General features: G+C 55.6%; 1 protein-coding gene across 2 annotated transcripts; it reads right to left on the reverse strand.

Annotated features, from left to right (window-relative positions):
* Positions 1–2,596: 2,596 nt before the first annotated feature.
* On the reverse strand, positions 2,597–52,234 carry C2CD2 (C2 calcium dependent domain containing 2). 2 transcript variants are annotated; one of them, XM_028504653.2, is made up of 14 exons: positions 51,530–52,234; positions 41,479–41,577; positions 29,379–29,498; positions 26,473–26,577; positions 23,393–23,515; positions 22,525–22,651; positions 20,840–20,948; positions 19,345–19,409; positions 17,482–17,606; positions 16,886–17,060; positions 15,698–15,811; positions 13,719–13,846; positions 11,621–11,930; positions 2,597–4,717 (listed from the first exon to the last, which is right to left on the reverse strand). In XM_028504653.2, exons 1-14 carry the CDS (start codon positions 51,803–51,805, stop codon positions 4,497–4,499), a joined length of 2,097 nt encoding a protein of 698 aa, XP_028360454.1. In that variant the 5' UTR covers positions 51,806–52,234; the 3' UTR covers positions 2,597–4,496. The 2 variants fall into 2 exon arrangements, with proteins under 2 accessions (XP_028360454.1, XP_035873346.1); XM_036017453.1 differs by lacking the exon at positions 41,479–41,577 and having other exon boundaries at positions 3,523–4,717; positions 51,530–51,942.
* Positions 52,235–65,011: the final 12,777 nt, after the last annotated feature.

Consider the following 65,011-nt stretch of genomic DNA (forward strand, 5'->3'; position numbering starts at 1 on the left):
CCCTGAAATGCAGAGCTGGGGCTCCATGTGGGCTCTGGAGCGAGCACTCCACACCCAAACAGGCAGGTGGGCTCAGAACAGCTGAGAGGAAGGTGGAGGGGCAGGGGGCTTAGTCCAGGGGGGTCTGGTCATTCCGCCAGCGCACCTGCTCTCCGAACGCTCCCCTGCTTGGGCACAGCCAGGGGAGCGAAGCTGAAGGAAGCGGAGGAACTGATAACAGCATGGAGAGCTGCCAGCAGGGGTTGCGCGGGACATGGCTGTCCGTGTATCGCTCTAGACCCAGCGGCCCTGCCCCACCCAGTGACGGCTGTGAGGCCCCCGCAGGTGCAGAGGCCACCGGCCCCGTGACCCCGCCAGGCGTCTGCTCTGCTGACCCTGCCTGCTCTGCACTCACCCATGGGCCACGGCCGGGCACAGCATTCATAACGGAGAGTAATGGATGGATAAAAACGTCCACCGCAGGGGGACAACGCCTGTCAGGGCTCTGGGGGTCACAAAGAGTCCCGTGGGCACCTTGTGGCAGGTTGTGCCGCCAGGGGGCAGTCCGGGTAGACAGACTCCGACCGGCAGCTCCCAGGATGCACCGTGACCTGAGAGTTTGTGCTACCACAGACTCCCTAGCACGTGGTTTGGCCCCAGCCCTAAACCAGGGTGCTCAGTGACTTAAAAGTCTAATAAGAAGGATGTCAGGAGGAAGGCCCTTGGCCGGGAACCGGAGAGGAGGAAGCCTCTTCCCTTACAGCAGTGACCAGGCGGGTCACATGCCGTGGCTGCTGACGCACCTGACCGAGGAAAGCCCAGGGCTGAGGCCCTCAGAGAAACCCTCCAGGCCGGCGCAGGCTCCAAAAAAACCACTCGGTTTTAGTGTTCCATGTGTACGTTTATTTCTTCAAAGACTGTTCACGCTCCAGCCCCATCGTCCCCAGCCTCGCCCCCCCACACAGGGCTGGGCGGGGCTGGCATCGGGTTTTAAAGTGCCAACAAGGAATACAATCATTGTCATATAAATTCATCAACACACTGGATTGCAAGCCAAACCTTTCCACATGCCTAGAAAACCTTTCAGTTTCTTCTTTAAAGCAAACAAAAAAAATGTAGCTTTACTGTGACATTGGGCAAACACAAGTACAAGTACAAGCCTAAATGATAAGCGGTACGTCACTGATCAGTGTGCACGCTAAACCCATCCGCCTGTTCACGCGTAAAGCGCGAGTGCTGAAGAAAAGGAACCAGAGGTGACCTGAGTTTGCTTCGCAGGACTGGGCGGCGCGTGGGTCCCGTGCCGCTTGCTTTGGTAATCACGCCGTGGCAGTTCGGGGTGGTGGGCTGCCTCAGGGTCTGCGCCAACACGAGACCCGCTTCCCATCTGGGCGAGGTAAGTGGTCTGACCGCCGATGTCCACTGGCTTGAACTCCGAGTTTCCAAGGACCGTGAGCTTATTTACTCGGAAAGCACCCGCATTTGGTGACAGCAGAGCAAACCAGTCTTTCCCGTCTGCTCAAGAAGAACATTTGCCGCTTTCTTCTACGGATATGGCTAGGAGAACCAGGCAAAAATCTAGACAGGCTTCTAATTTGTGATTGGTTGGCAGTGACGGGCCAGGTAAGCCATCACCAGGAATCAAGGGCTGGTTTTGAACTTCAACTGGAGACTTGACTTAAATAAAGTACTCTGTCTAAGTAGCTGGTTTTGAACAGAACAATGAGATAGATACTTCTGTTGATGTTACATTACTTAAAGCTCCACTCCCTGCCTCCCCGAAGACCACAGGACACCCTCTGCAAAGCACCGCCAGCTCATTAAAACCCTCCCACACTCCTGGCTCCAGACACATGTCAGATTAGTGTGCATGAGGAATCACTACTGAAATACCATCCTGGAAAAATTCCATCAAGACCAAAAAAAAAAAAAAAAAACAGAAGGGAAAGCCCCTGGAGCTACTAAAGCGTGTCAGAAAGGTCAGGGAATCGGTAGGTCCCAAATTAGCGTGCTCTGTATCTGGTGGATAATCGCAATTGATATTTCTATTTCACCGTCGTGACATCGGCTTTAACATAAATACCCTGCACCATGAAAAAGCACACCGGGACACACAGCTTGGAAAAGAAACATTCACAGTATCGATGCAGCCCATTGTCTCGCAGCGCTCCCCTGACGTCCTTTTCTCCTGCTGTTCCCGGCTCCATTCTTCGTCCTCCGTCACTTTGGAAAAGGCCATTATGGAGACAACGTGTGTGTATCCGGAGGACGGGCCCCTGGGTCACGGGCAAATGGGCAGGGGTCTCACGTCTACCCCACAGACACAAAGAATCGTGGACCTCCATGACAACATTCTCCACGCCCGTGTTAACGCACTCGCTTCGCAGACAAGGGAGGGATGATGCCCACGGGGCACTTTCCCGGGGTCCGGGAGGAATTTCAAGTCACGGAGAAGCTGAGAACGCAGAGCCCTTGACAAAGACAGCAGCAGGGAACAGGGTACTCCTGGGGTCCATGGCTAAAAAGTTTTTTTTTTCCCCCAGGGGAGAGGGGAGAACAAGAAAAACCCAATTTAAAATTCTGATAAAATCACACCGGAATAAATGGAGTCCCTTTGAATTTCAAGATTAAACAAACACAAAACTGTAGTAAAAACTTCTGACCAGTGTCTTGTTTGCGGACACACAATGTCCTCTTCGAATGAATCCTTGCAGGTTACGCATCTGCCCGCCGCGAGAAAGAACAGAAATCCTTCAAGCAGAACAAAACATTAAAGGGGCCATCGTCCCAAAAAGACCTGTAGTGACCACTGCCCTGGGGGGACTCAATTGGTATCAATGTATTTCGTAATGCCAGGTGCTACGTTTACAACGATTAAAATCGGAATAAAATCTATACAAACAAAGAGTAGCAAAAAAGTCATTTTACCCTTGCTTGGTAATTCCTGGGACACTAAGGATTTTTAAATGTGCCTTTTAAGATAAAATTCTTAAAGTTGTCTTCTAACTTCTCCCTCCAAGTAAAAAAAAAAAAGGGAACAAAGTCTATAATTTTGGTTTTTATAAAAGTGTTTGCTCGTCCATGGCTCCACTACCCCTGAAATAGATGCTGAAGGATTAACCAAAGCTCCTGAAGGAAGGAGAGGCCCCCATGTCGCGTCCCTGACCAAAGTCAAGTTTCCACAAGAGCCTTCGAAACCTCGTTGGAGGAAAATGGATCTTATTACGCCATCAGAACCGTTCACGCGAAGGACAGGCGCCGCTCCACAAGCGAGTCTCCGAAGAGCAACTCCCGCAGGAGGGGCCCGTGAGATGCTTGGGAATGAACCTCAGCCGTGCACAGCTCGGTGCAAAGTGCTCGGAAAGACGTGTCGGAACAGGCAAGTCGTACGTCAAGCTTATTGTATTTTCCACCGGGAATCCAGACGCCCTGAAGTCCGTCAAAGTGGAATTCAGACAGGCTCCTGAAAGGACTCGGATGCCCGCTCGGGCCACTTTTTATTAACCTTCCGTTCCTGAGACATAAAAGAGTTTCCTTTTTTTGGCCCTGAAAGTACTTTGTTTCAGCTACTGGCAATATTTGGCAAACCGGCCTCTGGCTAAAGAAAAATCCAGGTACGCACGTGTGGGTGCCACGTCCTCTCGGCGGTCACTGACGGCCCCTCAGTGCCCTGGAGGGGCTTGCTATGCTCCTGTCTCGCAAGAGCCCCCCAAGGCGGGGACAAGGCCTCCCGCTGACTGCCCCACGGGCGCTGTGGGAGGTTTGGACACCACAGCGAACATGCAAAAACCATGTGAAGGATTTGTATGTGCAGCTCCCACTGGCACACAGGCTCCGAGTAAACTTAAAAAAGTGGTCGGCATCATATGCATAGGATATGTTTAGTATTCGCATCCTTTCCCGAGTTCTATGGCTAACAGCAAAGGTGAATGTCTTCCCGCATTTTGTGGTCGTGTCTCCATTCCCAGCGGCATCCCCGTTCACGGAAGTCTGCCTGTGTCCCGCCTCTGCGCTCAGGGCCAGCCGCACCGCGCATCCGGGGCAGCCACGCAGGAGAGGTGACCCATGCATCCCATTCACAGTGACAGCACGGAGGGTCGTCTCCTCCTGGGGGTGCCCGGTCCAGGCGTAGACCCAAAACAATACCCGTCAGAGCACAGAGTGGGAGAGACCGAGGCCCCACACCTGCCCCATCCACGCCCAGTGTGGTGTGCTCCCTGGTTCACGGGCAACTCTCCTTCTTAGATTGAACTTCGGCTCTGATTAGATTTGAGCACAGCCCACGTGGCCGAGGCCTCCGGTCCACTGTGACGTCTGGCGGTAAACAGGTTTAGTCCATTTTCTCTGTGGGGAGACTCCGATTTTTCTTCCCCTTTAAAAGATGGCACTGTCGGGAAAGCCCAGCTAGAAAAGAGGGGTGCCTGACGGCTCACAGGCACTCCCTGCTCCGTACAGGTGGGCTGTTAGTGGGTCCATGTCTCCAGCATCGCTGCGAGGGAGGCCGCCCCACCCTCAGCCTACACCCCAGGGTCCCCGGGGGCGCCGTTCATGGTGATCTTGCTCCGGTGCTTGGACAGCAGCTTCTTGTTGAGGATCCTGGTGAGCGTGACCCCCTTCCTGCGGGGCCCCTCAGGCTGCTGCAGGAACACCAGGTCGTTGTGGGACTGGCTCAGGCTGGGGTCCTTCTGCTGATGCCGCCGGCGGAAGAACAGCTTTGCGCTTTTCCTTAAAATGCCTCCTGGAAGAGCGAAGCACAGGGGGCTGGTCAGCGGGGCGGTGGACGCAAGGGGACAGGGAGGGCCTCGGCCGAGTTGAAAAAGAAGAGAGCAAACTTGAATGACAGTAAGAAGCAGCTTACTCTTCCCTCCAGTGTGCCACCGCTGCCTGCGGGAGGAGAAAGCACTGGAGTCTGGCTGGGGCGAAGCACTGGAGTTTTCAAGATGGAACAGAGATGCAGTTATGAAAGCAGAAGCAGTGAGTGGACTACCCCTTGGGACCCCTTCCAGGACAGGTATTTAAATCACTGAGTCCAGTCAGCCCAGGTGGTGGCAGGCCGTCCTCGGCTTGGCCCCTTGGGTCCCCTCAGCCGTCCACTCCCGACACCCCTGTATTAGGGGGGTTGTAGATGGCAGAGCAGTCGTGGGTCCCGCCAAAGGGCAGCCCTGCTACCAAAACCAAACAAAGGACCCTGAGAACAACGGTACTCCCTTTCCTGGAAAAGTTAAATATTTACCGTATTTTGCCTTGTATAATGTGCACTTTTTTGCCCAAGATTTTTAGGGAAAAATAAGGATGCACATTCTACATGGGTATAATAATCCCGTGTATAATGTACACAAAGTGTGGGTGCGCATTGTACACGGCAAAACACGGTGTATTGGGGGGGGGATTGAGATTTTTTTATGACTCCACATCAGGCTAAGTCCTGAGAGGTATCTGTCGCTTGACCGTTCTTGACCTACCAAAGCTCAATTTCAGATGAATCGACCCGTGTGTGCATAAGGTCAGGTAGTGGAACACGGCATGAAAAACAAATGAGCGGCAGCAACAGGCATTTCCATTCTAAAGACTCCTTAAAGGTCAGACGCCTGAAAGGTCAGATGCAAGCTCACACAGCAACGGGACTCATTAGTCTTACACGGTCACTTGCACAGCCTGACGTCCTGGAACCAAGGTCCAGCCTGGCCCGGTCCGGGAGCCTGTCCGGGTAGCCTGTGAAATTCATTGCCACTTGTGTGTAGGCGTTAGGGACTTGGAAAGAAGAGAGGCCTGCAGATCACACAGGGAGCTTTATCGTGAATTTGGCAAGTCATTCTTTTCCTGAGAGACAGATCTGACAAGTTCTTCAACAGCCTTGACCTACGAAAATACCCACCACGCCTATTCAAACGGGAGGGGAGGGGAGGAGCGTCAGATTTCTCCTCCCCCCGCTCTGTCCGCAGACTTTGGACAATCAACACTCACCCACGGGGAAAGAGGCCTCCCCCTGGGACTTTAAGAGGCCACTTGCTGGACCTGACATTGAGGATGAACCCCGTGTCCCGTGTGCTCTGCCCAGGCTCACATTAAGCAGCATAACAGAGCAGCTTGGGAACACCAAGAAGTGGAGCGATTTAATCTGCTCAGAGTTGCTGAAAAGACTTAAAAAAAAAGGTTTTTTTCCTCTTTGGGTCCAACCAGATAGTCAATTCTAAAAAATCATTGGGGCACTTTTTACAATGACCTCAAGTGGAGAGCCACGGGCAAGGTTCAAGGACAGCTGGGAGGGCGATGGAGCAGGAGGTGAGTACAGGTGTGCCCGTGGCTCCGCTCTGGCCCCCGGGCCTGAGGTGTGACATCTGTGGGCCATCTAGGTCCGTTCCTGCAGCCATTCCAACCCCCAGGACAGGCAGCATCACGGGAGGTCACCACCACCAAGTGCACTTGACCTTGCAGTCTGGTTGGTGGGGTGCATGCAGGGTGCCCACTGGTTAATTACCCGGTGCATCAAACGCCCAGGTGCAGTGAGGGGGCTCCCAGCCTGACCAGGCAACCTCAGGCTGGGAGTGGACGAGCCATTCCTGATCTGTAGACCCCTGCTTTCGGTTAAGCCTGGCATTCCAGAAGCACATGCAGTGTGGGGCTCTCACGCCAGAGTGGGGGAGAGGCGGAGGGGCTGAGGGGCCCACTCGGTGAGCCCAGACTCTCCAATCCCACGCCCCAGCCCAGTCTCCCCAGGGGATGGAAGTGTGGGGAGGGGAGCAGACCGGTCCGCCCCCAGGCCAGCTGGAGGCCTGGGGTCTCGGCAGTCGGAGGGTCTCTCCCAGAGGCCCCATCTCCACTCCAAGGCCCATTTCCCGTGTGCCCCTGCACTGAAATCTCACTGGGGTCTGCAGCCGGACCCAGGGCACGAGCAGGGGCAGTGTTACAGACTGAACCGTGTCTCTGCAAATTTCCTGCCTTGGGGTCCTAATCCCCTTATTCAGAGACAGGGTCACAACAGAGCTGATTACACTGCAGTGAGCTCACTGAGGTGGCCCTGATCCAGTATGACTATTGTCCTTATAAAAAGGGGAGACTTGGGCCCAGCACAGGGAGATGCCCGTGAGGGGTACAGACAGCTAGCGGGGTGACCCATCTACAAGCCAAGGGATACCAGGGATGGCCAACAACCTCCAGAAGCTGGGGGAGACCTGGACGGATTCTCTCTCACAGCCTTGGGAAGAACCAACGAGTCGCCCGGCCTGTGTTTCCCCCGACATGACATGACTTGGCGTGGCTTCCGTGGGGACAACAACCGCTTCTTGGACAGAGGGGAGGTTTGCAGTTCTGCAGGCTGGAGCCCCGGACACGCGTCCTGGCAACCTCTGCAGGACAGCTTAGCCCCGGCTGGCGAACGAGGAAGCCGAAGCTGTCCGAGGTGATGAGTTCTGGTGACGAGCTCTCTCCTGCTAACATGGGCCCAGTGTGGGATGCCTGGGTTCTCCTGCCTGCTCTTCTCCTTCTGTGCTCCGGCTCCCATCTGAGCTGCAAGTGGACAGGACCCACCCCTGAGAAGTGGCCACTGGGAATCTGTAAAGGGCACGTCTGTGGGCGGCCACTGGGGAGGCCACTGGAGGGCCGGTGGATGGCGACCGTCAGAGGCCACCACGGAGCAGAGCCCTGCACCCTGTGTGGACGTGGACAGGACAGGACACCTGAGGGAGGCCGGCCCTTCTCCGGGGCCGACTGTTCACTCATGAAGCAGGAAGAAGAATGAGCACAGGCAGAGGCGACTCCATCATCATTTCTGAAGACAAAAAGTGAGCGTGCGTAAGGCTGGTCACTACATCACAGCGACCTCCGGGGTCAACGGTGCCAGAGGGACTCAACACTGCCCGGTGGGCGTGGGCTCGAAGCGCAGGCAGGGGAGCACGTGCCCTTGTCAGCGGGGAGGCCACACTGAACAGAGCCGCCCTGACGGACGATCGCCCCTGTGTGGTCGGTTTCCTTGCCGACGTGGCCCAAGCACCCGTGACTCCACCAAGCCCGGCCTCAGCGGTCTTGCTGCGAAGGCACCAGGCGGACGTCCACACTGGGCAGCCCGAGCTAAAGGAGGTGACGCTGGACACTGTGGGTGGGCGTCATCCGACCGACTCAACGCCGAAAGCGCACACACCAAGGTTTCCTGGAGAAGAAGTCCCACTGCCAGGCTGCGTCGCCAGCTCCCGGAGGCACATCAGCCCCCAGCGTCACTCGAGCCAGGTCCCTGAAATACGGAGCCAATCGGCTCTGGCTCTTGGGGAGCCCTGACAGGGGACCCAGACAGTAACCGATGGTCTGGAGTATTGCACCTGACCTTGGGTCCACAGACTCTGCCACCCTCGCTGCCTGGAGGGCCCACGAGAGGGGGAGCCGGGCTGTGTGGGCCCTGTCAGCCTGACCCCTGTACTCCAGCCTCCCTCCTGCCCGCCAGCGGGCAAGCAGCAAGGCTCACCCACAGCCTTACAGATTCCTTGAGGCAAAACTGGGAGACTGACAGGTTATGTGACCTTTGAGGCCAATCACCAAAATCTCAAATGGAGGACAGGAAGAAAGAAAAAAAAAATCATCATTCCCTGGTTTCAGCCAAGTTAGAAAAAAATCACAAAAGAGGCTGAAGAATAAACAATATATGAAAGAATTTGAAAATTCTTCTAAACCCAGCTTGAATAAATGTATCTCTTTGTCTGCAGAGGGTCTCCCAGACATACACAGCTCGTTGAAGAATCTGCCGTGGATCCTGATGGGCAGGAAGCAGGACCGCAGGCAACCTTACACACTGCCGTCGGCAGTCCAGAGGGAGAGGCTTGGATTTCAGGCTGAGCCACAGACGGCCCGGTGCTAACAGGGACTGGTGGGGGACAATTAGAGATCGGTCTGTATGTGTGTCACCGGGAGGCTGTTTTGTCCCATCCACTAACAGAGACAGGCCCTCCCCGGACCGGCCGAGATGCCGCCGCCACACCCATCTGCCCGGGCCCTTTTCTGGAGGACCGTGGGAAGACTGGCACCCTGGGGAGGAAAATTAGAACGGGGCAGGGAAAACACCAAGGGGCAGGGACCGATTCCTGCCGCGTTATGTCATATATGCTTTCCTGCCACATTATATCATATATGCTTCCCTTATAGCAAGACCACGCTTCGGTTTTTTTTTAGAAAAAAAATATAGAAGACAAAAATAACTTACTGTGTAGGTAATTAATTCTGGCTGGCATAGCGATCCTCTTAAGGAAAAGGAAATGAGCAGGAGATGAGAGGAGGTGACAAGTATGCGAGAGCAAAATAAGAATGAAAGACAGTAAGTCGTGGGGCACGGCGTTCCACACACGCACACACACGCAGCTACTGGGCAGGACATGGGGCGAGCCTCTGCGAACTCACTGGTCCGTGGGCTCCGCACGGCGGAGAGGCACAGGGCACGGACCGACCGTCTCAGCCTTTCCTAGGGGCGCAGCTCCGTTGTGTGCGGTGCATTCCCGTTGCTGTGCGACCACACCGATATGTAGTCGAGCTAAAAATAAGCCCAACTGCGGGGAGTCAATCTCCTGTATTGGCTGGAGAACCAGGGTATCGGTATGTACGTGTGCAAACAGCAGAACTCCAGAATTCTACCCGGGTGGCCACTCTCAGAAACCCCGCAGGAAGCTCGCTAAGGGGGCTCCACATTGTGAGCCTGCGTTGCAAAGTGAGAGCACGCACCCCAGAGCTGAGCTCCCTGCAGCGCCAGCTCAAAACACCCGGGGCGGAAAAGAGAGACGGTGCGGCACCCAGGGCACGCAACGGGCAAGGACTCCGACACCGTCTCCTAGAGAGGCTGCGTGCACATTGCCTGGAAAGCACTGGAATGAAGAAGCCACTGCAAAACACCGCTGGGTGCTGGGTCTGTCCCTTTTAAAGCCCCGGGGCTGCAGTAACCCAGGCCTGACACCCTCGCAGCGGGGCCCCAGACGCCAGCCCTCAGTGGGGGGGGGGGACTTGGAGCAAGAGCTGGAAGCGCCCCTACCACACCTGCCTGGCACCTTGGTCCCCAAAATTGCCTTTCTGGAGGGGTGTCTGGTGGCGGGAAAGGGGCGGGATGGCCATGACACAGCAAGGAAGGAAACCCAAAGGGAGGAGAAGCAGAGGGGAAAGGAGGGTGAATGCACAGTGGCCCCTGAGTGGACGAGGGGTCAGCGAGGCTTGGCCTTTCCGGGTGCACCAGGAAGGCGGGGTGGGAGGTTGGGTTCTTTGAGGAGAAGCAGAAACAAGAGGAGGGAAGGGGCACCCCACCCTTGCCGGTCACCTACCCGCCTGCCTGGGGTCCAGGTGAGCTCCCTGGGGATGCCCTGGCCTTGGACAAAAACTGGGCTAGAGAGGGGTGTGCTTTCCGGTGGGCTGGCAGCTGGGCCACCTCTTCCGAAACCTGGGGCCAGAGGTCACTGTGCAGGTCACAGCTCCCCAAGCTGCTCCAGGTCATCAGACTTGGTCCTCGGGGTGACATGCCCTGGGGCACGAGTGGCGGATGGAGGCCTGTGGTCCCCTCGTCATCACGTGGTCTAGACACCATGCCCAGGGTTGTCCTCCTCTCTCTCTCTCATCTTCTGACTTGCAACTCCTTGCCTATTTGCCCCTGCTCTGCTCCGACCAGGGCGTGGGTCACGAGGGAGAGACACAAAGCAGACAGGATGGAGGTGGCTGAGGAGGGACACCGGTTCCCAAGGACCTGGGGCCACGGGCTGCTGCTGGAGGCACCCTGTGCACTGCAGGGGGTGAGGACGTTCAGTTGTGGCCTTGGGAACTGTCTCTGGACACTGCTGACGCCCCTGGCACCTGAGAACCCCTGGTCCAGCGCACCAAGAACAAAAGGAGCAGAGCTGCAGGGGCAGGACAGCTGACCAGGGCAGCTGACTGGGGTCCCGACTGGGATTTCCTAACCTCTACGAGCTCGGGGAGCTGGTCTCACCGTCACTCCCAGCTGGGCTCAGGTCCCCAGCACTGTCTCCCTTGCTGGGCTCCCCTCCCTGCCTGGCAGGGGGGGGTTGGTGGGAGGAGGAAGCTGCGTCTCCGTGAGTCCCAATGTCTCACACCTGGAACCGACCCGGCCCCGATGTGCCGCTCCCTCACTAAGTGAGGAAATCCGCAGATTTAAAGCTCTGATTGACCACGGATGGAAGAACACCAGGGACTGCTCTAATGGAATGAGTACCTGGGCACCACACACACCCTAAGCTCATCGGCTAACTCTCTGGGGAGCGTCTCCCCGTGCGGAGCGGTTCAGGCACAAACAAGTGAGTAGAGGTGCCAGTCTCCACACTGCGGGCGGGGCCAGTCTCTGCCTGGCTTTGTCCTGGACAGTTCCACTCCGGATGGGGGGGCGGGGCACAGACAGAGGAGGGGCGCCTCTGGGCATGAGCACAAACTCCCCGACAGTGGGGAGAGACCACCCTGCCACCCACGCAGAAGGACTCTGAAGCGCCCGCCCCACGCACAGTGGGATCAGACCTTCGGCGAGGGGTTTGGGCCGGGAGGGGACACTGCGGTGGGAGGGACCACGCAGGGGGGGAAGGGAGCAGACCGGTAGACGGAGAGCCTGGGGGCTGGCCCAGGAGCAAAGCCATCGGCTGGGAGGCGGGGGTGCGGCGAGGGTGCGGGGGTCGGGTACCTTTATGCTTTTTGGGCGCACCAGGCTCCCAGGCACTCAGGGAGCTCTCCGACAGCCCATCCCCGTCGGGGTCCAGTGAGGCTTGGCCGTCCCACGCCTCAGCCTGTGACTCCTTCTCCGAGTCCCAGGAGGACAGCTCGCAACCTGGGGACTCCAGGGCCAGCGGGGCCGGGGCCTCGGCCTCCTCCTCGGGCGGGGCGGTGGCCAAGGCCATCTCCGACTGGGACTCGGTGTCCCCCTCGCGGGTGCCATCCATGGAGGCCGCATAGTCCAGCATGAGGGCAGCGTCACTGTCCTGAGACAGGGAGGTCTGTCCGGGGAGAGAGAAATGGTCAGCATGAGGAAGGAGGACACAGACTCATGGGAGGAAGCCCCCTTCAAGCATCCCGACTGATTTCCAAGTGTCGGAAGAGGCCCCAGCCCCCACGGGTCATTTAACACTGCAGCCGCATGGCAGGGAGTAGAGGCCCGGCCTCAGCTTGCAGTGGTGGAGGGGGTGGGGCGGGGGAGGGAGCTGGGGAGATGACATCCGTCCCCCAGCAGACAGGCCACCACCTGGGAGGCCTGCCGGAAGCCCTGGAGCCACGTGAGACGGAGAAGTGAGCTCTGGAGAAGTGAGCTCATCCCCCTAAGTCTGGGCGACCACACAGCGTGACCCAGAAGTGACCTCGGAACCCCGGATTCGGTTCATCTCTGAATCTTTGTTTACTGCAGCACCTTTATATTTTCTTCAGCAGAAACGAATCAGCACCCACTGTGCACCCTAAGAACCACACTTGTGTGTAAAACCTATGCAGGTGCTAAGCTGACCAGTGGGGCTGGCAGTCAAGAAAGGGCTCATTGGGGGGGGTGGGAAGTGACGACGGGGGGCACCGGGAGGGGGGGCTCCTTCAGGGCTGGTCTTGGGTTCTTGACCTTCAAGCAGCTGCCCAGCGGCATCTGCTTAGTGACAACGGGCAGCTGCTCTTTTCCGATTGGAGTGCTGCCTTGCAGAAGTGCCCGACTCAAGGCTGGACAATTAGCACACCAGGAGAAATAGCAACTACATTAAATGTTAAGATCCATGAGTTCCTAATGCTTCTGAAATAAATCCTTACAGGAGATTCACAAGTCTCATCCTTATTTCATTCACATGCATTCAGAACTTAAAAAAAACCAACAACAACAAAAATACAACCCTTGGGTCCGGGAGCTTCCAGAGATGCCATCGCCACCTGCAGGCTGTTGCTGGAAGTGCATGCAGGAAGCCCAGAGAGGCATGACCTGGCTCCGGGGTGATGCCTGCCTGTGCAGGTTGGGACTTGAGCACGGGCCACCCACGCCCTAGTTTAATGGCAACACCGGAGATCCACCTCTGGCGCCTCCCATGACGCACCCTGGCCTTTCTCCTGGTCGCTGAGAGGTCCATTTTCAGCCTGCCCGCACACTCCTGTCCCACCCTCTGGGGGCCCTCAGGGCCCAACCATTCTTCCTCCCACCGTCACATCTCCCAGCTGTCCCTCCATCGCCCACATTCTCCTCCCTCATTCTGGAATGTCCAAAAGAGTAAGGGACTGCCGCACGGCCCCTCGCCCCCAGGGGGCGGGCCTCACGCCCACCATCAGCTCTGGACAAACGTCACAGAGCAGAAGGAAGGGGACCCGGACGGGTTCAATAACGAGCGTGTCCCTCTCGTTTTGCAGGAGGCACGAGACGCTCATTGCAACCAAGTTAAAGTGGTTTGGAGATGTGTCATGTGGAAAGTGAGAGTACCCCCCCTCCCCCCATCGGGTGGAGGTTCCGTCCCCAAGGGGGGGTGCTGACATGCTGACTTCAGGCCTGCCTTTCTCTTGCAGCAACTTTTCTTCAGATGATTCACCAGGCCCTCGCCAACCGCAGTGCCCCCCGGTCAGAAACGGTCACGTTTCCTTCCCACACAGGATCAGCTGCGGGAATGGAAAACGCCGAGAATCGCCCCCTGGCTGGGTGAGGGGCGAGCCCTGACTTTTGGACACAGAACTTTCCGGATGACGATAGAGCACTCGGGCCGGCGCCTGTGAGGGGAGGGCCAGCAGGCGGGGACAGACACGGGCACGGCGCAGACAGATGGAGGACGCACCTTGGAGATCCCTGATATGATGATGGTGCTCTTCTTCCTCGGCGAGTTCAGCTTCAGCTTCGAGGACTCGCGCAGCTGCCGGATGGCGACCTCGGCCACTGGGTCGGAGCCGTTCAACACCAGCAGTTCTGCGGGGGGAGGGAGGGCAGCAAAAATCGAAACTCCATTTGCGCACCCTCGGTGTACAGCTGATGCCCTGTGGGTGTGAGTTTTTCCTTGATCGGGGCATGACATCGACAGCTGGTGAACCAACAGAAGACCTCTCACCTTTGGGGGGCCTTTGATCTTTGAGGGGCAGCACCGCCCCCCTCCTCCCTGGCGAGACTGGGGAAGCACACGCCAGCGTTCAGGCTACGAAGGGCCAGGGCGTACACGCGGCTCCTTCCTTCCCACGGTGACTGCCACCGAGGCCGACATCTGGGGACGTGCAACCTATACGAGGCACCGAGCCACGGGCTCTGTGCACATCATTCCGTTCAGCTGTCCCCCAAACCCTGAAAGAGGCACTTTCTAAACCCTCACTTGAGAAATGGGGACACGGTCAGGCAGCCAGGTGGCGGCAGAGGGGAGAGGAGGCCCAGCCAGGTGTCTCAGGCACACAGCTGACGCCACCAGCTCACACCATGCTGCTCGAGTAAAATTAAAATGACACAATGTTCCAGGCCTGCAGACGGCAGACGCTGCCTTTGCAAAGGGTGCGGCGACAGGATGCGTGCAGCCCACAGCTGCCTGGCCACCGCCCCCGGTGGGAAGAGAGAAGGGTCACGGGAAGGGGTGCGGGGAGGACGCTCTAGGAGACAGTTGTGCCGTGAGCCCCAGTGACGCTGAGGGGCAGGTGTGGGAGTGCTGCCTCCGCACGCCAAGCCCGGTGGTTCCGTGCTGTCCCCAGAAGGCCCTGCCCAGGCAGCAGGTGGACCTGAGACAGCCACTGCGGCCCTGGCTGCATGGCACGGGAGCTGACGCCGGGGACTGGCCCCACTGCGCGAGGAACCAATGAGGAGCTCATGGTGGGAATGCCAGCCCCAGGTTCTGCAGAACATGGGGCCCCCGGGGACAGGGACCCTGCAGTATGGGGAGGTGGGGTGTACTGCCACGGGCAGGAGCTGAGAGACAGCCCTCGGGACTTTGCCGGTGTCTAGGAGGCTGCGGCTCGGGGGGACCCTGCGGGGCTGTGCCCCAAGAATCACGAACATTCCCACAGGGATGGGAATCAACCGTGTCCAACTCCCACCGGGCTGAGGGGCTGCAGAACCACCCCAAGACAGCACCTGTCAAATGAGAATTCCCGCCCCCTGCCAGCTCCTCCTTGCCCCACCCTTGACCTTGGCAAGATCAGAAGCAGACTCAGTGAGCAGGGAGCAGAGCCAGAACAAAGCCAGCCACCCACATGCCCCTTCTCTGACCACAGGCCCCACAGGTGGGGGGCGGTGGCATGAGGTGGGGGTGGATGTAATTCCCACTATTAGACTGGGATGCGATTTAAAGAGACAGTAACATTCCTTCCAAGACATTTATCACCTGAAAGTAACCATATACATGGGAAATCGGAGCCCAGAGTTCTGGGGGGGACCCCTCCTACTCCCCAGGATTCACGGGACTGTGGAGACAAAAACGAAGGTGGCCTTAGGATGGTGCCTCCTGAGTCCCCCTTACCGTATGATACCCATGAACTAACCAGTGTGTTGAGCAACAGAAAAAAAAAAAAACAACGTTCAGGAACTTCAGAACATGAGGCGGAAACTGGGGTTCATGTTTATTCTGTTACAGCACCCCCTCGGCCACAGCAGGGTGCCGACGCCGCCGTTCCCGGTCCCTGACCAACTTCCATTCCCCTCCTTGCCTTCCAGGTTTCTCCTCGTTACTGAGAAAACCTTCCCAGGCTCCCCAAGGGGAGGCTCGCCCCTCCCCAGGTGAGTGGCTGTGAGACGCACCCAAAGGGGCGCAGCGGGCGGGCGCCGCGGGGGTTGCTTTTCTGTTACCTGTGTCGGACGACGACAGCGTCTTGCTGACGGGAGCGCCGTGGCAGGGGACGGCTTGGACGGAGATGTCCTTCTCGATCACCCTCACCTTGACGGGCGTCCGCAGGGGAGACTCTGCCAGGGACAGGTCCTGGTTACAATGGCCCCCCACGCCGTCTGAATCCAGGTACGGGGAGCGAGCTCACACCTGAGTTCAGCTCTGTCTCGTGTCGTTGGGAAAGGCGAGGGACGGATCCCAAGAGTTTTTTTAACAACCTCTCTTATTCTTTTCTTTTGGTTTGGAGGAGCAGGCAGTGCCAAAAAGGAAGCTCAAGTTTAAATAAAATTTCAGAAAGGTTTTAATGAAAGGAGAATTTCACGTTCTGTTTTGCATTCAAGAACCGTGTTGAGCAATCTATTCTGGAAAGATCATACTTTCGTATGGGCAGATAGACAGCATATATCTTAAAAATAATAAGAAATCAGCCCTAGCTGGCGTGGCTCAGTGGATTGAGTGCCGGCCTGCAAACCGAAAGGTTGCTGGTTCGATTCCCAGTTTGGGGCACGTGCCTGGGTTGCAGACCAGGTCCCCAGCAGGGGGCGCATGAGAGCCAACCACACATTGATGTTTCTCTCCCTCTCTTTCTCCTTCCCTTCCCTTCTCTAAAAATAAATAAATAAAATCTTTTTAAAAATAAATTACATACATATATAAAAAATAAGAAGAAGTCACACAGGCATAGAGACGTGTGGCTGAGGTGGTGTCTGTGGGGACAGGTACAGAATTCGGCCACGTCTGACAGGACCACACGTCAAGCCCTCTGATCCATGACACTTAACATGAGACACTCCACACTGACCATACGTCCCGTGTTTCAAGAGCGCATGCTGTCCCCACGTAAATGTGATGGAGTTCTTAATGTAACCAGCTGTTTCACCCAAGTACCTCAATTTTAGCTTCAAAATACACTACAGGGTTGACCCTTGCTTCAGCTTGTCATTTACTTGATAAAATAGGAAGATAGTTTTCTTTAAAAGAAAACAAAATAAAACAAAACAAAATGGTGCACGAACGCCTTGCCAACCACCACACTCCCCAGGCCACGAGAAGGTCCCAGCAACAGCACTGTAGCCCAGGGCAGACACCCGTGGGCAGTGGGGCTGCAGGGTGTGGGGGACGTGTCGCAGGGACACCGTGTCTCCTCTCACCGGAGCTCAGCGGGGACGCCCTCCCCGTGTCGAAGCGAGGCTTGGTTTTCACGGCGGTGACGGTCGTGACCACAGTCCCACAAGGCATCACCGTGCGGTCCTTTTCTATCTTGGCAGCGGGCATGGGCGGAGGGGTCTGCCAGGACTTTGCCTCGGCGGGCTCCACGTAACAGAACTGCGGGGAAGGCGGGCCATGGGTGGGTGGGGGTGCGAAGGCCACCCCTGGCCTCCCCAGTGGGTGTCAGGGTGAACTGCGGTTAGTATCAGAGCGAACCCAGGGCTCCCCAGAACCGACCAAGGACGATGAGACCCCTGCTGAGACCCAGCCGCGCAACACGTGCGTGTGATGGGGACACGAGCTGAAGGGACCAACGAAATGACAGCCCTTTCTGTGTTAGGCCCACGGGGAGCAGCCTCAGGAAGTTACTTCACAAGGCAGACACCTGGACCAGGTCAAGGGCAGCAAGGGTCACGGTCAAGTCTAGGAATGCACAACTCTTCTCAGACAAACTCCTTGGCTCACGCTCAAGCCACGGCAAGACGGATGGACACCAGTGAAGATGCTCCTCATCCTAAGAGGGAACCTGGCCACTTACCTCTGCGGTGACCGAGCCCAGCACTGAACTGCCCGCCGATGGCCCGCTGGTCAGTGTAAAGCTCTGTGGCCCGGAAGGCTGCTTCTTGAACAAATCTAACGGGACGGTGGCCGTCGCCAGCGGGGCTGAAAAGACAGGACACAAGCAATGGTCGCTGTGCATGCTTCCACAACAGCGAAGCGGTCAGTGTGTGCCGCTGCCACCAGACCAGCTCCCGGTCCTGTCCTGTCCCCTGGAGAACCTCTGAATGACAGACGTCAGGGCCAGAGTGACAGAGGAGAAGAGGTGTGACGATCCCTGGCAGCGTCTGAACCCGTGCTGCAGTGGAAGGCGGCTGCTGCTGTGAGCATCAGCCGTGGGTCCCACGACAGACGTCAGGGATGCTGGGTTAGAGAACGGGGTCGGCGTTGGTGTGGGAGGCTGGTCTCACCGCACCACGGACTCGCGAGAACGCCTCATCCGCAAGAAATACACGCTGAGGCATTTAGGGGTGAAAGGGCCGAGATGCAGAGAAGTGCTCCCCAGCGGTCCCCACGTTTGCCCAAATGTGTGTGCTCGTGTGTGGGCTGACGGAGAGACCACGTGCACCAGCAACAGTGACCAAGTGTGAGCACAAATAATAAAGGAGAAGGGGCAAATGTTAAAACGTGTGTCTGAGTATAGGCTCCACGTTGCTCTCTGTCCTGTGTGTGTGTGTGTGTCTGTTTGAATTTGGAATTTCAGGCCCCACCCAGCGGGGCTGGGCTGGAATTCCAGCGGAGCAGGCCCAGGGTCAACTCGGAGTCCCCGACTCCAGGCCAAGAGGGCCCCTCTTATCTCGGGAGCAGCCCGGCCCAGTTATCTCGAGGCTGCAGGCCGAAGGGGTGGCCTCAGAATGCTCTGGAAGCAGCAGAGGCCCGAAGGGCTTCTTCCTGTGCGTTGGCGCTGTTAGGAGATAAGCAAACGGCTTGGGTTCACCCCAGGACAAGCCCCAGGAGGCCTACCCACTTCTTGGATTTGGTGTGTTTATGGGGATTTTTTAAAAAAATCAATAAATATTAAAACTACTGATCTGTACACAGGCACGTTTCCTTCCCACAGGTTTACGTTCACTTTAGCGATTTTTTTTTTTACCTCTAATTGCTGCTTTCTTGTACCTAAAGCAGGTGTTCCACTCGAGCTACTTGTAAAATAACTTGTAGGTTATTTTACAAGAAAAAGCCAGGTGAGAGAGGAGCCTGTGGCAGGGGAGGGGTGGCGTGCTGGAGGGAGATGGGAACTGGGTTTCAGTCTGGGAGGATGGACAACTTCTGGCGACAGAAGGAGGTGATGACCTCACCTTCGTGCCACCGTGCTTAAGGCCACCGAACTACACTAAAAATGGTTGAGAGGATACGTTTTGTTACATTTATTTCACCACAATTAAGAGGTTTTCTTACAAAGGTCTGTTGAGGCTAAAAGAGTTGAGAACTGATCCTCTGAGCCAAGAATTGTTAAATAAAAAATTTCGGTTATTTGTTAAAAAAAACAAACAAGCCAAAATAAAAAACCAAACCAGATGACTATCCCGTAGTTTGCCATGTATAATGCACAAGTTTTTGAGGGAAGAATAAGGGTGCACATTATACATAGATAATAGTAAAATGTAGGTGCGCATTATATGCAGCAAAATATGGTACTCTTTCCCAAAATATACAACTTTGTTAATAACCGAAATGGACTTTCGACTAAACATTCCCTTGGGAAGCCCCAGATGGTTGAGGGGAGGGGCGGGCCTCCTCAGGGTCCCCCGCCCTCCCCAGCTTCCCACGGGCCTGGCCGGGGCGCTGGATGACCCTCCCAGAGAGCAGGGCCTCCGTCTCCACCCACCTGCTCACCACCCACCTTCTGAGGCCGGCCCGTCCTCGGAAATCTGCAGGTGCAACTCCTTCGACTTGGCGTTCAACTCGCTGTGCAAAGGAAAAACAGCTGTGAGTCCTCCACATGCTTTCTTGCTTTTCTGAAATAGTGCTTTTTTCAGGCATCATCAATATTTTCACCAAAAATATGAAGATCATCAGCAACCTCACTATCCAGAAACGGTTACTGTCCACAGGTGTCTAGTCGCCCGCTATTTGGCCTTAAGAGATTTCCCTTAGCCAATTAACAACGAACCCTTAATAAGGGGTGGGCTGTTTTGATTTTTCATCATCGTAAACCCGCTGAGCTCAACACTCTCACCCACGCATCTTCATGCAACTGTGTGATCACTTCCTTGAGAAAACAGTAATTGTCGAATGGCGTGTGCGTTTGAGATTTTCTTTATTTTATACCCATTGATGACCACTCAAATGGTTATTCTAATTCACACTTCCTTCGGCCATTCTCATTCTTATTCTTCAGACACCGGAAAGGTGCACAGCTGTCTCTTTCGTGTGAGTTTGCGTTACTTTCCCTAGTTCTGAGATTAAACATATTTTTGTAAGCTTCTATCTACAGTTCTTGCTTTTTTATTTCTAGCTTGAAAATTTTGCCCAATTTTCTAAGAGAGCATTGTATTTTTGTTAATGATTTATAAAAGCTCTTTATAGTATACATGGAATATTTTCTTCTATGTTTGTATTTGTCTATTGTTCAAGCCTCAGAAAGTGACTTTTATATTTTAAAAAATACTTTATATGTTCTATTTTTAAAAATATATTTTAAAACAAAATATTTATATATTTTATTTTTTCACTTTAGTGAAATATTGTTTATATTAGTTTTTATATTATTATTTCTATCCTATGTCCACTGTTACTTCTCACGGTTTTAACGGCTTTGCCTGAATAGTCCAGACCTGCAGTAACAGCTCCAGGTAGTGACCAGTTTGCCTCTTCCTTGCCGCGGGTTGCATAGTCTCTTTATCTTATCTAATGGCACCGACCAGAGCTTCTAGAACAAACAGCGGGTATCTGTCTCTTGACTTCAGTGGGACTGCTTCTGGTGTTTATCCCTTTCAGGGACTCCTTAAAGCTCTCTTTAAAAACACGCCCCTGTATCTTGTTCTCATTAAGATTTTTAACATGAGAAGTGGATATCAAATGTCACTGAATATCTTTGGGCCATATACAGAGCTGTCTTCAAAAAGGAATCTATGTTTGGGGAGGGGGGACACAGGGATGGGGGACACGGGGAGAATGGGGACATCTGTCATAGTGTCACCAATACAAATAAAGTAAAAAAAAAAAGAAAAGAAATCTATGTTTGACTTGAAGCTACTTCGGATGCTTAATACACTTTTTTTAAATAAAAAAAACCAAAACACTTTTCTGGTGCTACAAAATGATGGCAGGAGTTGGCAGTCTTGAGTAGGTGTCACCATGGAAACCCAGGCCCATGGCAACCGAGCTGCACGCACAAGGTGAATTCTCCTTCCCAAGTGAGGTCAGCAGTGTGTTTCAGGAGTGTGCTGGAGAACTTCTGAACGGGCTCGTTCAGCTGAGCGGCACAGCGGAGGTTGCGGTTGCCTGTAACCAAGCAGAGGGGCACCGCGTGGCCTTTTACTTTCGTCTGTGAATTGCTTCAAGACACTTCTGCATATCAAAGAAAGGCTCCATGAACATGCCCAAGGTCCGGGCTCACTCACACTTCTCCGGGGCCATTTCATCTTCCATTTGCCATGTATGAGCTCTCAAAGCACCCTGCTTCATTTGGGGTTAAAGATTTGGCACCCCACTTCATATGCAGAGCCCCCCTAGGAAGGACCCCAATTGCCTGCTCACCCCTTGGTTCTGGCCGCAGGCACAGCCTCGCAGTGGGGGACCCTTCCCGGGGGCGACCTGACTGCAGCAGGGATGCGGCCCCCACTTCTGGACAAGACCCAGCACTTGCCAAAGGCAGGGCACTGGGATGCCTCACAGAACCCATCGCCCAGCGTACAACATACAACAGGTGTGTTCTTCACACCTGACTCTGCTCACTGCACACCTTTCCTGGGGTGTGTTCCGGGTCATGAGGCAGCCCCTGGAGGCACGCTCGGGCCGCTGATTCTGCCTCCGGGCGAGGCCTATGTGTCCGTCATCTCATGGCCATAAATACAACGCGTGACTGACAGTCACTGGAATCGACTGATTCCACGCGCCTGGTGGCGTTAGGGGTTTCACACACGGCACCTGACTCATTAGTCTTCACCGTGGGCTTCTGAGGGAGACTCAGACCCCGACAGGGACCCCAACCCGGGCCAACCGACTCCCAGGAAATCCCCTCTTAGTCAGTAAGGGCGGGGCCTCAGAGGGCAGCATGCAATTGCTGTCACCAAAACCACCCCCCACAACTAGCTTTGCAGACAGAGTCTTGGTTGTTACACATGGCTTGTCTGCACTTGGAACGGAAGGAAACTCCTTGCAGGCAGAGAGAAATAACCCCCAGCGGTCTCAGACAAGAGAGAAGAAGTTCCTCCTGCTCTCGGCAAAACCGAATCGAAGGGGAGAGCTGAGTCCTGTCCTGGGCTACCACGCTGTTGGGGTCTCAGCAGCAACCCAGAACCCCCTGAAAAGTCGTCCATTCTGGGGATCACTTTTGTCCTCCCTCAGATGGCAGCCCTTCTGCACCAGTAAACCACTCGTGTGGCGCCTCACTTCCAAGACAGCAGATGAGTCAGGGATGCTTAACGTGCACTTTCGGGTTTGATAGTGGGGGAAAGGGGGAAGAAAAGAAGGCTAGTGCCTTCCAGGCTCAGGGAAAAGGGTGAAGCTACCACTGCCTTCCTCCCTCCCTTCCCTCCCTCCTTCCTTCCTTCCTTCCTTCCTTCCTTCCTTCCCTCCTTTCCTTCCATCCTTCCTTCCCTCCCTCCCTCCTTCCTTCCTTCCCTCCTCCCTTCCTTCCTGTTCCCAAAATCCAGGTTGTTGTTTAGCGGACTGGCATTATTATTACAGTTTTGGGGCTCTCTCCTCAGAGGCAGGATCACACTGCAGACCCAACTGGAGGGAGCCACCAAGAACCCTCAGGTCACCCCTCCCCCTGCTCAAGCTGTGGGACCGCCCCTTCCACAGCCGGCCAGGCACCTGCCGTCGCCACCCAGTGCTCCGGCCGACCGCCACCCACCTGAAGAAGCACCAGGATCGTTTAGCAGCGAAGCTCGGATGTTCTTCACCAGTAATTTGAGATCGTGAGCCCTTGGAGGTTTTGGGGGGCAGGGTTCCTGAGAGGCGGACGGGGTGCGCCGGAGACTCTGCCGGAAGAGAAGGAGCTGTGTGTGACCCGCAGGGAGGCGGAGGGCGGGGTGGTGGGCAGCGGGGTCTGCCCAGTGACAGCTGCCCTCCGCACGGGAAGGTCGGGCACCACCCACCAGAACCGTGCCCCTGCTTGGGAGCCATCTGTATCCCCAAAGCAGCAAGGCATTCAGCCAGGGAGGGCTCCCCAGAAGCGTGCTGTGGGCGGACACTGGAGCGAACATGTGGGCCCAGGGCTGACCCAGGCCAGGCGCTACAGAGGCAGGGGCTGCCTCCTCCAGGCCTCGGGTCCCCAGGCTGCGGGTCCCCACCCAGGCTGTCCTCGGCCTGGGCCAGATAGCGTGCCTATCCAGTGCGCCTTGCTCTGCCTGCTCCGGGGCATCTTCTCAGGGCTGAGTCATCCTCCCAGGTCCCTCAGCTCTGGAAGGACGAGGTCTACAATGCAGGCTCCGAACGGAGAGTAAAGAATCAAGTTTGAGCTCCTAAAAGGTGGAGAGTCAGGCCTCATTGGGGTCAGACTGTGCTGGGCAGCCCTCTTCCTGCCATCCCATGGGGCTTTGCAAGCCTGAGCCCTGATGACAGAGCCTCCCCAGAGCACGGTTACTCGTGACCAGGGGGCAGGCGCCGGCGCAACCTCGCTCCATCACTGCGAGGGGAGGAGTGTGGCAAACGCACGCCATCTCTCCCGAAAGGTGGACCACGGTCCCTAATGGGGGCCTGCACCCCGCAAACAGGTTTACCTGAACTTCCCTCGTGTCCACAGGTCTGGTGCTCAGAACCACTGACGGGCAGGCGGAACTGACCAGGTACTTCAGGATGTCCTTGAGAGTTTCACAGATGACATTCACCTTGGCCGCCTGGTCCTGCCGGGAGAGGAGGAAGTCACCGAATCATGTCAGAGCCACGCACGCACGCATGCACGCGACAGGCCAGGCGAGCGCCGGCTCTGCTCACTGTGTCCCCGGGATGAACACACTGGGTGTCGCTGGCCGGGGCTCCGGGAGGTCAGACCAGGACCCGGGAGGCACCTGGGAAAGAGGGTCCTTTTCTCTGATCTCAGAAACGATTCACCTTAAAAAATTTAATCACAGGCACCATAGAAATTCTAATGTTTCCATGTATATCCTTTTCAGTCCTTTTCCCCAGGCATACAGACATGTGGTTTTTCTTTCTTGGACATTGATTTTTCTTTAATTAAAGAGTATCCAAACACATGGAACGTCCTGATAAGAACGAGGATAGGCTCTTAGAAGAACAACGAAGTTGGGAACTTGCACAGCCAGATGTCAAGATCTGTAAATCGACAGTAATTAATACCCAGCGGAATTGTGTCCGCACATTCCAGAACGTTCACAGTGCCACTATTCATAGCAGCCCCAAACTGGAAACTACCTAAGTGTCCACCCATAGCTAAATGGGCCCACAAATCATGGGGCTGTCACACAGTGGAATGCTTCGGGGGGATGAACACAAACAGAAGAAACCACCCACGAGACACAGATGGCTCCGGCAGACGTGAGGGGGGAGTGAGAGGTGCCAAACACAGAAAAGCCCTACTGTGTGCTCCCTGTACATAAAGGATGGAAACAGGCACAACCAGCCCGAATTGTTTGCGGAAGGCGGGCAGGATTCTAAGATGACCCCTCACCTCGAGCGCAGGCGGGACCTGAGGCTCGCCCTCCGCCGGTGGATACAGCCCAGGTGACGCAATGACAACCTGTGTGTTATATAAGACTTCCTCTGAGCACACTGTAGGAGATTTCTCCCTCTGGCCTTGAGGAAGTCAGCTTCCGTGCGTAAAGAGGCCACAGGGCAGGGACTTGGGAGCTGAGAGCAGCCCACAGCTGACAGCCAGCAAAGAATGGGGACCTCAGTCCTACAGCCGCAAGGCACCGAGTTTTGCCAACAACCACACGAGCTGGGAGGAGGATCCCGAGCTCCGGAGAGGTGCAGTGTGGCCCAGACTCTGATTACCGCCTGTGAGACCCTTCTCAGCCCTGCCCAGACTGACGGACAAAAACTAGGAGATAATACACCCGTGTTGTTTTTTGCTGCTAGGTTTGTGGTAATCAGTTACACACACAGATAACTCACACTCGGTGGAGTCAGGAGGACGGTTTACCCGTGGTGGGGGCTGAGGGCAGTGAGTAGAGGAAGACAGAGGGGGTCCCTGGGGAGCTACTCCTGTGGTTATTGAGCCGGGTGCTGGGCACCCAGGAGTGTGCAGTATGTGAAAGCCCCAAGCTGGGCGCAGATGACATGGGCACTTTTCTGTATATTGTATCTCAGGAACAATCTTTTTTTAAAAAAAGATTTTACTTTATTTTTTAGAGGGGGGAAGGAAGAGGGAAAGAGAGGGAGAGATAATTCAATGTGTGGTTGCCTCTTGAGCACTCCCTACTGGGGACCTGGCCTGCAACCCAGACATGTGCCCTGACTGGGAATCGAACCGGTGATCCTTTGGTTCACAGGCCAGTACTCAACCACTGAGCCACACCAGCCAGGGCTCTCAGGAGCAATCTTTAAGCAAGCAGGATCTATTTTTAAGAACTTCAATTAAATTCCTGTTTAAATATTAATTAAAGCTTTCCTTTTGAACTCTTAAAACCGGGCTCTGGTTGGAACAGAGTGCGGCTGGCTGTGCAGGCGACCACGCCGTTGCTCGTGGCTTCGGGAGAGCAGCTGCAATGCAGTGTTTGCCGGCGCCTGGCAGCCCTGGTCCCGATCCCGGCCCGGCCACTGAAGACTCCGGAGCCCCCTGGTGTCCCTTGTCACGTCTGGCATAAATACCTTCGATGGGGGGGCCGCAGCCCGTCCCCACCCTGCCCAGGACTACAGACCTGCAAACCTCTCAATGCATGCGGCTGGAAGTGACTTCAGAGACTGGTTGGCAGTGTCCAAAGACAACCGGCTGGCCGGGCCTTGTTACGGCAAACTGTGGCCAAGTCTGCCATTTACTGAAAATCCACTCTCTGAACGAATAAGAATCAAAATAGCTACTGCTGACATCACTCTTGGGACGTGTCAGGCTTGATCTTACACACTTACCATTACTAGTTTAATCTTCATGACCACTTTGAATATCCCTGTCCCTACTTTACAGAGGAGGAAACCGAGGCACAGAGAGGTGAGGCACAGAGGGGAGGGTCACACAGCTCAGAAGCGGCCGAGCAGGGAGGCACACCCGGATGTTAAGGCTCCAGGGTCTGCACTGCACAACCGCTCTGCCGCCCCTCTCTCTTCAACCGCTCCTCGACACCTTAGCTTCTAATTGAGGTGAGGTTCACATACCATAAAAGTAACCACATTAGCCCTGGCTGGCATAGCTCAGTGGATTGAGCACGGGCTGCGAACCAAAGCATCGCAGGTTCAATTCCCAGTCAGGGCACATGCCTGGGTTGTATGCCATGGCCCCTAGCAACCACACATTGATGTTTCTCTCTCTCTCTCTCTTTCTCCCTCCCTTCCCTTTCTAAAAATAAATAAATAAAATCTTTAAAAAACACACAAAAATCTTTTTAAAAAAGTAACCATTTTACAGTACGCATTTAGTGGCATCTCGTGCATTCAAAGCATTGTAGCACCATCACGTCTGCGTGATTCCATAACATAGTCATCCCCCCTCCGCAGAGCCGGCTGGGCTCAGCCCCAGCGGCAGCAGGAGAACGGGCCTGACCACCAGGTGAGACAGAACGCCGAGGAAAACCGAGGTTTCACCCCTTCAGTGGTTCCCCACCTCGGCCACACACTCGCGAGCTTACAAACTTCCCAGCCTAGTTCCACCCGCATGGGGGTGGCAGGCAGGCACCTTCGGACTGACCTCCCCCGGTGCTCTGGGCTGGACCGAGATGGCCATCTCCGGCATGCGGACGAGAGACCAGCGGATCTGAATGTCCTCCCTCTTCTCCTTCATGTGCAGCTCCAGCTTGAAGAGAAAAGTGGCAGGGGTTACCGGAGGGCTGTGCCTGCCCCGGGGCCTCACTGTGCACCTCCGTGTGTGTGTGTGTGCACGCGTCTGGGTGTGCTCGCTGATTCCTCAGGCAACTGCGTCGCCTCCGGGTGCCGTACCAGGCGCTCTCGCAATAAAGCGAAGGGTCCCACACTCCGACCTTCCCCCTCACTACCCCCACTCGCCTCTGCCTCCACCTGCCACTCAGTAAGGAACCTCAGGGTTGGTGGCTGACGGCCAGATGTCACTGAGGCTCTGCAGGCTACTTCAAAGTCTCTGCACTCCGCACTTCTCTTCCGGGAGCATCATCAAGAGGTCAAGGGGAAGGAACCAGGCTGCCTGGGCCAGCCCCACGCCCTGAGGGCCGTGCTCACAGCATGCTGGCATTCTGGTCCTCTCTTGCCCGGGCCACCACACAACCTCTGCCCGGACTCTGACCTCTCACCGTGTCCCATTCAACCCTCCCCATCCATCGTGGCAGAAACATGGCCCCGCCCCCAAGGATGTCCATGCCCCAATCCTTGCCACCTGTGAATATGTGACCTCATGCAGCCAAAGGGACACTGCAGGTGCAATTAGGGGAAGAACCCTGAGATGGGCAGGTGACCCCAGGTTGTCCTGGGGAGCCCGGGGGATCCTATGAGCCCTTAAAGATGGAACAGGAAGGCAGCAGAGCATGCCAGAGGTGTGACGTGAGGATGGAGGGCAGATGCGGCTGCCTCCGGAAGCCAGGAACAGCCCATGGCTGACGGCCAGCGCGGAGCCGGCTCTCCATCCTCCCACCGACTCTCCACCCTCCCACCGTAAGGAGCTAAATTCTGCCAACAACCCAAACGAGCAAGGAACAGGTTCTGCCCTGGAGCTTCCGGAGAGCCCGCCAACACCTGGATTGTAGCCTGCGCTGGAACCAGGCCCCAGAACAGGGACATCACAAATCTGTGCTGCGTTAAGCTGAGTCTGCGGCCATTTGTTTTCACGGCCACAGCCAACGAAAACACCAGCCTTCTCGCTTTTCAGCCGGAGACAAAAATCTCAGCTCTTCCCATCTCCAACCTCCGCCGCAGCCCCCAACCAAAGGGGGGAAAGGATGGCTCCAGTATTTCTGAACACTCGGGGCCCTCCTTTGTGCCGGGGAGAGGGCAAGAGAAGGGATACCCTCCCTGGTGAATCCAGGACAGGTGCACTTGCATTTCATCAACACAGGTCCCGGAGCTGGGCAGAGGGGGGCGTGGCAGCGGGCCCGACAGTGGGCCCCTGCGTGCCCCTTTCATCTGGAGAAGGAAGACAGGCAGGAGCCAGCGGCCCTGAGCATTCATTAATAATAGACCGATCTCAGGTAGCCGCCTCCGCCTGGGGACCAACCCATGGGTGGCGTTGACACCGTGCTAAGGGATGGAAGATACAATTGTGCTACTGGTGTCCGAGCTTCTCCCATGGCACGGAAACCCATCTCAGAAACCACGCTTGCTCTGTTCGCGTCTCGGGTCCTTGCGGGACTCACTCAGTCCTGAAACGTGTCAGATGCCCTGTACGTGAGTCCCACACTCGGAAGTTGCTTTCTAGAAACACCGCCCCATAAATTTGGGGGTAGGGGAGTAGGAGGCACTGATATCTGACACGCCCAGAGGCTAACACTTAACCTCTTCACCTCCAAGAGGGGGTGTTATTGTGGGGATGGGGGGCTAGATTTCAGAAAATAAAGCTATTCAGGTGGCCGGAAAATCTTGTTCGCCCAGCTTATTTAAAACTGTGGCTTTGTAAGAAAAGCCTACGGAGTATCATCTTCCCTTCCCGGTTGAGAATCCTGGGTGACCTAGGCTCAGTCCCCCAAATTAGCAGCCAACCACAAGGACAGAGGGGAGGGAACACAGGGTTGAATCGGCAGTGACTCTTAAAACACCCAGAAGTTCACGGTCGTCACACACCGCTGAACAGGGCTCCAGTGATCTGCTGCTTCATGTCAGGGACACACAGTTATGTGGCCACTCAGCAGTCCGGAAGTGTCACCAGTAAGTCTGTTACAATGATTATATATGTCTCTCTACCTAATCGCTATATATCATTATAAATATTCATAGACTATTTCTATGAACATATGATTCATATATAAATATACATGAATACAAATATACAAATATAATTCAATGTGATTCATATATAATTATGTATTTGATTATATATTGAATTATATATATTCATAACTGAATTTATATAGTTCAATTATATAGACTATTCAATTCCTAGACTATGAGTAGACATATACAATAGTTACATGTCTATCGTAATAGTTATAATGTCTATTACCCGCATTATAATGGTACTCCTCATTTTTTAACTTACAGAAACAATAAGGGGACTTTCAAAGTTGACGCTGTCTGGAACTAAAACGAGGAAGCCCCAGTCCAGCCCCCTGAGCTGTTCTTCTGAGTGGCGGCTGCCCTCCGGGGCCCAGAGCTGGTTCCAAAACAGAGCCGCTCACCCGGCCCTGCCCGCCGGCAGTGCCCTGGGCTGTGCAGCGCCTCACACCACGCCACCCTCCCATTCTGAGCGTGAGCAACCTCTAAATTCATCACACGCATGCGTGTGTGTATGCATCTGTACATGTGTGAATGCGTGTGTATATAACACACGTATCACATGTACTATTTTATATCAACAGAGTCGATATGGAGGGTCGGGGACAGCTGGGAAATTAGTAAATGAACGGCAACTAATACACGGGCCCTACGGGTTTCTGAGAACGGTTCCCCATGCCGGCGCAGCCCACCCGACCTCACCTGGAGATGCAGGGGCGTGAGCTGCACGCCGTACTGCTGGCGCCCCACGTCCTCGGGCTCGGCCGGCCCCGCGCTGACCAGGAACCGGATGGTCTTGCCCACCACATGACAAGACACCACCTGAGGGGGGACGAGAGAAGTTTAATGGAACTTTAGGGGACAGAGAGATAAACAGAGAGAGAGAGAGAGATTAGCAAGGATGAGACTTTAGAGTTTCAAACTTGGAGAAATACCCAGGTGCACATCTTTTCTATTATTCAGAACACTGGAAAAAATACTTCAAATCTTTCCTTCCCGATGGCTTTCTTGGGAGCTAATGTCTTTCTTCCCTACATCTCGTCGCTGGGCTCCCTCCACATGTACAGATTCTTTTCTCTAGACTCCGCTCTGTCCTATTTCTCCACGCGGGCTGGTTTGAAATTCCCCAGACAGCTCCACAGTCACAAAAGTGAAACCCATTAGCTATCATCCCTCGCTAAAAAATGAGCCTTAAAAAGAAAATAAGTTATCCATGTGACAAGTAAAAAAAAATTTTTTTAAATGTATCCAGAACACAAGAAATTGTTCCTATCTAAATCAATTTTAACCTATCATGGTTTTCAAAGATGTGGGAATAATTCAAAGAACATATGAAATATTAAACAGCTATGAAATTATACAGCTTTAAAAATAGAATTATCAAATGAGCTCGTTTAGGAAGATAAGTAATGATACCAGGAATAAACCAGGCCATACTCCTGATGTAAATCACAAAGCATTTGCCCTGGCTGGTGTAGCTCAGTGGACTGAGCTCCAGCCTGCAAACTGAGGGGTCAGTCACTAGTTCGATTCCCAGTCAGGGCACATGCCTGGGTTGTGGGCCAGGTCCCTGATTTAGGGGGTGCAAGAGGCAGCCGATTAATGTACTTCTTGCACATCGATACTTCTCTCCCTCCCTCACCCTCTCTCTGAAAATAAAATCTTTTAAAAAAGTAAGTCACAAAATGTTTTAGAGGGATAACTTCGACAGTGGTTAAATATCCAGTTCCTGCCCCAGAATTCCTCTGCGGAAGCAGATCTTGAGGGATGAGGGCTCAGCCACCCTGCTGGCAGCATGTCAAGCGGGCCCAGGGTGGGGTGACTTCCAGGCCAGGTGCCCGGCGTGCACCCGCTGGCAGACGGGGCGGTGGTGGAGGAGGGAGGGAGGCTAAGCCGTGACCGGCATGTCTGGCCAAAGCCAGGCCATCGGAGGGCTGAGAGCGAGACAGCACAGGACAGGACCCCCTCCACATCCCAAGGAACCTACTGACCCCACATGCGAGGGTGCTACTTGGGAAGAAAGAGAATGTTTTTTCATTCTCTGAGGGGTTTATCGGAGTTGAAAATACCAGTGCAAAGGTGATCAAAATAGCCCCTTGGTTGGAGCCTGCTGCTTCACAAAGTTCAGGCTAGAACGTCCCCTCTTTCCTTTTCCTGGTCCCTGGCTCCTTCCTCCCAACGTCCAGCATCTCTCTGCTCCAAGCCCACCCGCCCCGCCCCCGCCAACAAAAACACACCTGTATCCCGTGCCCCCCAGCAAGGGATCAACTTCCCGTGGCCACCACAGAAGACCTCCAGGCACAGACCCTGAAGAAGGGAATCTTGCCCATGCTCAGTGCTGGCGGGAAACTGCCAGCCCTTATTTCTGCCCATCCTCAGAAGGTCACTTCCCAAAGACTCATTTACGTGGATTAGCTACAGTATCCTCATCATATTATGGCATCTCCAGAGTTCACGGGAGGTTGGAACAAGAAAATGTTTGTATAAGAAATGTCATCTATTCATTTTTTAAAAATAAATGCGCTATAAACAATCCTTTTTGGAGGCACATGGTTCGATGCCAAATGAGTCCTGCACACAACTGACATGACGCAGAGAAAACTCCCTGTCCCTTGTCTCAGCACCCATGTCTTTTTTCTGTAGAAAGTCAAAAACCAGAAAATTGACTGGTTTACTTCTCCTATAGCTTTGGGCCGTTCGATACTAAGCCAACTAGAATTTTACCAAGAAAACTGACAACCTTAGCCCTGGCTGGTGTGACTCAGTTGGGATGTCCTTCTGTAACTGAGAGGTTGTGGGTTCGATTCCGGGTCAGGGCACATGCCTGGGTTGCGGGTTCAATCCCGGTCCAGGTGCTTATGGGAGGAGACGGGTCGATGCTTCTCTCCCACATCGATGTCTCTCTCTCTCTATCTCTTTCTCCCTTCCTCTCTTTCTAAAAGCAGTGAAAAAATGTCCTTGTGTGAGGATAAAAAAAAATAAAACTTGAAAAAAAAAGAAAACTAACAACTTTATTTGCGCCCCGACTCAAGCAAGCAAGAGGTGGTTTCCTTCAATCCAGCTCTACCAGGAGCCTCCCCACAGCTCCACTCCTTGATACACAGACAGCTCTGGCCCTTGATTACAACCAAATAAATGCACACACACCCACCCAACTTGAAAAGACATGAGAGCCCTGGCTGGTGCAGCTCAGTGGACTTAGTGCTGGCCTGTGAACCAAAGGGTTGCCGGTTCGATTCCCAGTCAGGGCACACGCCTGGATTGCAGGCCAGGTCCCCAGTTGGAGGCACATGAGGGGCAACCACACACTGATGTTCCTCTCCCTCTCTTTCTCCTTCCCTTCTCCCTCTCTAAAATAAATAAATAAATAAAATCTTGAAGAAAAAAAAAAGACATTAGAATTCCTGGAAGGTTAGGCCCCGAAGACCTCCATCACCACACCAGTCGTATCAAGGAGATTTGTGCCGTCACCGGAGGAAGTGAGGCACATATCCACGGGGCCAAATGGCTCTCCCCAGAGACCCCGCTGGAGGGCCCTCCCAGCTGATGGCCTCCGACCCTCTAAATAAAACCAAGTCCTGCACAGCAACCGTTTCCGGCCTCCCTGCAGCGCTCTGCTTGGGACGCTAACGAAAACCACCATCGATCCCGCCTCCACAGTTCCACGCGGCCAAACAAAGCGCTACCACTGCTCCCACGAGGCCAGATGCAGGGACAACGATTGGGCCACATGCTCTCCAGGCCAGCCTCCGTCCCCGCCACCCGGAGAATAGCAACAGTCCATTTGTCAAATGGACGAGAACGACACGCAAAGGAGCTTTTAGAAATCAAGTGATCTCCTTTTAGTGCATTAAGGTGTTATCCACAATGGGGATTAAACTCCGTCAGCCCAGGGGACGGGGGCAAGGCCTCGCCACCGGGAGGGCCCCTCTCTTGGAACAGCAGAAGGCACGGTCCCCGGGGAACAGACCCCAGCCAGTCAGCCGCCCTGCGTGGCCAGGACATCCAGGGCTGACAGCCACTGCAGACGGAGGCCCTGATCTCGGTCTGCCCCACACTCTCCGACCTGCTGCGGGTTCCCGGTGAGCTCCTCAGAGAGTCCCAATGGCCTGGAGCTCTTCCAGCCTCAAGGCTTGGCTTCCCCATGGAGCGGTCTGAGAGTGACGCTGGATCTTTCAAGCTAAAGAGAATCAAGGTCTCCTATCGGTGGGGGGACCGAGGACCTGTCCGAGAACAGAAGCGCGCCCACGGGCCCCACAGCCAGACCCCACAGGGCCAAGAGCACAGGAATGAGGGCCACGAACGTGGCGCCACGTTATTCTGAGATTGTTCTTCCAAAGCCAGCAGGGACCTGCTCGGCTCCACAAGCCATTCCAAAGTCCGGTAACAGAAGGCTGGGCTGTGTGTCCCAGAAAAATCCCCTTCCTCTGCACTCAGGAAGGCAGTAAGGGGTGGAGGGGCAATGCGTGGGAAAGGTCCCAAAGGCAGAAGTCTTGAACTCAAGGAGCATTTGACATAAAAACATACAAACCTGCAGAGAATTTGTATAAAAACATATTTGAGCCAAACAGAGGATGCACCTGGAAGCAAGATCTCAACAGACTCGGAAAAGTGCTTCTTTTATGCATTTGGAGGTCAGGGGAGGCCGTAAGGAAGAGCACAGGATGGCGGGAGAAAGCCAGGCAGGGACCAGATTACGGGACAGTGAAGATTGTGTGCTCTCTTGAGGGGGGTCAGGCTTTAGAAGGAGGGGTCTGACAGGGGGCTTTTCAAAGGTGTGTTAACCTAGAGGTGAAGACGGAACTAACAGGGCTTGATGAAGGCAAGGATAAGCCTTTTCCTAAAGAAGTTACGTGCCTGGGGTGTGATCACTCAGGATGACCTGACCCGTTAGGCATTTAAGATCAGACCACCCTGGGAGGTTACTTCCTATAGAACCTTTTTTTTTTTTTTCGGTCCACAAACACCTGGACCGGATTACGGGACAGGTGACGGTCAGGGCATCCCTGGTCCACTTCCGGGATGGACAGAGACAAGGCAGCACACAGAGGCGCCGTCAGAATGTGAAAGCGAGCACATTGCACCACGACGCGCACAGCAGGATCCCGCGTCAAGACCTGCACCCTCACAACCCTGTACAGACAGTTGTCACATTGAAACTGTGTTCCTTTGTTCAGCGTGGGGCCAAAGAAGGCCAGGCCGGGCGCTCCCAGGTCTGGCTGCCCCTTACCAACCAGAGTGTCCCCTCATGCCTCCCCCCATCCAGCCCGGGCTCTTACTACTTCTCCTTCCGACTCAGCCTTTTGTACCTTTTGTACCGTTGCCTCGGCTTCTTGCAGAGAACACTTTGGAGAACTGGCAACAATTTAATTACTTTTGTCTCCAAGAGAACTAGGAGCACAGCCGAGAGAAAAACGCATCCAGAAAGGTTGATGTCACCGAATATTTTTCACTTGAATCATCCTGTGTAACATCCTGAGAAGAGAACTCCGAAATAAAATGGAAGGAAAAATCCTTCGCTCATCATTTGGAGTTCCCAATCAGGTTTCATTCCCAACTCTGAGACTGAGTTTCGGCTGTGTAAAGATTCCTGAAGACAGCATGGCTTGAGCCTTGACAGGTGTGGCTCAGTTGGTTAGGCATCATCCTGCAAAGCAAAAGGTCTCGGGTTCGAGTCCCAGTCAGGACATATACCTGGGCTGTGGGTTTAGTCCCCCTGATAAGGGGTGCATGTGAGTGGCTCACACTGATGTTTCTTTTTCTCCCTCTCTTTCTCCCTCTCTTTCTCCCTCCCTTCCCTTCCTGCTAAAAATTAAATAAATATATTTTTTAAAAAATACAGCATGGATCTGATATAACATATTGTTTCTACTCTGGAACAGAGGCTCCATTTTTAAAGTAAAATCCAGCCCTGGCTGGCGTAGCTCAGTGGATTGAGTGCGGGCTGTGAACCAAAGCATCGCAGGTTCGATTCCCAGTCAGGGTACATGCCTGGGTTTCAGGCCACGGCCCCCAGCAACTGCACATTGATGTTTCTCTCTCTCTCTCTTTCTCCCTCCCTTCCCTCCCTAAAAATAAATAAATAAAATGTATAAAAAATAATAAAATAAAAAATAAAAGTAAAATCCATTAGAGCTAAATATTATCAGAACATCTATAAAGTTAATCCTACTTGTTCACAATATCTGGCTGAAGGTGGATTTTTGTGTGGAACCCACCCAATGGACTGAGATGGAAAATGCTGGAAAGAAGAGGGCAACCAAGCCCAAGGAATGCTGGGTACATGCGTAAGGGGCATGCCTTGGACCACCCGGGCTCTGACACCCCGCCCCCAACAACGGTCTCCACCCCTTCTCTTGCTGGGACCCTTCACCGTGCACAGGGGGGCTTTCAGCAGCATTCCACTCCCAGGAGGCATGCTCACGGCAGAACGTGGTTTCATGGGCACGCTCTTTAGCCTCAAAATCTGAACGTGAAGTTCTCTTTCATTGACTCTATGTATAAAGAAAACAGACCTGGCTGGTGTAACTCAGTGGATTGAGTGCTAGACTGGGAACCAAAGGGTCACCGGTTCATTTCCCTGTCAGGGCACATGCCTGAGTTGCTTGCCAGGCCCCCAGTAGGGGGCTTTTGAAAGGCAACCACACACTGATGTTTCTCTTCCTCTCTTTCTCCCTCCCTTCCCCTCTCTAAAAATAAATAAATAAAATCTTCAGAAGAAAACTTAAAAAAAAAAAACACATGCAATACATTCCCTTTAAGATGAAGGGCAAGAAACTGGTTCTTTTCCAGGCTGGCTGTGGGCGCTCTCATCTGGGGCCAGATCACTGTCACATCCAGCCCTAACACCCACGCTCTGTTTCGACACCCAAACAAAACCACCGACACCCAAACAAAACCACCGACACCCAAACAAAAACCACCGACACCCAAACAAAAACCACCGCTGGCCCGAGGGTCCTCTCACCCGGTCCTCTCCGGGAGGAGGACTCAGGCTACACCCAACCATTCCTGAGCCCAAACAAACAGGTGTCTCCCCCCGCACCCCCACGCCCACCCCCGAGGAAGCCCTCCCTGCCTTGGAAAGACCCAGTTCAAAACAATTTCACAACCTGTTAGCATTTTGGCATAAATTCCAGGTTAATGGACTGCCTGGAATTTCAAGTCATGCAAAGCAAAAGCAAAAGCAAAAAAAAAAAAAAAAATCGACCAAACATCCTCTTTGCAATAGAGAAACGGACATGATCGACTTTGAACCTTTGCAAACCAGGGGACCCACTGAGGCTTGGAAAGAGCAGTGGAGATTCCAGAAGCTCGCAGAGTGTATTTCAGTGTATGAATGTATAACAGCTAGCCTTAGGAAAAAAACCCATGTGTCCGCAATACACGATACACACCCAGTGAGTGTCAGCTGTGGGATTCCCCGACACACAGTGCGAAATGATGTGGGGGGAAATCCCAGGCGATTGCCCAATTCTGTGTTGCTCTGGCTTTATGGAAACGAAAGCTGATTAATGCCTTTCAGTTCTCTTTTCCTATCTTCATGAGCTCTTTCCCGGCGCAGGTGGGAGTGAAGGCTTAAGTGAAATAATACTACAAAAATGCAAAGATAATAATCTCCGAGCTGCTTACAGTGTGCGGTGGTGGGAACTCATTTCCGGGGGCCAACTGAGGTTCAAATCCAGCCTCCGAGACTTAATATCTCCTGGCCACTTTGGCCAAGTGACTTGGACCCTCTTTGCCTTAGTTTTCCCCTCTGTGCAGTGGGCACGACACTTGTTCGGGCAGAGGAGTGTTCTAGCACCATGAGCACCATGGACTACAGCCCGTGGCCCAGGGCTGGCCACACCTAACAGCATCAGGAGTGGAGACGTGGCGGCATCCTGCCTTCCTGCAGAGCACCGCGCAGGCTGCTGCCCTCGCAGCCCCGCCAGGGACGGACTAACCCTTCACACACACACTTAGCACCTGCAGTTCGGGAGAGAAGGAAGCACCCAGAACAAGCCCAGATCCAACCAGCGTCTCCCTGGCTTCACGGCTGGGCCCCTGTGCCGCTGGGTTATTCCATGTACCTAAAACTTTGACCCACAGCTGGTCATTCCTTAGAAGCTTCTATTTATTTATGCATGGCACCGAAATCCAGGATACATAACGCTTTTCACGCGACACCTGGCCTCACCCTAAGAAAGCCGGCAACACCGCCGATCTCTCAAGATCGCTCCCAGCCTGTTAACTGACAAGCTTTCCAAACAGAGGTTACTTCAAAGAGACATTTAGTCTGCTTCCAAAATGAAAAAAGTCCATGGCCACAATAGCAGAGTGGCCCATCACAGAGCAGGCGCCCAAACCCTGATGCACACCAAGAAGCGTCCACGCCGCGCCCCTGGGCCTCACACCTGCACGGAGCTGTGCGTAGGACTGGCAGCCCGGGGACGTGACTCGGGGGGGCCCAGGGACACGCCAGGAAGGGCGGTTGCCGCACCGTGCGGAGGAAGAGCTGGCTCGTAAGCCATGGGCGATATTGAAATCAAGGTTTCCTTTTTCTGGGTCACACATTCTGGAGCGAGCCTCTCCCAGGACATGAGGAAAGAGAATGCAGGTGGAAAGTCGTTGCTCTGTGTGAGGACGCGGTCACGGTCCGGGACAGGGAGGAGCGCTCGGTGCTCGTGGGGCCTGGACAGGAGGCGGAGGGAGCCCCCAGAGTGGGGTGTAAAGGTGGCGGCTCCCCCAGAATGCCCCGGGGCGGAGGGGTAGCCTCCCCATACAGCCCTCGCAGGTCACCGGGCCTGGGCAGCCCGGGAAGAGAATGTGTACCCGCACGTGGGGAACCCAGGGGACAGGGATGCTGGGGGCCCTCTGAAAAGGTGCCCAGCCGGCCAGGCCACCATGGGCTCCCTGCAGGGGAGACGTCTCTTAGGAAAATGCCACGAGCCCTGCAAGGCTGCTGCTCGTAATAAATATTTGGTCTTTGTCCCCAGTTCCTGGAACCCTGTTCTGAAAACCCTTGGAGTCTCCGGAGTGATGCGTCTTGTGTGCTGGTGGCTGGGGCCACTGGCTAGCTCAGGAGGAGGGCTGGTCACCAGCAAGACCCAGACAGGACTAGAGGGGCTGGAAGTTCCAGCCCTCCTCCCAGCCTCCTGGGAGGGGCGAGGGGCCAGAGACGGAATTCAGTCACCAGTGGCCGGTGACTTCACCAATCCTGCCTACGTCACGGAACCGCCACACGATGCCCTTGATGAGGGGACCAGAGGCTGTGGGTTGGTCAGCATGAGAGGCACTGGGAGGGCAATGCCCGCAGAGGGAGCTGGAAGCCGACCCCGTCGCTACCTGGCCCTGCTCGTCTCCCGCACGTGGCTGCTCCTGAGCTCGAGCCCTGTGCTACAAACTGGCAACAGTAACCAAATGGGTTTCCCGAGTTCTGTGAGCTGTTCTAGCAGATTATCGACCCTGAGGAGAAGTGGAAACCCCCAATTTTATAGCCGGTCACTCAGAGGAGGGGTGGCTCTGACTTGGGATTGGCCTCTTCTGTGGGGACAGACCTGAGGGGCAGAGCCCTCAACCCGCGTGCAGGCCCTGCGCTAGTCCCTGTGCTAGTCCCTGAGCGAGTCCAGCTGAACTGCTGAACACCCGCCGGTGTCCAGGGAGCCGGAGACTGGTTGCTGGGCAGAAGGGAAACCCCACGCACTTGGCAGCAGGAGCGTTGTGAGCGTGCAGATCCACCTGCCTGACCAGGCTGGGCTGCAGGTGCAGGGGTCCTCCTGCAGGGCGGCTCCAGCTGCACCAAGCGAGACCCCACTTTCCGTGCAGGACCCTGAGGCGAGTTTGCCAAGGAGCCAGGGGTCTGCAAAGGCAATGACTTTGGCACGGGGGGGTCTCCAGGGGTTTCAGGAGGGAAGTCCAAGTGTAGGGCACCCAGAGAGCAGCACAGGGCAGGTCCCGGCCCTGGGGGGCTGCAAGGAGGCTTAAGACCAAGCACAAACCCAAAAGAGGCTCCCACAGGCAGACCAGAGCCTCTGTTCTCCGCTAAGGGAGCAGAGACGTGGCTACACGCCAGACCCCCTTGGGCCAGGCAGGCTTGTCTCTGTCATGAGCTCAATGGCACCCACGTGTGTCGGGGCTGAGTGAGAGACAACGGAGATGCAGCCTGACAGCGTGGAGGGGACTGAAAAGGGGAGGCCACGTCCTCAAAATCACACCCCGCATTCCTCCTGCAACAGCTGCCCGAGGGCCTTGCGCTCTGCCGGTTTTCCTTCTCGGGAGTTACCCCGAACAGAGAGAACACACAACGATGTGGACATAGGCTTTGACGTACACCTGGGGTCCAGTGGGGGGGGCGACGGTCAGCTGTGTAGGTCAGAGCCTAGGAGGAGGAGGAGGCGCACGGCACCGTCGGCACCCTGCCCGGCAGGCAGCTCGGGAACACTAGCCGCTGTGGGCTCACCTGCATCAAATGCAGGGATGAGAAGGAACCTCCCACTGTGGACTGTTACAGGAGGAACTCGCAGGAGCCTGGCTGGATCCCTTTGCCCAAGGATACCCTGGAGCGTGCCGCAGTCAGCCGAGATGCTGGTCCAAGAGTGGAGAAGGCCATGGACAGGGTCCAAGTACCCGGGTGGGTCTTGCTCCCAGCTTCCCAGAAGCCAGGCAGATCCCGGCAGGGTGTCCACACTGGTGGGCGTGCATGGGACCCGGGCCACCCAGCGCTCCTGCCACACACTGCACTGCCAGACCCTGTCCTCAGGGCCCTAGGGCCTGTCCACCCTCTGGCCGGCCAGCTTGTTTGAGGTGGACAGTGTGAGCCACAGCACAAGGCAATGGCAAGTTCTCATGTCTTCATCAGGCTGAGAACACGTAAAAGTCAAGCACTACGAAGAAACTTGTAAAACAAAACAGGACCGTGTGGACACTTCGCCATCTGCCTGGGAAGGTAAAAGGTCTCTGGCGGAGCCGAAGGAGGAGGGCTCAGTGCAGGCGTTAGAAAAGGAAAGTTTCTACCCTTCTACACGGCCTGTGACTTTTTAATGGGCAGGCAGTAGTTCTGTGATTGTATTCAAACAAGCACGCGCTAACCACCCACTTTCCGTGGCACTACACACACAGCGAGACCTTTAAAACGGCCTACTGTGGTTTCCGGTGTCTGCTCCCTTCTCGTCACCTCCGGGCCAGCCCTGAGCACTCGGTCCCTCTCTGAACTGGGAGGGTGGCAGAAAACACCAAACAGGAATCGCCCACCCCACAGGGATGCAGTCCCTAAGTGCCTGTAACAGAGAGGGCCTGCTTGCGTCACTGGGGGGCACTGTCCATGTGGCAGCCTCGGGTAGGTTGGGCTGGCGGGGGTCTGCGCCCCAGCCCCCCATCTGTGAAACTCGGGCATGAGAACCCCTGCTCGCCAGCCCCTTCCAGCTCTACAGGAGCTGGAACCCCAAGGACTTCCAGAGACCGCCCCCCCCCCGCCCCCCCCGCACACACACACACTTGTTCTGGAACACGTGGCCGAGCCTAAGTGTGCACACCTACAGCCCGGCAACTCCTCGCCTCCCCTCGCACAGTCCGGTGCTTGCACCTGAGGGGTTAGGGCACTGTCCACATTCGAGCTCACTACAGCTGTGTGGCACTTGTGAAAAAGAGAGAACAGCCTAGTTGCCCACGGACAGAGGATGGAGAAAGACGTGCTGGTCCACCCAGAACCCTGAACGGTAGGTGGTTGAAGCAAACGAATAGAGCTCCACAAACCGGCCCTGATGAGTCTCAGAACTGCCGTGTCCGGCACAGACAGCGCCCACGGTAAAACTGTACACACAAAACGACAAACGTTTCAAATGCACAAACGACACTCCAGCTGGGACGGGGGGAGGCACACAGGGGGCAGCGGTCTGGGACTCGCCCTGCGCTGCCTCTCCACCCGGGGTCACACAGGGGTCCCCTCATTGCCGTCTGCTAACGGTGCGCTTCTAACTGAAGAGTAAAACGTAGAAAGATACGGGGATAAGCCTTGTATTTAAGAGAAAGATTTGTAGGCTCTTTTACAGATACTTTCCATTTTAAGGAAATCAGTAACATTATTTATGGTCTTTGACTAATAATAAGTAACTTCAGCTTGTGACCGGTTAGCAACTGTCAAATGAACTCTACATAATACCTGAATGGCTTAAATCGATACGCCACATTGCTGAGTATGTACATATATACTCACATACGTGTAAATGTATATTTTCATTGAGATAATTCACATACCCTATAACTCACCCTTTTAAACTACAGAATTAAATGTTTTAAAGCCACACTTCACAGAGGTGTCTAAACCACCCTGCCGTCACTTTTAGAGCAGTTTTGTCACCCATGGAGGAAGCCCTGCACCCACAACGGACACCGCCATTTCCCCTTGAACCCTGACCCACGCGCTCCCACCCCCACCCCACCCCCACCCCACCCCCGCCGGCCCTGGCAACCACCAATCTACTTTCTGTATCTATGGATTTTTCTATTCTGGACATTCCACATCAGTGGAATCCCACAATACGTGGCCTTTTGCGTCTGTCTTCCTTCACGGAGCACGTTTTCAAGGCTCATCGACGTTGGAGCGTAGGCCAGAATTTCATTCCTTTTAAGGCTGAATGATATTCTATTGTACGGATATACCACCTTTTATTTATTATCCACTCACCAGCTGGTGCAACAGATTTTGTTAATGTAAGGAGTCTGCCTTTGCCATGATTCTAAGGCAGAACAACCTACCCCCACCCGCTCTACACGCATTTCCTGGGGAAGGAAAGGCCCACGCGGGTGACGGCTCCCGGCTCACCTTCTCCTGGGCGGACCTGGCCGCGCTCCACACTTGCTGCACCGCCAGATCCAGGGGTGGCTGCTGCGGATCCTCCTCGAAGGACAGGGACAGCGGGCCCTGGGACAGAAAAGCACAGTAAGCAGGTGCACGACGGTGAGGCCTGCTTTTTAGAAAAAATGATGTATTTCCTATAAAGCTCTGCAACTCTGAGAAAATATAATACGGCTTGTTTTTGTTAAACCCGTGCTTCTAAGGGGCGGCAATGGTCAAAAGTCAGTAAGTGCATGCCCCCGGGGACCGGCTCAGGCTGGATTTGGTCATGGGACAAGGATGGGAAGTAGAGAAACACAGGAGCGAGAGCAAAGCCGTCACAGTCAGGGCTGTGAAGGGCGCTCTGAATGCTCAGGTTCACAACGCAAAGAAGGCAAGCTCTTCGGGAGGTGCTTGCGCCAGTCGGTAGGTCCATGGGTGCAGCACCGCATCCGTGTCCTCCCCTTCTTCTGGGGAAAACCCGCTGTTTTTAGAGAATCACCTCTCCCTGATCCCTGGTTGCTGGCACTGTGCTTAAGGTACCCCCTTCTCTCTTCCCACCGCCCCAGAGGTGGGTAGGCAGGAGCCCCCAAGGGCCGGCCGCCTCTCCCTGGAGTCGGGACCCTCGGCTGGAAAGGAGCCCGAGGAGCATGCTCCTGCCCCCACAGCCTCCTGGTCCAGCCCTGCTTCGGCTCTGCCCATCCTCCCGCACCCTCCCCGTAAACTCCCCCGTGGCTCATCCACCTGCATCCATTTAGGCTCTTGCCATTCAAAATCTCCAAGTGAAAGAGGTGTGCAATTAAATTAATATGACCCCAAGGCAACACGACTGCCATTTTGTGAAAGAACAAACCAGGGCTGGCGTAGCCAACCAGGTCTTGTCTGTTTTAAAATAAACTCTCTTGAGAGGCAGAACACTTAGGCCAACAGCCCGACCCTGGAATGAAATTCTTCTTAAAACGCTTCCTAGTGATACTGAACATCTTTTCATATGTCTCCGGATCCTCTGTATGTCCTCTTTGGAGAAGTGTCTGTTCAAGTCCTTTGCCCATTTTTTTAAATGCTCAGTATTGCTAGCTACCAGAGAGATGCAAATTAAAACCACAATGAGATACCACTTCACACCAGACAGAATGGCCATCATACACAAAGCAACAAACAACAAGTGTTGGAGAGGTTGTGGAGAAAAGGGGACCCTAGTGCACTGCTGGTGGGACTGCAGACTGGTACAACCACCATGGAAAACAGTATGGAATTTTGTAAGAAAACTAAAAATGGATCTGCCTTTTGACCCGGCAATTCCACTGCTGGGACTATATCCTAAGAACACTGAAACACCAATATAAAAAAACCTCTGAACCCCGATGTTCATAGCAGCGTAATTTACAATAGCTAGGTGCTGGAAGCAACCTAGATGCCCATCAGTAAATGAATGGATCAAAAAACTATGGTACATTTACACAATGGAATTCTGTGCAGCAGAAAGAAAGAAAGGAGCTCCTACCCTTAGCAACAGCTTGGATGGAGCTGGAAGGCATTATGCTAAGTGAAACAAGCCAGGCAGTGAAAGACAAATACCATGTGATCTCACCTTTAACAGGAACCTAATCAACAAAACAAACAAGCAAAATATAACCAGAGACACTGAAATAGAGGACAGGCTGACAGTGAATAGACGGGAGAGGGGAGGGAGTTTCAGGGGAAAAGGGGAAGGGTTTGCAAGAACAAGTATAAAGGACACGTGGACAAAAACTGGGGGGGGGGGAGTGGAAAAGGGAGGGAGGTAGGGAGGGCTGGGGGGTGGGCTGGGATGGAAGTATAAGGCAGAAAGCTGTACTTGAACAACAATTAAAATAAATTAATTTTTAAAAAGTGAAAAACAAAAAAACCCGCTTCCTGATGTGCAGTGTGCTCAGGCAGGCTCCGACTGGGGGCTGCGAGGAGAGCGTGTGCCCACAGCTTCCCACCCCTCCCCGCCCAGCTCAGGGGCTCCCCACTGCGGGGAGCTGGTCCCGGCTATAAGACACGACTGGGGAAGGAAAATAAAATTCTGCAAGAGGCACGCGAGCTCTTCTGGCAGACATGGCACACATGAGCTGCCAATGGCATCACTGGGGGCTACTTCTTAAGAATTCCGCGCGGTCCAAAGGAGAGAGAACAGGCACAGAACACTTTCAATCACACCTCGTCTTATGCCAATCCTGCCAACCTCGCTGCCCCAAAATCACCATCAGAGAAGTAAATCCACTCCCCAAGAGTGATGAAATCACAATTGGGGGCTGCTCTGCCCCATTCTCCAAGGCTGGTGCTTGCTCTGCTATGGCCAGGGGTACGCTGTGAGCCTGGGAAGGACACGGTCCGCATACCAGGCCGGCTGGCCGAGAGAGCAGGCCCCGGCACGAAGCCCAGTGCCAGGCAGGGAACTGACCCATCAGCAGGGGCTGCGACAGCTGCCAACAGCTGCTGACAGCTGCCAACAGCACGGTGAAACAATGCACCTTCTGTCCCAGCCTCAAGAGCCACCGGTGCCGTGAGCAGCCTGGACACAGCCTCCGGCCCTGGGCATCGGTGGGTGCAGCCCACGCCCTCTTACCTTGCAACCTTGAGGATTAAAACCCTGCAAAGATCCTGCTGGGAAAGCTCACGTCAATGGGTGGCCTCACAGAGGAAATACATTACTAAGTTAAAACAAGGACACAGGTTCCTTTCCCTTTCGTATTGCCTCACTGTCAAGTTCCAGGAAGCCCAGCCTGTGCGCAGCACTCAGCCACAAACTCACACTCCAGGTGCTCCCGACCCTGCTGGCACTGAAGCCACACTTGCTGTCCACCTGGGAAAGCAACACGCAGGAACCGCCAGGAAAACACTAGGAAAGGAAAACCGTGAGGGGGACTAGCCCTGCCAGATGTCAGCACCCACTACAGACCCCCTACATTCCAGACGAGGGGGACAGGGCACGAGCACGCAGATGGACCAGGGGACAGGAGCAGAAAGCCCCAAACAGACCCAGATACCTGTGCACACACACTTAGCGTGGACAAGGGCGGCATCCCAGGTCGCTGGGTAAATACAGGTTCTCTCTTTGATCAGGATGTGGGAGGAGCCCCGCACGGAAGGCAAACACTAATAAATGAACCCAGTGCATCCTGACCGCCCGAGGCGGTGCAAAAACCCAGGTCTAATAGGCCGAACCTAAGACGCTTTGGGAAACAGCGCCCTGACCGCACACACATGCCGTGATCTGGGCAGTAACGCGCTTCTCGCAGGGGCGTGGGTCCGCAGTTCAGCAGCTACTCTACGTGAATGCTAGACACGACCAAATAAGTAAACACGTCCCAGATGATAAGTCCCTGGTGCCTCCCCGCTGGAGAAGGAAGTTCAAAACAGGGCAAGGGCCAGATGAGATGAACTCTGTGCTGTTGACCTGGAGGCCCAGCAAGCAGCATCGAGTCATGGTTTCGAAAGCACAGACAGAAACATAGAGACATGTGCATGAGTGTATTGTATACACGCCTATGTTTCCCAGCTCTGTCCACTAAAAAAGTGCAAAAGCAATGAGACCCCAGCAGTAATGAGCATACCTGATGCTCAGACCTCGGTTTCTAAGGGCCTTGCCGATAGAAGGGATCAGGGGCACCTGGAGAAGTGGCTGAACCCAGGGCCACAAGAGGGAAAAACACAAGAGGCAAGAGGAGTCTAGAAAAAGCACCCGTGGGACCAGGAAGTGAGGAAGTGCTACACACACACACACACACACACACACGACTTTCTATGTTGATGGAAGAACACAACAGCCTGTACCACCGAAGCAACAAGACAAACAGTGACAGTGTCACACATAGCACACCGGATAAAATATCCACAAGTCCACACTGAATGTGAATAATCAACTAAATATATAGATGGAAAAGAAGTGGCAGCTCCTTCTTGCAGTAGAATTACAGTGAATAAATGTGGGAGAGACGAAAACAAAAAAAGAATCACCATTGAGCAAACTCCGCAGAAGTAATTATTGCAGACTCATCATACAGACAGATGCCAAAATCCATCCACAGAGAGTAAGGATAACAGGATGTGTGCAGTCTTGAAGTATCTCCGCAGGGTACCTTGGACTCCAGAGGGGATGGATGGCACAAGGGGACACATAAGACAGAAGAAGAGAAGCCAGCCGAAACCACCTCTACCAAGGGATCCAGGCCAACGTCCCCAGTGGCAAGTTACAATGACATCATGAACCCTGTGACAAACTACACGTAAAGGGGCACATCGCTTCTGTGGTAGAACCTCAGGCCAATTGTGTAAAAACACAAACTTGAGGGACATTTGGCAAAGGAAAAATCGACACTGTTCAGTGTTGCCACGTTTGTGGAAAACAAGGAAAGACTACAGAACTGTTCCAGACTTCCGGAGACTAAGGGGAAGCAACAACTTAACGTCATGGGGGCCTGAATGGGGCCCTGGAACAAGGAAAGGATACTGGTGGAAAAATCCATGAAATTCACATAAGGTCTTCAGTTTAGTTAAAGACCACTATCAATGTTAGTATCTCTTACTGTTACAATGTTAATGTCACTGTACCATGGATTATAGTAACATCGCGCCAATGTTAATTTCTTGTCCTGTTACATTAATATCATTGTACCATGAATTATAGTAACAGGGTGCCAATATTAATGGCTTATACTGTTACAATGTTAATATCATTGTACTATGAATTAGTTACATTGTGCCGATGTTAGTTTCTTGTCTTGTTACAATGTTAATATCATTTTACTATAAATTAAAGTAACATTGTGCTACAGTGATATGACACTGGGTAAGAAATATATGGAAACTCTCTGAATTACTTTTGCAACTTTTCTATAAATCTAAGAGCAGTAAGAAATAAAGTTTTCTTTAAAGGGAGCTTGGAGGAAATCAGCCCACCTTTACTGACTCTGTTCGCTAAAAGCCTCACAGAGATATCTATCCTCACATGCAGAGCGGATTCTGTGTTCCATATGGAACCTACACTTATGCAGAGGGAGCACAGAGAGGTCAGGTTTTGCCCAAAGTCACACAGCCCCAGGGCTTCCGGCCTGAGCAGTAAACACAGCTCTTCCAAGCGGCTCAAGAAGTCCCCTCCCAACTCAGCAGCCCGAGAGAGGCAGGCAGGAGTCAAGTTAGCTTTGGCTGCATTTCAGTTAAAACACTGCACCCACTCTTCCTTTCCCTGAACGGGTGAGGTTACAAGAAACAACCTGACCCGGTGCCTATTCCTGGGTTGCCTATGGACAATTTGCAAAGTCATCAGTGAGCCAGCCTCCTTTCATGTTGATTCTTTAGGAGTGAACACAAAGCACATTAAACAGCTTGTTTTCCCCAGGCTTGGCTGGCTCCCAAGTGGGGAAGGCCTGTGTCCAGCTGGGGAGATGCACATGGCCGCCATGTCTCCCCCTTCCTGTAACAAGCTTCTAACAGGCCCCACCCCCCACCCCCCACTGCCTGCTCTGCGACAGCCTGACACTGGGCACCAGGTGGGCTGTGCCCGGACAGACAGGGCTCTGGCCTAGCTCACAATCCCGTGAGACACAAGTGACCACCAGGTGCCATTCGATTCAGGAACCAGCCCAGGCTGCTGGGGTGGGGGTGGGGGTGGGGCAGCATCCTGGAAGTATGGAAGGACCAGGGATCTCTTTCTGGAAGGTTTACGGAAGTTAAATGAGGACAAAGGTGAAATAAGTGTTCCAGATAAAAGGAATAACCTGTGGGAAGGCCCCCACAGGCAGAACCCTGAATGTTTGAACAGCAGAAATGAGACCAGTTTGGGGGTGGGGGTCACGGTGAAGGGTGCCCCCCCTTACCCAAGGTTGCCTTCATATTCTTGCCAACTGACTTCTTTTTTTTTTAAGATTTTATTTATTTATTTTAGAGAGATGGGGAAGGGAGGAAGAGAGGGAGTGAAATATCAGTGTGTGGTTGCCTCCAGCACACCCCATACTGGGGATATGGCCTGCAACCCAGGCATGTGTCCTGACTGGGAATCAAACCAGCGATGCTTTGGTTCACAGGCCTGCTGCACTCAATCCACTGAGCTACACCAGCCAGGGCCAGCAAACTGACTTCTTATACTGTGGCCACTATGGATGGCACTATGTAACCGGAAGAAAAGCTATGAAGGCTTGTCACTTGGTTTGCATTTTAAATCGCTGAAGCTCATCTGCAAGTCAGAGCTGTGAATGACCTGCTCCAAGTTCACACGGCATCTTTCCTGTTTTCTTCCCCTGAAAACCACAAACTGTCCCGGTCTTGGTCATTTGCATTTGGAACACCCATCTGAAAAATGTCCCGAGGCCAAAGGACTGAAGGAACAAAAGCGTCAGGGCGGCCCATGGCTGGACACGTCCAGGACACAGCCCCCACTCTGGGCTCAGGACTCCCCACGTGTGGGCGTCCACCCAGGGAAGGAAGCATGGGCCAGCTTCCCTGCAAGGGTCCCCGGGCCACAAGGCCTGGCTTCCACAGCCAGTGGGCCGCTGCGGGAACGGCAACCCAGAGGCCCCCAGCTGGGTGGCGGGGGTGTGGACCATCGCCGGGTTGCCTGACTGTCACTGGCAAACCCTTTTGTAGACGTCCCTGTTACCCAGGGGAACTAAAGGGAAACCCTAAGCTGTCACTCTTGGGTGACAGGGCATTCGTTCCAAATCTAGTGCCTGAGGGAGAGAGGCAGGTCCGGGGTCTCTGTTCTCCGTGACGGCGCTGTGGTCAGACGGACCGGAATTCGGTGTCTGATGCACCGGAGGGGAGAGGCGGGCGGTGTTGGGCAACGGCTGATAGCTGGCGTCGGGACCGGCCTGGACCCAGCAGCCTCTCCCTCGTGAGAAGCTGGCGTGGGGAAGCTCCCCGCACCCCCACCAGCCTGCTGAGCCCGAACTGCAGGGAGGGGGACGGCATGTGCGTTTTCCCGAAGCTCTCCAGACAATTCGCCTGCGCTCCCCAACCCCTGGCCTCTGCCCGGCCAGCTGGCGCCGCAGCGATGGTCCCCCCATGCCTCTCCCGCCCGCCACCCTGTCTGATGTGAGAACAGTTCGGAGTGAGGGTCGGGATTCAGGGGGCTGCTCCAGCCACGGGTCACCCAGAGTCAAAGGAGGCTCCACGGGCTACCGCTCAATCCTCAGGTCCCCGGGGGAAAGGGGTCCCATAGTTGGGGGTGACACGTTAAACAATCAAACCCTTTGTATCCTTTCTTTAAAAAGAAAGATTTTATTTACTTAATGTTTAGACAGAGGGGAAGGGAAGAAGAAAGAGAGAGAGAGAAGCATTGATCGGCTGCCTCTCACACCTCCCCCCCGCAACCAGGGACTTGGCCTGCAACCCAGGCATGTGCCCTGACCAGGAATTGAAACAGTGACCTTTGGGTTTGTGGGACGGCGTCCAACCCACGGAGCCACCGCAGCCAGGGCCCCTTTGTATCCTTTCTTGCCGGACCTCAGTTAAGGGGGACACATGGGTCTCCGAGGCAAATCTGCTGCCCACGGGGGAACAAGAGCAGATGCGGATGGACCGTGACGCCCCGGGCCAGGGTCCAGGTCAGCCCCGGCAAGGCTCTCCGGCTCCTGGGCCACAGTCTCCCCTCTGGAGAAGGAAGGGGCTTTGCTGGAAGAGTTCGGGATTCCTTTTGCTCTTACAACACAAAGCTGGGTAAGACTTAGAATGAGAGGAGTTACCGTCTCCATTCAACAGAGAATTCCACCTTTCACAAAGATGCTGGATACAATTAATGACATCCCGTGGGTCCCCAACCTCCCCAGTGACAGGCTGAGAAGTGGTCTCCTCCCCAGCCAGGGCAGAGAGATAACAGGACAGGCGGGGGTTGGAGGGGGGACAGGCACTAAGCTGTGGGCACATGGAGCATCACCCCTAATCCGGGATTAGCGGGAATCGCATTGGAGGGAGGGCACAGAGAAACTGCAGAGCTGGCTGTCGGGGTCAGGACACCCAGAGAAACACCAGCCATGCTGCCATCGGTGCTGCACCCGTGAGGGCCTCGGACAGGGGAGGGTCTGTGATGAGTCAGTAGGAAGGGGCCGAGTTCCCCAGGTCCTGTCCGCCTGCAGAACCTTCCATTTGAATTCAAATCGAGCGACACGTCCAGGCACTGGGGAGCACAATCCGATCCAATCCACGGCCACCCAAGGCTGCCAGGGACGTGTCTGCACTGCTTTGAGCTTGACCCCTGTGCACTCCGGCCCCTTCCAGGCAGGAGTCTGCAGACATGGAGGTCTGTGACTGCAGCGCATGGGCAAGAGCAGACAGAGCCCGCTCTCTCTCCACTCCCTGAACACGGAGCCCTCCTTCCCTGCTCCCACCAAGTCGAGCGAGTTGGCGAAAGGTTTTCTTTCGAAACCTTGGGTTCCTTTAGGGTTCTCAGCTTCACCTGACCAACCAGACATTCTGGGGAGGAATTTCCAACGCCCCAGGGCGATCTGGGAGTGGTGTCTGAGGAATCCCGCTTCCCGAAGCCACTCCAGAAACGGCAGGAAATGAGAGCAGGATGGGGTGGGTGCGCAGGGCTACCCCAACTCACACGCGGAAGGCAGGACCCAGCCTGTGCGCCCGGAACTCCGTCGGGAGGCCCAGGGTTGGAGTGATGGACCCTGCAGCTCGCTCACCCGACACGCCCTTGAATTTGAGAGCAAGCAGGGACAAGGCTCTTACGCACTCACGCAACACCACCAGCCAAGGTGGGCTTGGCCCCAGAACCTGGCCTGTGACACCAGGTCAATCAAGGGTCAATGACAACAGCCCGGGGGGGGGGGGGAGGGGGAACAATTCTGTTGGCCTCCTGTGTGAGGCCAAGTGGCTTTAGGGAAGAGATGGGGTGGTTCCCCTCACCAGGAAATGTCCAGCTCTGGACAACAGGGACAGGGGCTGTAGGTGCCAGGGCAGACGGCCGTCAACTGACCTCCAAGCATTTATTTTTCATGTGTACGCACTGCTTTGTTTTTCAAACCCACGGCCGTGTGAGTCAAGGCCATGGCCCAGAGTCCAGGCACAGGGCCACGCGGGGACACTCTGAAGGCTGGTGGGCCCAGGCGCACCACATTCGCTGTTCCCGCTGCCAGTGGCACAGGCTTTGCCCCGCCCCCCCCTCCACACACACACAGACACCAGCTCACACCTGGCAGGATCTGAGAGCAAGGAGGGCCGGCAAAGGCTGGGAGGCATCCCTGCACTCCCACCAGGCCCCCATTCCTGCCCGGAACTAGGAGACACCAGGACTTTGTCATCAGACTAAGATACCTTAAAAGTAAAAATAAGTCGCCCTGTCATTAATTCCGGAAGAAACAAAACCACAGGAATGTGTGGCATCAGGGCATGGGTTAGGTCACAGGCCCCTGAGCTTCGTTTGGGGCGGGAGGTAGCCGGATTCCAATCCCCGCTCTGCCCAGCGCGGGCTGCGTGACCTTGGGCGGGTCACCTAACCTCTCCAGACCTCCGTTCCTTGCCTGGGAAGTGTCGGCAGTCCCAGGAGTTGTGAGGACTCCCACGAGTGCGCCAAGAACCCTCAGCGCAATGTCTGGCAAGCGGCTGGCTCTCCACAAATGGCTACCCATTCCATACGCCAGGAAACGCAAGCACACGTTGGAGAAACTCATTCTCGGTGGGATACAGCCCTACTGATGGGAGCCCATTCGGGTCACAGTCATTCATACATCAGGCGCGAAAGCAGAAAGTGTCCGGCCGGGAGCCGGAATCCACCTGGGACTCTGGGAGGGCCGACGGGACCCAGAAGGGAATGGGCCGCTCCAACGAGTCTCTCCAACAGCCAGTGCCTGACCCACCTCATGAGTGGTGGGTAGGGTCCTGTCACTTCATCTTGACTCCCCAGGGTCCCTCTCCTAACTTTCAAGGATGCCGTCCCCGGGCAAGGCGCACTTAGGATCAGTCGAGGGCTTCGTGAGGCTCCAGAGGAGGCTGAGCGCTGACAGCCCGCGGCCCGCCGTAAGCCGCACCCCACCCCACCCGCGGCACCACCGCCGCCCTCACAGAAACTCACCCCCTTCCGTCCGGCCTCCTGATTCAGGGCGGCCACCCAGGCGGCCTGCCACTGGCTCCTCCAGCTGTTCAGCGTCAGAATCCAGGAGAGCAGCACGTCCGACTCGGGGCGCTGGTCCTCTCCAGGCTCTGCCGCCCGCCGCCGCGGGGACCGCGATCGCGCCCTGGCCAGCGCCCACTGCGCCAAGTACAGGCCCACCGTGCCCAAGGCCACAACGAAAAGCGACACCAAGACCAGCCACTGGACTTCACCGAACCACGAGTCCAGGCGGGACATGGTGATGGCGCATACCCGGCGCGCCTCGCCCCACAACTTCCCAGGGCAGCCCCTGGCGGGGCGCGTAGCCCGCGGTGGCGAGCTCAGGACATCAGCCAGCGGCCGGCGGGGGGCGTGGAGGGGCGCAGAGCGCTGGATCTGGGCTGCTGGCGGCGCGGGCCTGGGGCCCTGGGCGCGGGGCTCGGAGCCGGGAGCCGGGAGCCGGGAGCAGGGAGACCAGGCGGGGCGAGCTGGAGGAAAAGCCGGCCCGCACACGGCGGCCACAGTCCGGGACTGCGCCCCAACCCCGCACACCTGGCAATGGTGACGCGGAGACCGGCGTTCCCGACTCGGCGTCTGGGTAGTTCCCGGGGCCGCAGCCCGGCGCGCTTCCTCCTGCGCGCGCCGCCCCCTTCGTTCCGCCTGCTGCCCAGCAGTGGCCGGAGAGACTCCGGCTGGGGGGCGGGGCAGCGGGGCGGGGCGGGGCCGGGGCCGAGGGGGAGGGGCCTAGGTCGCTGGCGCCCGCGCCATCCCCGCCCCCTTAAAGGCCCCGCGCTTCCAACCCCTGTGGGCACCGCCCCCGCCACCGCTCAGGGCTTTGGTCTGGCCACACGCGCGCGCCACCCGCCCCTTCCCGCGGGCAGCCGCAGCGCAGTGGCCCTGCTCGGGAAGCCAGGCGCGGCTTTCTCCAGTGCTGACATGCTCCTGGCGTAGCGACGCAACGCGGCAGCGTGGTGCGCGGGACTTTCCAATTAGCTGGATTCCAGGGATGCTGTGGGGCTGGTGACTCGGCTTCGCTGCGCGTGTGCGCGTGCATGTGCATGTGTGTGCACGCCTATTTGAGCCTGTGCCTGTGGAAAGGCAATTTCTGGGATCGCCAGGTGTCCTCCACCATGACAGTGTCTGGGTTTGACATAGGTGGAAAGTCCCTGGGAATCCAGGACTCGCACCCGAGTCAGGAGGGCCTGGAGACTCATCATCTGCACCCGGATGACTGCGCCCCTCACCTTGCAGTCAGGCCTCATCATTAGGAAATGCCACAACATCCTAGCCTAAAATTCTCCAAGGCCTAAATCATAAAAGTGATTCACTGATACTTTCTGCAGCTGTATTAAGGGGATTTGACCTTGAATCGGGTTGGCTAGATCTGACATTTAGCCTTTCGTTACCTGGCCAGAGTCTGCTGATGGGCCTGTCTCATGAGTAAGCCCAGTGGTGATTCTGGCTGTGCCCCTGCAGCCCAGGGTGCTCCCTGGTTCCTCCTCGGCCCCTCCAGGCCACTGCACAGGATGCCTTAGAACCTGGCCGGGGGAGTTTTCAAAGAAGAAAGGCAAGTCGGGCAGATCTGATGGGCAGATCTGAGATTAGGATCTAAGTCTGGTTCCCAGGCTAGTGGCATTTATTGTCACCTGTTATGCAAAACCCCTGGAACAGCTTCTCGAGAACCACAGGTCTGTGATGGCTCTGCCCTGGATACCAAAAACTAAAGACAGGGAGTGAGGTACCTTCTAAAAAGGAGAGGTTGGTGTGATGACATAGGCAGAGGTGTGTGTGCATGCTTGTGCGTGTGCAAAGGCCCTGAGGCCTGTGTGTAGCTCCCTACCCCTGAGGAAGAGTGCAAGGGGGTGGTGTGAGGGCTGGGGGCTGCCACTGGAAGACGGGGTAGTCGACTGACTCACTGACAGAGAGAAGCCATACACTGCTGGAAGCACAGAGTGAAAGAATTGCACTTTACAAAAAGATCACTCCCTGCAACAGGTAGGGGAGGCTGGGCTGGAAGAAGTGCAGGGGGAAGAAAGCGCAGCTAGGGGGTGACCCCAGGGTCCAGGAGAAGGGTGTAGTCAGGCTAGAGCATGGCGAGGGGAGGGGGCGGGCCCCCACAGCAAAGGGTGTTCCTGGCCTGGAGGCTGGAGTCCAGGAGGTGAGAGTGAGTTTGAAATTGTGGGACAGAGGGTGGCAGCAGGAGGGTGAAACAAGTTTCGAGGGCCCTGATATTCTTTGAGCAACAGGAAAGAATCAGGAGACAGCTGGACCAAGTACCCTCTGTGAGAAACAGAACAGGAAGCTGGTGGGGAACTGAACTCATCGAATCGCCCAGGTGAGCCGAGCAGGGGAGAACCAGCCCTTGCCAGGCAGGTCTGATCGTAGAAAGTGGAACTAAAATGACCCTCTGAGCTTTCTGCAAGCCACCTGGTCATTAAGCACTGGCTCTCCCTTCATCCCACAGTCCCTACAAGGTTGGGGGTGTGGCTCTCCCTTGCCCAGAAACCTCCTCTCACTCAGAGCAAGCCTCTGGTTATTTCCTGATCTGCAGCTGAAGGACTCGAGCCCTGCCGGCCCCCTTGCCAGCCTACCAGGGGTCGCCAGATACCTCGGCTCGCTGTCTCCCTACTCCAGCCCCTGTCCGCGGGCACGCATGCGCACTGGCTGTGGCCGGGGTGGCGGGCAGGAGAGGGCCCGACCTGTCCTGTGTGACTGGTGGAACCGGTCTCATTCTTCACGGCCACTTTCCAAGGGGTGCGCACCCCCTTAGCTCATCCAGAGGCTCATAACAAATTGGAAACCAACAACCACCCCTGGTTGGGGGTTTCTACAAAGGACTGTACACATTTAGGTACTGAATCACTTCTGCGCAGAACCAAATGGAGGGAGAACAAGGAACCCCCTGGGCTTACAGGAAAATGCAGTTGACCGAAACATGCAACAGTAACGTCTTGTAAGTCTGTGAAAAGAGCCAGGCCACCCTCACGTTTTCTCCCAGCCCGGCAACACGGTGGTCTCCCAGTGCCATTCATCCAGGGCAAGGAGGACACTGGATGACTCAGCTCTCTGTAAGGGCAGCCTTTCCCCCCCATGTGGTGGCATTCCCTGTTCCCAGCATGCAGCCCTCTCCCCCACTACGCACCCCTCCAACCCAAGGGGCCAGGCTGCTGCTCCGCCCGCAAAGGACGCTGGTTCTGGCCCACCCCACCTTCCGATGGGCCAGGTCCTCCGTGCTCTGCTCTGCAGAGGTCGTTTGCTGGCTTTGACGCTCCTAGAAGGAAACCCCTGTCTTCTGAATCCTGCATCTCGCACCCATTGAGCGTCTGTGAGCAGGTGGGGCAGGCCCGGGGGGTCTGGGCACTGGACATTGCCCCCAAACCTGGGTCTTATACCCGGGGGGATGGTGCTGAAACCAGCGCACAGGGGCCCTAGGGAACCCCACTTCACATCAACCTACAGGACCCACCAGAAGCAGCCTCCTTCCTGGAATATTCCGGAACCTCAGACCAGGTGGGTCCCATGGGGACAGAGAGGAAACAGCAGAAACTATATTTCCAAATTTCTCTTCAGAATATTCTACGGTAACTGGCTGTGAGACTGGGCACAGGAGTAAATGCTCCATTGTTCTGATTTTCATTTTGAAAATGTTTCTGGCCCTGGCTGGTGTGGCTCAGTGGATTGAGCGCCAGCCCACAAACCAAAAGGTTGCTGGTTTGATTCCCAGTCAGGGCACAAGCCTGGGTTGCAGGCTAGATCCCTAGTTGGGGGCGTGCGAGAGGCGACCGATAGATGTATCTCTCACACATCGATGTTTCTCTTCCTCTTTCTCCCTCCCTCCCCCTCTCTCTAGAAATAAATATATAAAATCTTTTAAGAAATAAATAAAACGTTTCTAAAATGCTCTTCATGGAGACAAGTATTGCTTGCTGGGTGACCTTCACCCAGTCACCCCATCCCTGAGCGACTCTTCCATGCATCCAAGATGGAGTATTTTAACGTCTTCCCCAACTTGGCCCAAGAGATTCTGGGACAATGTTACATGTTTTAAGATTAAGAAATATGCTCAAGTGTCATCTAGGCTTCATATCTATAATCAAAATTATACTTATTAATACTAGGAAGTAGTCACCATTGAACCAGATAGTCTTAATGGGTTTATAAAAGGCTGAACCAAAATCAGGATGTATACAGAAACGCTTGTCCAAACTTTTGCTGCATTTCCAGTGAAGTATTGTGAGTTTCTGGAAGAGGAAAGGAAGGCGTCAGGGGAGTTTGTGGTTTGTCTCTGACTTGGCACAGAAGCTGCTTTGCCCCGTAGCAGTTTGCTTGCTGACGATGATGATGGTGGCGGCGGCGGCGTAGCTTGAATTACCCAGTTGTGCCCCAATGCACCGGCATCCCAGGCCCCTGCAGGGCTCGTGGGATGAACGACCTGGGACAGAAGACCTGTGAGTGCAGATGGCCGGCTTCCCCCGTGGTCCTCTAGGGAAGACGTTCCGAGAACTCCCTGGTAGCAGAATGCCGTGGAGACTTGGCTCCATGCCCTCCCTTCCCCCCTCCGCAGTGGGGTCTGTGTAGTAGAGGCTGGGGCCCATCTCCTTGACGACGATCTCAGGCGCTTAGTCATTTCCACTGTCCCGAGGCCGGCCGGCTGCTCTTTGGGCCAGCTTCCTGTCGTGCCTGCGGGTGGACTCCGGGAGCCTTAAACCGGGTCGGAGGTCACCTGTGGCCGGAGCTGGAGCCTCAGCAGCAGCAGGCTCCAGGAGAGGCCCCGAGCCTCCCCACTGACCATTCCCGTGACTTCCTGAGACCTTGTCCGCGGCGCCTCCCTGGGAGAAAAGCAGCCGTCCCTCAGAACCTCCACAGGCACAGCCTCCGAAGGGCCGGGAGGAAGCCGCTGCGCCCGAGGGCTGGGCCACGGGCCAGCTGACCCTGGGGCGAGTGCGACCATAGTGATGGGGGTCACCAGCCAAGCAGCTCCTGCCGGCGGTGGCAGCGCTGCACGGCCCTGCGGTGCGGGCCGCATAGGCACAACCTGGGCGGCGGGCACGGAGGTCACGGCCGTGTGTGTGCGTGCGCCAACAGACACGCGGGACGTCTGGACTTGATGGGCTCACCTAAATGTTTATGGCAACACTCAGAGGATGACATTGTCTGTGTTAAAAAACGAGGAAGCTGAGTTCAGAGACATTGAGTCGCCTGTCCAAGGCCACACAGTGAGAAAGTGGCAGAGACAGAGTTGGACCCCCAGGGGACGTGGACCCAACGCCCTCATTTTTTTCTGTCCAGTTTTATGAGGCAAACAAACTCTACTAAAAAGAGAAACATGTGAAAAGGTGGAAACGAAGGGGTCCCGGTTCTCATGTCCTGGAGCGGAGATCTGTCGGAAGAAGACGAATTGCCCTTTGTGTTCTGAAGTCCGGGGGAGACACGGAGTCTCTCTCGAGCCCAGAGGGGAAGGAAGTTCACTTAGTTCCCTCCAGGGACCTGGATGGGGCGTCCGCTGTGCCCCAAGCCCTGCCTGGGGAGGACAGAGACGGGTCCCCCCCTCCCTGTGCCTGCCCGCAGTGGAGATGGCTGGGCAATCAGAGGACCATCCTGCAGGTGCCCACCAAGGAGGACCCCCCAGGCTGGCCCCGCCCACCCCAGAGCAGACCGCCAGCAGGCCGGGCCCCTCCCCCTCCAGGAGCCTGAGTCACGCCTAGCTGCAGGGAGGCTGCAGGGCAGGGTCAGAGGCAGGTCTGCCAGCTCGCTGCGGCCCAGCCAGTCTGCCAAGGGCCTGCCCTGGGCCACCTGATGACGCAGCCCCTGCAGCTCAGTGCCCACGCCAGGCAGACGGAGGAATGCGACCCAGATGACAGCTTCTGTCCCCACCAGGTGGCTCAGGGAACCCTCCCAAAGGATTGCCCAAGGGCAGGCTGGCTTGGCAATGCTGCCAGCGCCCGAGGCTGGCACCACCCTTATGAATGAGAATATTTAACCTTGTGTTTTCTATCTGCCGACAAAGGACCCTCAAGGAGGCTGTCACCTAAATTGCGTGTTTTTCTGACGCAGAGGGATGCTGGCCGTGCCCTTTGTCATTGATACCTGCACACACACTGCTGGAGGCACGTGTGTCCACCGAGTCGTGTACAGGTCGCCATCCTGGGGACTCCTTTGGTGGTGGCGGGGTCCTGGCGGGAGAGCACTCGGAGGGGGACCACGATGAAGGGGCAGAGGACAGGTCCCCGCCCAGCCCCCGCCCTTGCTGGGACTCTGCTGTGGCCACACCAGAGGCTCCACCTGGGGTGGCTGCCGTGGGGCCTTGTCGCTGGGAATGGATCTGGGGCCACACCAAGGGCTACCACGCCAGGCTTCTTAGCACCTGCTGGATACACACGCCTGCTCATTCCCACTGATGAGGCCACTCCGGCGCCGACTCCAGAACAGCGCAGGCGGGTGGATGGCTCAGCTAGAGCGGCGTGCTCCCTGCTGGTCAGGCACGAGGGGGGGTCCCATCTCAGCGCCCAGGGCGGGCCCCCGGCAAGGTGCCTTCTGTGTGAGCAACCTTCTCCCTGCATAACACTGCTGTGTTGTGTGTTGTTTTTTTTTTTTAAAAAAGCCTTGCTGGGCACAAGGGTGGAATTCACTCAATACCTGGGGGGACATTAGTCTCTTTAAGAGTTAAAGGAAATGCCTACGAAAGGGCTTTAAAAATAGCCCGGCAGTAGCGCCTCCCTACAAATAATTAATGTGCTCACTACAGATGACCACTGTCTGCTGCCGCGGCTCCCCGGCACACTCAGTGAGACGGAGGGAACAGTCGTGCCGGTTCGGGAAATACCGCAGCCTGGGGACCACTGGGGTCGTGACGAGGAGCGGAGACACGGGTACCTTCTGCGTGCCTAGCACAGGGCAAGAATGCCTCTCCTAGACACTCACCGGGGACATCCGGCTTCCGGGAGGCAGAGCCAGACCTGAGCCCAGGTGCCGTCTACCCCCCCCCCCCCCCCCCCCCCCCCGCACCACCCTGCAGCGAGTCGGCGTGACGTCCCTGCGGCACGCAATGACGTCCTTGCGGAAGCCAAGTGCAAGTGCACACAGGAGCGCACTGCCACGTTCTGTTTTTCGCTGATTCCGATGAGCATCAGCCCCCAGGCCACTCGGGGCAGAGGGTGGGGCTGCGCCTGGGAACCCCTGAGGTCGTCTGGGGCTTTCTCTTTATGCATCACTTCCTGGCAGAGTCGCCTTTGCACGTTCTGCCAGCCCCTCCCCCTGCTCGGGGAGCCCCAGAGAGGGAGGAGCCACCTGAGACCCCAGGTCCCTCCCTGTCCATTCCTCTCTGGTTCTCCTGGAGCTAAAGGGCCAGAGAGGAGGCTGGGAGCTCTCGGGAGGAAAGCAGCCCAGCCCTGGCCCTCAGGCTCTTCTGCTAGTGACAAGAGGAAGGCGGATGGGTCCCAGGGGGAGAAAAAGTCCCTGTTTGTCCCCCACCCTGGCAGTGGGCGCGAGCACCTGGTGATCCTGCCTCCCGTGTGTTCTGAATGCCCAGCACCTGGTAACTCGTGCATGCTGTTTTAACACCACACCTCTCTGTCCAGCGAGAGGGGGACAAGGCCCCCCTTGGGGACAGCCCTGGGGCACACCTCTAAGACCGCCACAGGGGACAGCCTTCCACACACACAGCCAGGCTTCGCTGAGCGGCAGGGGTCTCGGGGCCAGCCCAGCCGGAACAGGAAAAAGAAGGCGGGGTGATTTCCTGGTATGAGCCTCCCTAGCTCCGGGGCAGGACCGGGGCGGGGCAGGCTGGGTGGCCTGGGTCACCAAGGAGCAGCATTTAAAGCCACAGGGAGCAGATGAATGGGGAACAGGTGAAAATGAGACCCCCCTGCACCCCGCATGGAACAGAGCCCTCGAGGGAACCCAGGATGAGAGTGTCCCAGGAGTCAGGAAAGCTGGTCTATGTTTACACCAACTGCATGGTCTCAGGAGGTCATGCGAACACTCCCAGAGAAGGGGGTGTCGCGCCGGGAACACCGGGTGCACCCTCAGAAGCCCCTCTGCCGGGCAATGTCATGCATCTTCGCGTCCCTTCCAGCGGTCACCCCGGGCCAGCCTCCCCGGCACACTGCCAGGAGTCGTTTCCCACACGGTGCCTTGACCCAGGGGGATCAATGGGATTCCAGAACCTCCGTGGACCCGTCCTCACACCCCTGGGTGGGCGTGCATAACGTGGTTCCGGCCAAGGGCCCTTCCCCTTCCTGCTCCCGCTGAGTTTAACTCTTCCTAATTCTGGCCTTGCCCACGGTCGATTCCATTCTTCCAGCTTTGGTTCGGTCTGCAGATTTGATCAACACCAGAACGCCGTCAAAGTTTCCGTTCTAGAAGTGGGAGCAGGCAGTGGCCAGGGTCTGGTATAGGGGGTGCCCGCCCATTGCCCACCTCGGCCAGGGTCCGCAGCCTCCGTTCCTGAGGCTGGTCCCCCGAATGGCAACGGGGCATAGCGCTGTCCTCCCTTGCATATTCCTTGGGTTACCACTCTGACAGCAAGACCCACCATTAAAATGAGGTTGTTTACTGTCATCCATCCACTCATCACTCATCCGCTCATTCACTCAGCGTCCCTTGGGCTCGCCGCCCACACTGTGTCAGGAGCCACCTGCCGTCTCTGTCCTGGGCCACACCTGAAGAGATGCAGGCCCCGCCTCTGATCCTCCTGGCCTCCTTCTTGCCTTGCTCAGCTCCGCTCTGGCAGCCAGCTGTGCCCAGGTGGCACCTGGCAGCCCTTTGCCTCAGTGGCCCCGGGTGTCTCTGCCCTGAATTTCTTCGTCACCTCTGCACGGGACTGTCACAACTATCTGGAACACACACAAACCTTCAAATGACAGGCCACTCACATGCCCTGGGCCAAGCCGTGACCAGGGGTGACAGGAGGTGGAGGGCACGCCCTCCCTTCTTGGCGTCTCCCTTCTCAGACGCCCCTCTACCTATCCACAAAGGGTCCCAGCACAGCATCTTTCCCATCTTGCTTTTCCACCTGTTCCCCATCACTGCCTCCAGGAACAAATAACAGCGGAGCAAACTCTTGCTCTATGGGGAGATGGCTAAGGCCTTCCCAAGGGGCTCACAGCCCAGTGGGATGGACAGAGTTACCCCCAACCATTACTTACGGAACATGTGCTGACAGGAGAATTTCACAGCGTGGGGGCACAGAGGGAAGAGACCCCAATTCCGTCAGGGGTGGTCGTGGGCCGTGGGAAGGTGGACCTGCATCTTGCGTGGAAGTAGAGGCCAAGTTGAGGAGGAAGTGGCCTGGGAGGGACAGACATTCTGGACCGAGCGTTCAAAGGCCAGGAAACAGCCCCCGGGGTGCCGGACGCTCTGGCTGGGCCCAGATCCACGCGAAAGGGTTTGCCGGCCCTGGTTGAAGTGAGTTCGGGAACAGAGGGCAGGGCCTGGCCCAAAGTGACCACAGGGAGTTCGGTTCCATGCGAAGGGGAACTGCCCGAGGATTTGGGCACAGAGGAGGCACCACCAAGTCTGCACGTCGCTCGGAGCCTCGCGCTTCATGTGGTCCAGGTCAGGGAGCTCTGGCGCCACTTGAGAGCCAGAATCAGGCCTCGCTCACCCCAGACTCAAGGAACCAAAACCTGCATTTTAATCAGGGCCCGGGGAACCTCAGTGCTTGTTAAAATGTGAGAAGTCCCACCCCGGCCACTTTGCAGGCCATGCTTCTGACTGGGTTGGGGGCGGGGGGTGGGGTGGAGCTCGGGTGGGGGTGGGGCACTGGAGCTCTGTCAGGGCTCTGCTGGGAGACACGAGGTGGCAGAGGGTTCGAGGGCACCTGCTCAGGAATCTGGCAGGGTGACACGAAGGAAAGAATGCGAAACACCTTGCCGGTCTCATCCAGGGCGGGGTGACACACCCCATGGAAACACAGGGTGAGAGCAGCTAGGAGGGGTGGGTGGTGAGTTCTGCTGGGACGAGCCACATCCCGGGTGCCCAGCAATGACGGGTCTGGGACTCGAAAACCAGAGGGGTTCTCTGGGGGCCGACTTGGGCCAACTGCCGGACTGGGGTCCGGGCTGCCTTCCAAGTCTTCACAACCCGTCTGCTGACTGATCCACTCTAAAACTGGGGTCAGGGGTCAAGGTCCGCATGACCAGACTGAAATTTCTAGGGAAAAAAATGCTCCTTTCATTTGCGCCTTATATCGGGACCTCAGGGTGCTCCCCCCAGATAGCACCCCTGTTGCTAGCCGGGGCTCTAGGCTGGGAGTGAAGTAGTGAGTAAACAAGGGTGCAGACTGTCACCTCAGGGCTGGGGAGCTGGGCTGAGGGCTCCGCTGGCCGGGGGTTTCTCAGCCCAGTTGGTTTGTTAATGCTGGGCCCTCAGACCAGGTAGATCCAGGCACCCAAACCCCGACTGCACGGACAGGGCAGGCCCCCCGTCCTGCAGGCTGCTCCTGCCTAGTTAGGCACCTGCTCCTAAGAATCTGCCAGTCACAGGGCCACGCCCCCTGCCCAGGGGCAGCGTGGGAAAGATGAGGGGTAAAGGAGGGTGCTCTTGGGGTGCTCCATCTCAGGAGGGAGACAGGGGTTGGGTCACCACACAGCTAACTCTGCTCACCTGCAGGCTCTGGGCATCTTTGTGTTGGCTCACCTGGGCCTGAAGAGCTGACTCCCCCCCTCCGGCTCCCAATGCAGTCACAAGGACTCTCGACATGTCTGGCTACAACGCCCTGCTCCCCCTCCCCCCAATCCATCCTGCTGAGTGAGGTGGGCCACAGAGCAGCAGGGCCCCCAGCTCCCGGCCTCACTTAGGGACATGCTGGAGGTTCCCGTCTGTGTCCAGCCGGTCGTGTGTTCTCAAAAGCTCTGTGGAACCTCCTGGAGACAGAGCAGGGGTGGGAGTGGGGGTGGGCAGGGAGGGCGGTGGCCAGGTCTCAGGGGTCCTGGTGTCCACTTCCCCATCCTTGCTGCAGCCCTCAGGCAAGTGCGGCTACTCTGAGACACCTGTGGGAGTGGAGTAGGCAGCTCCTGCCCTGGCTGATTTCTCCTATCTTTTTTAAAATTAATTTTTTAAGTGTTTTAGATTTTTTATCTTTTTTATTGTTGTTCAATGAAAAAGCAGCTTCTGAGATTCCTTGAGCCAGCCGTCTCACTGGAAGAAAACCAGTGGATTCTGTGGAGCTCCTGTCTGAATAGGATGCTGAGACATCGATTGTCAGTTTCCAGACTCGCCCAAGGACCCCGGGTGCTTGCTGAAATGCAGGTTCCCAGGCTCTCCGAGGGACTGACACAGACTGGTGTGCAGCCTGGCTGCTCTGTGTCGTAAGGCGTCCGCCCAGGCTGGGAGCTTATTCTTGCGAGCCAAGAATGCAGAGGCCTGGGCCCTGCCCAGCCCTGGGAAGGCGGAACCTGCATTTTCTCAACAGGTCTGGGGACTCGCCCTCCCGCAACAGTTTGGGAGGCGCCGCTCTCCAGCAGCGGCTCTGGAGCTCGGCTGCACGCTTGGACCCAGCGGAGTCCTCAGAAGAGACAGCAAACCCCCTCATGCCTGGGGCTCAGGGAGGGCTTCTGAGGGGTCCGCAGTGGGCCTTGGTGTTGTGTACTTCACGTTGACTTTGGATGTCTGCTGAAGTTTAACGCACGTAAGGACAAGTGCACGCAAATCCCGGTCAGCTCCCCGGGTTTCCCCAGTGGGCCCCACCCCTGCAACCCAGATCGGGGGTCCAAGCACGATCAGCACCCAGGACCCTGCAGACTCCCTTCCCGTCACCACCCCGCGCCCCCCCAAAGGTAACCAGACACTGGCTTCTCACAGCCGGGTTCTGCGACGGTCTGTCCTCTTCCGTGTGTGTGTCTGGCGTCGGCCGGTGTGCGTTCCCGCAGCGCTGGGCGTGCTGCGGTTGACCCCTCACACCGCTGGGCAGAGGTCCCCGGTGTGGACACGCCCCTCGGCCCTTCCGCTGCCCGGGGGCCCCGGGTTGCTTCCGGTCTGGCACTACAGTGAACGTGGCACCTGTGTTTCTTAACAGTTCCCGTGGCGGTTTTAATGTCCAGCCAGGTTCGAGAGCCACCGGCCCACACGGTGCCGCCACCCCTGTCGGGCTGGAAACAAGTGCGACCTTTGCCTTGAAGCAGCCGGTAGGCACCTTCGCCTGGACCTTCAGCACAGCGAGTGCTCAGCACACACCGTGTGCTCGGTACACACGGTGTAGGCACAGTGAGCCCCTCTTACCAGGGATCAGTGAGGACCCTCCCCACGTCCAGGCTCCCAGACGCCAGCTGGGGGCCACCCTTGCAGCTTTCTAGGAGAGCGGTCTGGTCGTGGTGACACTCTTTTGCACACGGTGTCAGCCCCGACCCCGTGGAGTCCCGGCTCCATGTGGAAGCCACACTCAGTGCCGGACACTTGTCACTGGCCCGAGGCTCTGTGTCCTCAATGCTGCCCGAGACCTCTGCCCTCAGGTAGCCCCGCCGCCCCTGCTCTTGCTCAGGGTTTGTTAGCTTCCTGGGGGTGGGTTATGGTGGTGGTGGTGGGGGGGAGGCGGTCAGAAAATCTTCCTCCTTCTTACTGGTCAGGTAATTCATCAGAAAAGGTATCTTATTCGGAATCCAAGCGCTCCCAACGTAGGAATCTCCTTAGAGCAACTAACTCATCATGTGCCAGAAATGAAAGTACTCTGTATTTATTTTTAAAGAAGTTTAAAAAACCCCACTAGAACTCCTAATCGCCGCTATCAGGCTAAAAAACACACGTAAATGCTGGGAGGCTGTCAGCCATGGAACAGCTGTCCCAGCAGAGGTTTGGCAGCCCAAGCTCCCCTCTCTCCGCCTGGGGTCTGTGTCTCCTGGCTGGTGTCCACGGCTGCCCGCCTTGTTTCGTCCTTTAATCGGGGCTGACTTGTCCGCTAAGCACCGTGTTTAGGGCCTATGGTACTTTCAGGGAACCACAGAAATGTTTTTCTGGGAGACCACAAGAGTAATTTCATTTCTTGAAAAACCAGAAAGAAGAAACTGTGCTTTTAGGGTCGAAGAAAATGTTCTAATTTTTAATTCAGCTGGGGTTATATTTTTTTCAATGCCAATGCTGTTGTACAATAGAATTCATGTATATATATTTTTGTGGAAGAAAATTCCCCCCAAAGTTCTAGGGCCCGCAAGAATTATAACACGGCCCCACCTCTCACGCATTTTAAAAAACACCACTCGTCGGTAACATGGTCTGTTCAGTGCTCTGTCCTAGCGGTGCCATTAGAGACAGGGTCGTTCCGATGAACAAAATCCCCGCAGTTGCGCACGGCGTGAGACTGTTCCTCAGCTGGAGAACTCTCGACTGGAACTCTTTGGCCCGGTCAGCGTAGGTTCCCAGGGGGAGGGCCTTAGCTCCTGAATCGTGTAAAGCCTTTCCTTAGTGATGACCACGGTCGTTTCCAGCTGTTAGGTAAAACAAAACAAAACAAACAAATAAACAAACAAAAGC

Source organism: Phyllostomus discolor, chromosome 2 (assembly GCF_004126475.2).
Source record: "Phyllostomus discolor isolate MPI-MPIP mPhyDis1 chromosome 2, mPhyDis1.pri.v3, whole genome shotgun sequence".
NCBI lineage: Eukaryota > Metazoa > Chordata > Mammalia > Chiroptera > Phyllostomidae > Phyllostomus > Phyllostomus discolor.

Bases quoted from the DNA above. Each gene is read 5' to 3' on its own strand.
- C2CD2 (XM_028504653.2), bottom strand. From the start codon at position 51,805: ATGTCCCGCCTGGACTCGTGGTTCGGTGAAGTCCAGTGGCTGGTCTTG. The intron at 17,061-17,481 runs GTAAGTGGCCAG...CCTTCCCCGCAG, and splicing joins TGGGCTCGGTCACCGCAGAG to TTCTGTTACGTGGAGCCCGC. The intron at 15,812-16,885 runs GTGAGAGGAGAC...TGTCCCTGGCAG, and splicing joins GGCGTCCCCGCTGAGCTCCG to AGTCTCCCCTGCGGACGCCC.